Genomic DNA, 71,216 nt, shown 5'->3' with positions numbered 1-71,216 from the left:
TGGCATTGTCTTGGGAAATATTGGGGAATCTAGGTTTTAAATTTAAGATTAGCTAAGGTTTAAGGATACTTAGATAGTTAATCTAGGTAATCTATTTATACTAATTTGTCATGCTTTGTTTGTTCATAATATATCATGACATCATGTTTTGCATTCATGTTTTATTATGAAAAATACAAAAATGTCATGTCATGTCATACATACATACATCATGTAGTTATAGGAAATTTTCTTTTGAGAATTATTTATCTTTGATGTATGTCATAACATCATCATGCATCATGTTTAATTCCTTTCAAATTAAGGACAAATGACATTCATTAACAAGTAACATCCTTGGTGGATTTTCATAATCTCAAAATGCCTAGATAGATATGCATGATCCCTAGATTAGGGAAAAACCAAAGTTTACATCTCACTAAAGAACTATAAGGTGACTTGTATGTGGTTTCGTACACATTAAATACAAGTGAGATGATAGGATGATGAACCAAACTCAAGATGTTGATTTAGTACATTCTTTTGGGTTTTTAAGTTCATCAAAATACATAGTTATGTGTTTTTCAATCATTGGGAAAGCTAATGTACAAGTCATGTGCATTGAGCCCAGGAACATGGTTGGATATTGGTTTTGAAAATGGTTTTAAAATGCCCTTGGAAAATCTTGGTGAAGGCTATCTTTTGATAGTAATCATCATTGAATAGTTAGGCACAAACTTGAAGGAAAACACTAAGATTATACAAGGTTTCAAGTTTGTATAAATCTTTGAAAATATAAAGTATTTTCTAGAAAACTATTTTTCCATAATAATATATACCCTAAATAATGTCTCCGCAAATTTTCATGATTTTTAGAATTTTATGGAATTTTTGGGGAGTTTCTAAAACTCACTGCAATTAAATTTCAGAACTATCAGGCATTCAATCAATTACCCGATCGATTGAAGGGTCTCAATCGATCGGGCGATTAATTGAGAGCAAGCTTCTCGCGAACAGAAGCTTCTTGGATCGATCCAGCCCTCCTGAATCGATCAGTGGATCGATTCAAGAAGGTTCAATCTATTGGGACCCAACTCTAATCGATTGAGAATGCTGATTTTGGCTGGGAAAGCTTGATTTCAGCATTTTAAATCATTTTTAGTCTATAAAACCATTCCTTACCCCTCAAAACACATTTGTATACATTTAGGGGGAGTTTTCATGATGAAAACAAGAATGGATTGGTTAAGGAAGACTAAGTAGAGGTTTAGGTTGAGATTTGGTGTCATTATTGACTTTTCGAACCTCAAAACTTCTAAATTTGGATTTCCTAAAGGTTTAGGGATTCCAAGTCATTGTTGGTGCAATGACAGAAGTTACGACCATGTCTTTAGGGGGAGTTACTCTTTAAGGACATGAAAATTATTTTTCATACACCTTGGAAGGTGGTTAACCTTCTTTAGTGAAAATGCTCAAGGTTGGGCATTTGATTACAATGGAGAGTGGATATCTTCATTGTTCAAGAAGTATATGCTCAAGGATGAGCATTTGATGAAAATGAAGGGTATGAGACCTTCATTTGAATCGTTGAACATACCAAGTGGTATATGCTCAAGATGAGCATTTGATGATAATGAAGGGTATGAGACCTTCGTTATTGTATTGTGAACAATGAGTGAAGTTGTGCACAACGTTGGGTAAATCTTCAGGGGGAGAGTTTTGTTTGTGATGTGTGCCAATATGGGGAGAATGTAGGGTTTAAGTTAGGCCTTCATTCCCTAAATAGGGGGAGAATGTGTATTGCCCTATGGGAAAAGGGAAAGATGAAGGGAATCCTTATTCATATATTGGCATGAAGAAAGTTGAGGCTATGGGATTAGCCTAACTTAAAAGAAGTATTGTCAAACATCAAAAAGGGGGAGATTGTTGGTGCAATATTCCCTAGGTCAAGGTTGACCTGTTTGACTGAGCTTGAATTGAGTCAAGCTTAAGTCTTGATGTTTGAGTTTCGATATTTGACAATACATTGAGACAATACATGAAGATTGCAGATGAAATTGTTCATGTGGGAAAATTATGAAGGAGAGTTAAGTAGGTCAAGGTTGACTGGATACTTGACTGGAAAATCCTGTTGAGTGAAGTCAGGTGAAAGTCCTAGTGAGTGAAGCTAGGCAGAAGAAAATCCTGGTGAGTGAAGCCAGGTGAAAGTCCTGGTGAGTGAAGCTAGGCAGAAGGAAAATCCTGGTGAGTAAAGCCAGCTGAAAGTCCTAGTGAGTGAAGCTAGGCAGAAAAAAAAATCCTGGTGAGTGAAGCCAGGTGAAAGTCCTGGTGAGTGAAACCAGGCAGAAGGAAAATCCTGGTGAGTGAAGTCAGGTGAAAGTCCTAGTGAGTGAAGCTATGCAGAAGGAAAGTCCTGGTGAGTGAAGCCAGGTGAAAGTCCTAGTGAGTAAAGCTAGGCAGAAGGAAAGTCCTGGTGAGTGAAGCAAGGCAGGTGAAAGACCTAGTGAGTGAAGCTAGACAGTTGGAAGTCCTGGTGAGTGAAGCCAGGTAGTTGGGAAAGACCTGGTGAGTGAAGCCAGGCACGAGGAAATCTAGATGGTTTAAGGTTGACCAGACATCTGGAGGAAGTCCAAGTGGGTCATGAAGGACCGGACACTTGGCACAAGGATATAAGTCTAAGTGGGTCAAGGATGACTGGACACTTGGCACGAGGAGAAAAGTCCAAGTGGGTAAAATGGATTGACCGGACACTTGGAGAGGGAGCCCTAGCAAGTCAAGGGTGACCGAATGCTAGGCATGATGTACCAATAGGTCATGGTTGACCGGATGTTGGTTTAGGGGACTTTGGACTTGGTTTTGGGCAAAAACAAGGAGCTGGATCGATCAGCCGATCGATTGGCTCATGCCCAATCGATCGGCCGATCGATTGGGTGAGTCCCCACGACAAGACTCCTCCCAATCAATCGGTGGATCGATTGGGGAGAAGTGTCGCACGATGCTTCTCCCCAATCGATCCACTGATCGATTGGGAGAAGGCTTGTCGCGGGGACTCACCCAATAAATCGCCCGATCGATTGGGCATGAGCCAATCGATCGGCTAATCGATCCAGTTCCTTGTTTTTTCCCAAAAACAAGTCCAAAGTCCCCTAAACCAACATCCGGTCAACCATGATCTGCTGGTACATCATGCCTAGCATCCGGTCATCCTTGACCTGCTAGGGCTCCCTCACCAAGTGTCCGGTCAATCCATTTAACCCACTTGGACTTTTCTCCTCGTGCCAAGTGTCCAGTCATCCTTGACCCACTTGGACTTATATCCTTGTGCCAAGTGTCCGGTCCTTCATGACCCACTTGAACTTCCACCAGATGTCTGGTCAACCTTGAACCATCTGGATTTCCTCGTGCCTGGCTTCACTCACCAGGTCTTTCCAAATCTCACACTTGGTTTCTTTCAAATTGACCTAACTTCTCTTGCATTGTAATTTTCCAATCAGGTTCAGATAATGCATCATCTATGGTTTTAAGTTTAATTTTAGATATTAGTGATATTTGACTTAAGTTCCTAAAAGTTGATCAGGTTTGAACTCTTAATTCAGGATTTCCTATTATTTGTTCAATTGGATGATCATGGTTTAGTTGTATTGTTCTTGTGTTGGTTTTTTCAATTTGTTCATTTTGTGTTGCTTGTTGGTATTTGATAGAATGTTGTTCATTAAAATCCATCAGGTTTACATGTTCCTTATCAACTGGCACGACACAAGAATTTCATTTGTAGTGGTTAGAACTAAGTTTTGACACTATATCTAGTTTTTCCTCTCTCAAACCTTCCTAGTGAACGTGAATTTGAAGAAATCCAAATACCCTAGGCCCATCAATGGATTTAATTTGGTCAAAACTTACTGATGGGCCTAAATAGGTTTGATTACATCCATTTCAAGTCTTGTGAATTTCTAGTCTTACAAGGACTCCAGTGGTGCTATCTATTACTTATTTAAACTCTCTAGAGGTGATTGAACGTTATGATAAATTTTAGCATAAATATGAGCCTGATATGATCCCATATCAGGCCCAATGTGGGTCTGATAAGTTGGGACCTTGGCCTCTTTATTTATTGATCACTACCAAGGTTTTGCTGAAATTATCCCATATGAGGCTCACATTCTTGCTGAAATGTATCCTACCATTAGAATCTCTCTAACAATATTCAAATAAGTCATGAATAGCACCTTTTGTGACCTTGCAACTGTTTAACTAAAATTTGATACAGTATAAACTACATTAAACAAATAGTATATAATTACAAGAACATCATATTACACTTATTTTTAATTATAAATATATAATTTACAATTTAAAGTTGTTCTTTTATAGTCTATATACAACAATCACACTTTCCCATTCTAGTTTTTGTTAGTCATTATTTTATGTCCAACCCTAAATCTATGGCATTTCATTTTAGCTTATTTAAAGTCCATTGATCTCTAAAACATCAAATTCTCTGCATAGCGCATCATAAAAAAGCATAATCTAATTTACAAGAAAATAATATTTAACTTGTAAGAATCTATTTTTAGGTAAAGATGATGGAACATAAATAAATACTTATGATTTGTTTTGTGTAGAGTCATTTACCTGAATCGATTTAAAGGTTTTCCCAGAGAAAAGTGCTAAACCACGATATCATATGTGATAGTATGACCAGTTTAGCTCCTTAAAAATGACACCTACACATAATTGACATTAGTAATCAATACATATCAAACGCTTATTGTATTTTTACATATAAAGATTTTAATATTATAGTTTTATCAAAAATAATAGTATAATTTTTTTTGACACCGAAAGAGTTATAATGAATTATATGACCTTCCTCCAAATGTATGACCATTAGATGTCAATGATCATCTTCATTATTCAGATGACAGAAAATATATCTAATGGACTTATCATCATCAGTTTTAGCACTTTATTTCAATGCGCCCACATACATCATTCCAAACATTTCATATGTAAACAAGATAAAATTTTAGTGGACTACATCCAATATATATAAAAACAAGATCAGGTGCTTAAATACTTACTTCAAATCCAACCCCACAAAATATAGATGGGTAGTATGGTGATCAGTTAGAGGTTTTGGCTTCATTAGCTAGAGTTGTCCAATAAGCATATATGCAATCTCCGTTGGTGTATTTAATATAATCAAATATTGTCATAAAAGATTGCATATCTAATGAGAAAGTATTGTTGGACTTTATTGGAAGCATTGTAACCCTACATAATCAATAAACAAAAAAAGTAAGCACTATTAATTATTATTCAATTCCAATAATCATCATTGGTTTACATGATTATGAAACTATGCTACCAACTAACTTACTTTAACTGACTCAGCTTCAATAATGCATCTATTATCACACAATCTTTATTCTTCTTGAAAAATGTCTTCGCTTGCTAAACAAATTCATATACAAACATGTCACTAAGGATTATAAAAGAAAGAATTACCTACAATCAACCCTACCTTCAATATTTTAGTCTTGAGTGTCTTAAGTTCAACATATTTTATTTCTATATTTGATGAACATGTGTCTTCAGTCTTTGATGGGGCGGGAGCTTTTGGATCTACATCCTGAATAATCTGTTTGCCTCTCTTTTTACACTTAGATATTTGTTTTCTCTGAGTTCTCTTTCTTTTGGGGCCTAGTCCAAAATTTGCTAGTAGTCTTGGCGGCTTAGGTTCTATGCCATCTTTATCCGTGGCAGGGGATGTAGCTCTTCTGAGACCTTGCTTTGCAGTACTTTTGGAGCTCTTTGATTTTATTTTTGGCATCAGATATGATTTTGTCTTTGACAATTCAAATTTTGTTGTTCATCTCAAAATTACTAGTGTCAATAATTTTGGCACTCCTATCCCGTGACTTATAAAGTTCACTTATTTGAAGATCTTTTTCTTCAAGCATACAATCCATCTTAGCAATTAAAATATTCTTTGCTGTTAAGAGACTATCCTTTTCATTTATGACTATTGGCATGCCTATTAGCATCCTCCAAACTTTTAATAGCTCTATATAATTGTTGCTTTAAAAATTTGATTTGTTCTCCCTTTTCCTTGCACTCACTACAGTTTACCATCTTTGGGCACTGCAGTATACCTTCTTCGGCTTAATGTGAAGGTCCTTGGCCAACCAACTCAAAGGCTTGAGTTGAAGGAGTCTAGTGTAGTACCAAATCCAACTTTGACTCTGCCAGAATTAAATCTACAATAATTTTATCTGTAGTTATACGGTCTATCAACTTTTTGATTATGTCAACATGATAATTAGGCCAACTCCACCATATAATTCTAGGAAATTATTTAGGATGGTCTAGATCAATGATACTAATGTGTTCACACACTCATACCTACCATGTGATTATAAAAATAAATAATATTTATAACAAATATTGTGAGATAAATATATCTAACTTACAGCCAAAATATTTAAAAATCCCTTGGTCGTTGAATCAGCAACAAGTGGTTTTGGTCTCAATGTAAGCTCCAAACCAATGACTTCTAATTGAAGAGCCATGAAATTGTATATCATATTGCACTAGTTAAAGCTAGTTAAGTTGTCAAAATCATCTACGTAGTCAATTAGAGATAGCACAGGTATTCTTAGAACATTTGTTACTACCATAAAACAGAATAGTTAAAAAAATACAAGATATACAGCTGATAGTACTATTAGAACCCCAAGTTATTTTGATGTGATCAAACAAGTTAAGTTATGTCCTGTGGTATTTGACCATGTGTCTAAGTGTGCAGAAACTTAGGAGCATAGGAAGTCGAGCGAAAGACGCAGCTAGCAAGAAGGATGGCACAGTAGAGAGCCGATAGGCTCGGTGCGTCTGAGGGATGAGGCGTTACGGAAGAGTACATTGACGGATGAGAAGGGAGCGTGCGGTGTTTTCGAGGGACGAGAAGCTGGAGCGGAAGACTGCTCGAGGAGCAAGAGACGCAACTAGCGAGAAGGTCGGCACAGGAGAGAGTCGACGGGCTCGGTGCGTCCGAGGGATGAAGAACTGTAGATGAGTACACTGGCGGACAAGAAGGAAGCACGCGATGATTCCGAGGGACGAGAAGCCGGAGTGGAAGCCTGCTCGAGAAGGTCGGAAGTTGGGTTCGAGTGAGCCCTATTTCGGATGGCCTAAATCACCCAAGCAAGCGGACCCAGAGTGGATGACCTGGATCGAGGCGAACAGAACCGGAGCAAAAGACCCGGGCAGAAAAAGTCAACATTGTTGACTTTTCCCACCGGGGCACTCGGAACATTCCGGGCACCTAAACTCCGGGAGCCCGAAACCCTGGTTTTATCCACAATTACGTGGATTTTGACCGTTGCATCGGGGATAACTTTTTATCCCACTCTAGGCGCCTGGAACCCTTCCAGGCGCCCCGACCAAGGTTATAAATACAGCTTGATCCAGAAGCTTTAAATAAATAAGCAATTTGTAATACAACACTTGTGCACTCTTCATTGTTAGTTTAGCCTCTCTTTTTCTTAGCTTTCACTGCTGTAAGAGGCTTCTCCGCCTGAAGGAGATTGTTAGTACATTAACTTCCTTAGATTAACAACCTCTCCGGTTGTAACTTAGTAAAAGCTGTGAACCTCGTCCCTTAGTTTATTTCTTTGTTTTATTATATGTAAGTGTTACTTTAAAAGTCGAAAAAGGTATTTGTTGTATTTTGTGCAAGGCTATTCAACCCCCCTTCTAGCCGGCCTAACGGTCCCAATAAGTGGTATCAAAGCCAAGACGCTTCAGGAGGACTAACCGCCGAACGAAGCACTAAATCAATGGCCGGACCGAGCATATATCCACCGAAGTTCGAGGGGGAATTCGTTAGATGGAAAAAGAGAATGCAGGTATTTTTCAAAAATAATTTTAATTTACTGTTAATAATGGAGTTCAATTTTATAGCGTCGGAAGGCAAAGAAAAATACTAATGGACAAAAAAGGAGTAGGCCGACTATGTGGCAAACGACAAAGCAAAGTTTCATCTACTGAGCGTCCTTCCGCCATAAGTCTGTCCTAAATCAAGAAAAAATTAACCATCCACAGGATAGAAAGAAAAGGACGATCAGATGCTATCACTGCAACGAAGAATGACACGTCAAAGATAACTGCCCTAAGCTAAGGACAAGGACAAGGACAAAGGAAAGAAGTCTGTCCAAATGAACAAGTTCAAGACGCTAAATGCGACGTGAGATGATATGTCATCCGAATCGGAAGTCAAGGCCTTCTCCAGACTTGCATTAATGGCAAGTCTTCAAGACGAGGACTACGATTCAAGCTCATTCGAAATGAGCATCGAAAGCATTGATGAAGGGGGAGCTACGTCGGAAGAAAGCAACAGTTCAGGAGGAGCCATGGATAACGAGATCGACAAGGTAAGGCATGTATGATCTCTTCCTCCTGATAAATTATTTAAGTTTGTTAAATTATTAACTAAAGATTGCTGCAAATTAAAAAAAAAGATTAAAAATTTAAAATTAATTCTAGCTAAATCTTGCCTATTAAAAGAATTTGACAAAGTAAAATTAGAAAATGATAATTTGAAAATACAAGTAGATAACTTGACAAATCATACATATAATACAGATGTTTGAAAATATAACCTGAACTGGTATTTTAAATATTATAAAGGACAAATTAGGAAAATTTCAAATAAATATCTCCCTAAAAAGTTCTTAATTAATCCAGTTGGCTGGAACCTATATTGGGTTCCAAAGTCGTGTCTAACTTAAAGTTAGACTTAGCGCTTTCAGCTAGAAAATTAAATGTTTAATTTCTTTATAAGGCTTTGTCTAGAAAGTGGTTGTTGCTCCAATAACCAAGAAGGCCTAGTGCCTCGCCACTGCCTGGAAGCTAAGTATTGAAATAAACTTTTTATTCCAAGTTATTTGAGAGAAGGCCTAGTGTATAACTTAAAATTTTTCACTGCATGGGAGAGAGCCGACGAGCTCGGTGCGTCCGAGGGACGAAGAGCTGCGGATGAGTACATTAGCGGACGAGAAGGAAGCACACAACGATTTCAAGGGACGAGAAGTCGAAGCGTAAGCCTGATCGAGAAGGCCAAAAATTGGGTTTGGGTGAGCCCTATTACGGATGGCCTAAATCACCCAAGCAAGTGGAACCGAAGCGAAAGACCCGGATCGAGACAAACAGAACCAGAGCAAAAGACCCGGGCGGAAATAGTCAATGTTGTTGACTTTTTCCACTCGAGCGCATTGACTTTTTTCGCCCGGGGTGCCTGGACTAAGGTGTCTGGAACATTCCAGGCGCTCGGACTCTGGGAGCTCGGAACCCTATTTTTATCCACAATGACGTGGATTTTGACTGTTGTGTCGGGGATAACTTTTTATCCCACTTCAGGCGCATGGGACCCTTTCAGACGCACCGACCAAGGCTATAAATACATCCTTGGTCCAGAAGCTTTAAATGAACAAGCAATTTGTAATACAACACTTGTGCACTCTTCATTGTTAGTTTAACTTCTCTTTTTCTGAGTTTTCACTGCTGTAAGAGGCTTCTCCGCCTGAAGAATATCGTTAGTGCATTAACTTCCTTGGATTAACAACCTTCCCAGTTATAACCAAGTAAAAGTTGTGAGTCTAGCCCTTAGTTTATTTCTTTGTTTTATGATATGCAAGTGTTACTTTAAAAGTCCGAGAAGGGTATTTGTTTTATTTTGTGTAGGGCTATTCAACCCGCCCCCGCCTAGCAGTCCCAACAAGTACAACTTGTCATTTGATCTTGACTTATGAGTTTCTCAAAATGTTTACTAGAAAAATCAGACTCTTGGAAAAGCTCCATATATAGTAGGTTAGAGGCCTCATTTAAATCGAGACGAACTATCTCTCTATTGTCGGGTAGGCCTAGAATCAGTGCAACATCTACCTTTGTAAATTTCTTCTTTTTTTTCCCGTAGAAGATGAAGCTGTATTCCTCTTGATCCCAATTATTAAACATATTTTGGACCTAAGCTCTTACAAAAGAACTAATAGGGAGGTCGAGGATCCATGAAAAGGGTTTGCCTCGAATCATATGTTCTTATTTTGCGGTCGGTTGAACAGAATAAATAAATTTTCTGAAATGGCAAAAAGTAATTTTCCAATTAATTCTTTTAATTCTTTCTTTGTTGACATAACTTGGATAACTGGGTTGAGCAGCACCTCCACTTGTCGACGCTCCTTTTATTGTCATTCCGAACTTAGCAATCATAAATTAGCAATCATAAATAGAAAAAAAAAACTCTTAGATTCTGTAAGAATGGGCGTGCTCTAATTCGATCATGCCCATAACACTAACACAACCCTAAGTGAAACCATTATAGAAATAAACACTAAATAAGCAACGAAGCTACGTACAAAACTAATAGTCGGATGGTAGTGATGCTAGAGGTACGCCTCGATTGGAGCTACGTAGATTGCCTTCAAGAAGATGAGAGCGCCCAAAGCAAAAAAGTGTGAGCTTATGCTATGTTTAAGAGTGGGAGCTGATATGAGCTTATGTTATATTTGATATTTAAATTTTAGTTAAATTTTGAGTTTGAAATGTAATCTAGATTACGTGTTGTTAGTCGATTACAAAATATTATTATCTTTTGTCATACATATTATATTACATCTTTAAAATTGAATCAAATAAAATAATTAATATTATAATGTAATCTTAATTACATTTCATTGTTGATTATCCCTCAATACTAGCCTTAATTTATAATTATGCCTAATTAATTATTTAAATAAATTATAAGGGGGATTTAATCAACTCGCAACCCTTTTTAATTAATTCTCTGAAAAAAATTAAATTGTAAATTAATCAACAAATTGGTTTATGAGGATAAATAAATAGATAAATTACAATTCAGTTTAACACTTGGATTTTATATAGTTTAGGATTTTAATCATGCACGGTGATTTGTATGTTAAAGAATAACATAAAAAAAAATGTTTATTTTTTAAAATAAAAATAGATATTTTAATTTCCTTCCATTTAAAAAGTGTAAAGTAAGACACCGCAAAAATGAATTTGTGCAAAGTTAGAATTCTGAGTTTAAAAAAAAATGATTTATAAGTTATAGTGGTGAAAAATTGATAATGGCCACCTTTGACATTTTAATTTTTTATAAATTCAAAATTTTGACGTGTAAATCATATGAAATACTATCATTTTCACCCTTTAAATTTAATTTCACTCCATATGCTGGGGTCATGATTTTTTAAATATATTCATATTTAAAAAATAATTTTTTTAAATATTAAGTTTAATTAATATTTAATAATATTTTTTAAAATTAAAAGAACTAGATGAATATATAAAAAATAATTTTATATGAGATATCTAATTTTCTTAAATAATTTTGGTCAAATTGATTTGAATATGAGAAACGGATATACTATTAGGATATACTTATCCATTCACTCGTCTCTTCTAAGCCCTACGATAATGCAGAATTTTCTGTTAGTTACATGGGCCAGCCCATATTAATTTAGAAAATTTTACCTATAAATACTCCGCTAACAAACCCTAAAATCTCTCTCCTCAACCCCTCAATTTACGCTATGGTAGTGTCCATCCCGCCGTCAGCAGACGACGTCTCAGCTTGCATTAAAGAATGTACACAAATTATGAAACGAATTACAGAAAATTTGAAAGCAATTTCAGAAGATTGCAAAGCAACTACAGAAGATTGCAAAGCAACTACAGAAAATTGGAAAGCAATTGCAGAAGAATATCAGAAAAAAATTGCAGAAATTCGGAAAGAAATTGCAGAAATTCGGAAAGAAATTGAAGAGGAGAAGAAAAAGGCAACAAGTCTTGCCGGATGAGATTGCAAAACTCGACGAGGAGGAGAGGAAGCGCAGAATAAAATTGCAATTCTGAAAACACTTGAAGAGGAGAATGAGATTGTAATTCGTTACTGGCTTTTGACATCGCCAAGCTTCAATAGGGTAAAGGTATTCGCTCCAATAAACCCATTAGCTTCTTGCATTTGACCCATCCAAAAAAGAAATTATTTGGTTTAATTTCCGAATATGTTTAATTTGGCTTAACTTTAACTAGTATTATTATTATTATTATTATTATTATTATTTATTTTGCTTTTATCACTTTAGCCTTTTTGTCGCCTCCATATGCTCTAATTTCCAATCTTTAGATAAATAAATGGTCAAGTGACTATTACAAATAATTATAATTGTCTATAAATCTCTAATCCTTTTAGAAATACGTACATTTTCTCATGAACATCCAAATGCGGACTTTTACTATTAGATTAAGTTATTGAATTTTATCACGATACGGTGCATTTCAACCCTAATAAATTAGATTTTGTCGAGTGAAATACTTTCCATGTTAATCGTTTGATAAATTTCGAATTTTAAACGTGTTTTTAAAAAGATCGAGTTTAAATCCACGAGTTTCAATGACAGAGAATTTTAATCGTATTATTTTATAAATACAAGTTTATTAGTAATTTTCTCGAATTAATATTTTATATCTTAGGATTGACAATATTACGAGATAAGCAAATCAGGACTCGTAGAATGAATATTTTAGATATACTTATAAAATAATAATTGATTTTATGTTTATTCGATAAATAAATTAGGAGGAAGATTCTTTATCTTAATTAGTCTATACGTTGCATGTATAATATAATTATGAATACACATAAATTGAACTTGGTAACGGACTTTTTCTCATAAAAATTTAATTTAATTTTTTATATCATATATTAAACTAATAAGAATAATACTAAAAAAAATGCTAAAAACTGACAATTAAATCTGATTACTCCAACTTAAAAAAACCTGTTTACTTGTTTGAAGGAACCGTTTTCCTTTGAACTTTCACTCTTGCAGGGAATTTGGTTATCTTTTTTGAAATACAATCTATGGTGCAGTGATAAAACATCTAGCGAACAATAGTGCATACACTGTGTTCTAGATTTATTCATAGAAAGCTCAAAAACTTAGATGATTTAAAAAAAAAAATGTGAATGTCTACATATTCATAAGACACATATTTAATGTTTTCCTAAGAGATGTCTTCATCATTTACTTGTTCAATTAATATAAAGGAAAACCAAGGATAGGTACAAAAGCTTTTCACAAATGAAATCTCTATGTCACTTTGTCCAACTTACTTCTCAAACTTTAAGACCTATCACTGAATTGTTTTCCATGTGAGAAAGTATTGCTCAGTTTCAACTCATCTACACACAAGCTTTTCATAATCAATATCACAGCATTCTTAACACCTTAATTCTTCTCGGCGCATGTGTTCATCAAGTCAAAAGTAATAATACATCAAATTAGAATGAGATCCTAATGAAGAGTGATCAAGAAATGTCCTTAAAGACTTAACCAAGAGTTTATATAAGACAAGAAGCCGCCACCAGTAGAGTGGAATAGACAATTGAATTGTATCCAATAGATAAGAATTGTTTGTCAACTAGATTCAAATAAGCAATTAATTTCTTTCCCTGTAGTCTGAAGCTAAAGATAGCTTCTTCACTTTCAGAAGTAGCAGCACACACATTTGATCAAACAGGCATGTTACAGATGTTCAAGTCGTTTCAAGATCATACTATTTAGGTCGTTTGCTTTGTTTACTCAGGGAAAAGATTGGATTTTTAGATCAATGATGCAGTTTTTGTTAACATCTCACTTGAGATCGTTTATAGTGATGATGAGAAGCGTGTAGATTCAAGATCAAGTGATCTGTGGGTCGACGTGTGACCAAATCTACATTAGGGTTCTTCATGCACTCAATCGCTAGGTATTTCATTGAAGAATAAGGACGAACTTTTGTATTACCAGCAAAGAACAGTGAGAAACCCTAGCGGATTGACTGGTATATAGAGGGCCGAATTTGGCTTTTCCTTTTTCATTTATGGTGAGGCAAATGACCTACAGAATCAGACACTCTTATTGAATCACACACTCTTGCTCAGGTTAATGTATTTGATTTAGTCCTACTAATTTTTCTCAGTTTGTTCTATTCAATACTCTAAAAGGACAGTCCGATGTACAAACCTCCCGTCATGTAGGGTATTGGAGAAAAATTCATTATACACAGTTTTATCCTGTTTTTTGGTAAGAAGTTGTTTCCAGGTATTCAATATTCTAAATTAAAAATTATTGAAAATAATAAAACAAAAAATAATAATAGTCTTTTTCACTAAAACATTTTTATCTACAATAATTTTAGTTAAAACTACAATATAAAATATTTTTAATCAAAAATTTATTATAAATAATTTTGCCTAACTCAAAACAATTTTAACTAAAAAAAAGTCAATTCAGATGAGATCGTTTTAAGAAATACTATATTTATATAACTTTTAATTGACATTAAAAATATTTTAATTAATATTAAAGTTATTTAGAGTAATTTTGATTGGAATAGTATAAAATTTAATCATATTCATCAAAATAAAATAAAATGAATAAATAAGTTTGTATTAAAATAAAATGAATAAATAAGTTTGTATTAAAATAAAATGAATAAATAAGTTTGTATTATCAAACTCAATAACTAATCAAATAAGTTTAAACTTATAAAATTTTAAATAATCAAATAAGTTTGAATTGAGGGTTCATATTTATAAAAAAAAAAATTAAATCAAACTTAAACAATCATTTCAATCGCTTGATTTAAGTTCGATTTTACTTAGCTCGGTTACTTTATAAAGTAAATTTGAATATCATAAATTTTGACTCGTTTACCATCCTAGTAACATGAGATGTAATTAGTAAAGGATATGTGATGGGGGAGGGGGCGTAATAGTGGTTGTTGGTGCAATCTTCTTTGGATCAGGGTTAACCAGGTTCGAGCTTAAGTTTCGATGTTTGAACAATATGTGTGAATGAAAAGTCAAGTAGGTTAAAGTTGACGGAAGACTTGACTGTAAAGTTCTAACTAGATGTTAGGCAAGGTAAAGTCCTAACTCAAGGATTGGGTAAGGAGAAATCTAACATAAAGGTTGGCAAGAGAAAAATCCAAGTAGGTCAAGGAGGATCGGATACTTGATGTGAAAGTCTTAGCGAGGCTAGACAATGGAAGACATAACTGTAGTTAAGCAAAGGAAAGTTCTGTTAGACTTGGTAGGTCGACTAGAGGGGGTGAATAGCCTGCGATCAGAGTTAGCCAAAATCTCTGGATAGGAACTTGGCAAGGATAGATAATTAATTAAGCATAAACAGTTAACATTTAAAAAAATAACAACTTTAAAAAGAACAAGTAAGAAAGCATAAATTACTTGGTTACAGCTTATGTAGTTCTATTCAAATATTTTCTATAATAATGAAATTTATTTTATGTTAGATTAAATTTTTTGAGATTTTTTTTGAAAAATTATCTATTTTTTTTAGAATTTTTGATAAAAAATGTAATATTAAATTTTAAAGTATTTTGGAGATAAATTTTGAAAAACTAATTTTTTCGGATCAAGAACGTTACATTTTGAACATTGAGAAAAATCAAACTTGGGTTGATGCACATCACAAAAGGGGGAAGATTGTAAGTAACCTAGTTTGATTTTGATGTGGTTAACTAAATCAAGTTAGGTCCTGTTGTGCTTAATCTTTGTGTCTAAATGTGCAAGAACTTAGGAGCGCAAGAAGTCAAATGGAAGACAGCGGACACGAAGGATGGCATAGGACGAGAGTCAACAGACTCGGTGCATCTAAGGGACGAGAAACTATGGAAGAGTATACCGGTAGATGAGAAAAGCGTGTGCGGCATATCCTGTTAGAGTGTATACTAAAAGCCTAGCTTTTGGTATAAACATTTATTATGAATAAAGAATCACATTTGGTCAAATTGTCTACATTTGTTTGTAGTTGTTCATTTAATTTATATTGTAGATAACATAGTATGTGGTGTCACATGCAGAAGATGATGTTATCAGTTCCTTATAAATTATAAACAGTAGCTCACGACCAAAATGGAAAGGAACAAACCATTAGAAGGTCGTAGTGTAATTAGGTATTAGTTTATCTTGACTATATAATTACACTAGTACACTCAGAGTGTATTGAGTAGGACCATTTGAGGTCGTTTCTTTTATACTGACTTTATAAAGGAACAAAGACCTCGGTTATTATGGAAGTGTGTGCTCTTAATCCTAATATAATAACAAACACATATATTTGATATTTATTTCTTTAATTTATCAATGGGTGAGATTTAGTTCGATGAATCAATAAGCCCGATAAGTTGGGAAATAGTATCACTTATAGTGTGTGTTGTTGATTATAGAAGGAAACTGTGTCCTAGAGATACTAGGTTGATAATGTCCTCAAGAGGAGCTCATAATGATTATCATGTTAAACCCTGCAGGTGGACTTAGTCCGACATGATAATAAGGTTGAGTGGTACTACTCTTGGATTTAGATATTAATTAAATGAGTTGTCAGTAACTCACTTAATTAGTGGGCATTCGATATCTTAAACACAGGGAGACTAACACACTCATAATAAGAAGGAGCCCAAAAATGTAATTTGGGATTGGTGCGGTAGTTCAATAATAATTCTCTAGTGGAATGAATTATTATTGATAAAATTAAGTTGTGTGTTCGAGGCGAACACGGGATGCTTAATTTTATCGGGAGACCAAAACCAATTCCTCCTCTCGGTCCCTATCGTAGCCTCTTAATTATAGAGTACTATACCCACCTATACCCACCTTCTTACCCATCCTATAGGGGGCCCCAAGCTAGCTTGGAGACCAAGCTATGGCCGGTCATGTTCATTGGTGAATTCATGTGGTCGTCCCTATTAAAATAAAAAGGAATTTTAATTTTAAAATTTTTCTTATGTGGATAATATAATTTAAAAGAGAGTTTAAAAATTTAAATCCTTCCTTTTATAAGATTCTACAAAAGATTAAGAGAAGAGTTAAAATCTCTTTCCTTATTTGTAGATTAAAATGTTGATTTTAATTTTGGTAAAAACTTTACTTTTAATTATATTCATGATTTAAAAGAAAGTTTAAAAATTAAAAATTCTCTTTTATTAGTTTCTACAAAAAATTAAGAAAAGATTTAATATCTTTCCTTATTTGTAAATTGAAAGGAGATTTTAATTTTTAGAGATAACTTTCCTTTTTGGAAATTATCCACATGTTTAAAAGAAAGATTTTAATTTATAAAATTTATTTTTATTAACCAATCATGAAGGGATTAAAATTATTGGAGAAATTTTTATAAATTTCTAGAAACAAATTAGGAAGTTTTAATTTTTGTTTTAATTAAAACTCTCCTTGTTTCGGGGAGAAGAGTGGCCGGCCATTATAATTTGAAAAGAGAAAATTATTTTAATTAAATAAATTTCCTTTTCAATGGCAAAAGAATTAAGGAAGTTTTTATTAAATTTTCCTTATTTGCCAAGACCAATGATTATAAAAGAGGGGGTAGAGGAGGCTTCAAGGCTAACGACTCTATTCTATTTTTCCTCTATTTTCTCCTTGGGTGTGGCCGGCCCTTTCTTTCCTCTCCTCTCCTTTGTGTGGCCGAAACCTTCTCATGGTGGAGATAGCTTTGGTGGCCGGATCTAAGAAGGAGAAGAAGGAGAGAAAAGAAGCCTCTTTTCTAGCATCCCTTGGAGCATGGTGGTGGTGGCCGAACCTCTTCATCCTAGGAGAAGTTTTGATGGCCGAAACTTGTAAGGAAGAAGAAGGTGCTTGGTGGTTCTCATCTCGGAAGATCGTTGCCCACACAACGTCCGAGGTTAGAAGAGGAATACGGTAGAAGATCAAGAGGTCTTTCTAAAAGGTATAACTAGTAATTTTTGTTTCCGCATCATACTAGTTATTTTTGGAAATAATACTAAATACAAGAGGCATACGATTCTAGAGTTTTGAATTTGTTTTCGATATAGTGTTCTTTTGTTTTTCTTTCCCTTGTGATTTGATTGTTCTTTTCGGTTAACCTAAAGTTATTTTAGGAAATTAAATATTAGCTTTCCATAAAAGGTTTTGTCTAGTCGGTGGTGGTTGCTCCCATATCCAAGAAGGCCATGTGCCTCACCACGTCAGTACTGGGAACCAATTATGGAAATTAATATTTAATGGAATTAATAACTTAAGGTGATTTGGGTCGAACATGTTAAGTTCCGCAGGAGACCCAAGTCAAAACCTAAAAGAATGAATAGATTAAGTTTTGGATCAAACGTGTTAAGTTCCGCAGGCGATCCAAAATTTAATTTAAAAGAACACATGGTAGCTAGGAAAAGGTTCAGACCTTTGTACAAAATTTTTGTACAGTGGAACCTCTAGGTTTTCCGAGTAGCAACCAACAAGTATTAGTTTCGCCTTCCATTTGATTCGTATTAGTTTAATCATGCACATACATAATTTAGGCAGGTTAATAGTAGGATGTGCTAACTTTGTGGATGCAGGATCCAACTATTATGGCTTTTAGTTATTATGTGTGTGATTGGACCCTTGGACATGTCAAGGGCATTTATCTGTGTGTGCATGATTGTATTAAAATACAGCAGGAGCTGTATTTAGTTTTATTAGGATTTTATTTTTGATCTAGATACATGTACATTCCTTTTATGGAATATAGGATCAAAATGTAAAATTCTATTTATGTCACGGATCGAATCTTGCAAAGCGTGGAACCTTCTAAGGACCAGAGGCGCAGCGGAACTAGGAGCAACCGGTGGCGTTGGTCAAATATGGCAATAACTTGGGATGACAACACACGGAGGACAACCAGAGATAAAAGCCATAATAGTTGAAAATTAGATTTTTCTATTTATTGCTTTTATATTGTGCTGTGTGTGCATGTTAGTTTACAAGTTTAGTAGGCTAGCATAGTTAAAATTCCTCATTTATAAATAACTAAGTGGGAGAGGAATTTTAAGTAAATCTCATGGTCTCCATTCTTGGTTTGTAAGTGATGCAAACAAGCTTGCGTTGACTCTGAGTGCCTTCCTCCATAGCGGATGAGCTTGTTTGTGGATCACTGGAACTTCCATTTCGGATGACTATAGGAAGTTAATTAAGGCGTGTGATCTTCCCCAACGGAAGGGGCATAATCTTATTAATGGACTTAGTGTCAGTAATGGTATACACTTAGACATATCTAATAGTATCCTCCCATCGGAGTCTCTGCTATTATTTATGTGACCAAATGAAACCAACTATTAATTTGTCATAAAACTAGGTTGACAAGATAATAAAATTAAAGGGTTAAAACCCTCTTACAAATGATTGATTTTGTATACGTCCACACTAACGTGGCATACAAAATTAACGGTGTTTGAGATAATTTTATTTGTCATAAAGTTACGTTGACAAGATAGTTAATGGGTAAAACCCTCCTCTTACAAATGTTGATTTTGTATACGTCCACACTAACGTGGCATGCAAAATTCACGGTGTTTTGAGGTGTTGGTAAATTTAAATAGTATTGTTAGAGGAATCAATATTATTTTAAATTTAGAGTCTTGACCAAATATTTGATTAAAGATAGACCAACTATTAATTTTATTCGTCATAAAGTAAGGTTGACGAGATAATAAAATTAAATGATAAAATTTCCTCTTTGAATTTGTATACGTCCACACTAACGTGGCATACAAAATTCATGGGGATTTTTAAGGAGTTGGTCTTAACCAAATATTTTTGTGATTCTTAGGATGATGGTCAATCCCTAGCTGATATACTTTAGGATAGACTTAGTGGTCCCAATAATAATTGATTGGAAATAGGATTTGGACATTAAGGTAGACTGTCCTCTTAGAACTAAGAACAATTTAGATGTATTTAATTCATTAGTTGAAACATGTCTAGTGGTGTTATCTACCAGAACCTGGAGTGTAGATACAGATACCATTAATCATGTCTGCAATTCATTGCAGGGTTCCAGGAACCCCGATAACTAAATGAAAATAAAAACACCATCCACATGGGCATTACTGCAAAAATAACAGCTGTTGCAGTGGGAGAGGTTTATTCTCTAATAGGAATAAAATATGGATTATTAGAAATTGTCTTTACATACTAAGTTTAGAAAGAACCTGATTTCAGTTTCTAAACTATTATAGAATAGATATTGTGTCTATTTTGATAACAAAGTTGTTATCAAGAAAAATAGGGAAGTTATCTATTCTGGTATGTTAGTTGAAAATTTATAATCCAATAACTCCCACGATGCAACAAATAGAAATTAGTAACACATCTTCTAACTTTAAGAGAAAGTAACCTTCGGAAATGAACCAATTATATCTTTGGCGTCTAAAGCTAGGTTATATTAACTTAAGTAGGATTCATTGGTAGCTGATGAACTTTTGGGTTCATTAGCAGTGGAAATCTATCCAACCTACGAGTCTTACTTGGAAGGAAAAATAACCAAGAAGCTTTTAAGTCTAAGGGGTATGGAGTCAAAGATATATTGGAATTGGATCATTCTGATTTGTGTGATCCTATGAGCATCCAGGCAAGAGGTTGTTTCAAATATTTCATCTATTTTATAGACAACTATTTGAGTTACGGATATATTTACTTGATGTGCCGCAAGTCTAAGTGCTTTGATTAGTTCAAAGAGTACGAGGCTGATGTGGAGAAACGACAAAGTAAAAGTATCAAGACACTACGGTAAGATCGTAGTGGCAAGTACCTCTTGGGAGAATTTAGGAGTCATTTATCAGAAGTAGGGATTCAATCCAAACTAACTGCACCTGGTACACCCCAACAGAATGATGTAGGAAAAGGAAGGTATAGGACTCTTATGGAAATAAGTAGATTGATGAGTTATTAAGAATATTATCAAAATCATTTTAAGGATATACTCTGGAAACAGGAGTGAATATAGTACCTTCTAAAGTCAGAACTCTCTACTCATATAGAATTGCTGAATAGGCGTAAGCCTATTTCGAAGCATATTCGGATTCGAGAAGTCCAACACATATGCAGAAGAGAGACAATGATAAGTTGAACAGGAATTCACTTGTTTGTGGGTTATCCTAGTAAAATGAAAGTAGGTTTATAATCTTAAAAATCAGAAGATCATTGTTAGTATCAATGACCGATTTTTAGAAAAGGACTATGTAATAAACCATGTGCCCATAAGAAAATTTGTTCTTAAGGAAATAATAAAAGGCATATCTAATCTAGTACCAACTGTACAAGATGAGATACCACAAGGAAACTGCAACACGTATCACAAATGATACACAATTGCAGAAAGTGTCTTGTCGTAGTGGGAGGGTTGTTAGACAACCTAAAAAGATTCATGTTTTGGAAGAGTTTTTGGACTCGATCCCTGGAGGACATTAACCTGATCTCCAGACATATGACGAAACACTCCAAGATAAAGATGCAACATCTTGGCAAAGAGTAATGAATATCAGAATTAGAATATATGTATTCTAATAAAATCTGGAAGCTTGTAGAACCACCAAATGGTGTAAAAGCCTTTGGGTGTAAAAAGGTCTATAATAGGAAAAGAGGGATAGAAAGGAAGGTAGTAACTTTCAAAGCAAGGCTTGATGAAAAAGGAAACTTTTTCACTGGTAGCCATGCTTAAGTCTATCCGGATTCTTTTATCTATTTATCAAGTGGATGTCAAGACAGCATTCATTAATGGAAGTCTTGATGAAAGCATCCATATAAAGCAACCAGAAGGGTTCATTGCAAAGGGCTAAGAGCATCTTGTGTGCAAGCTCAATCAGTCTATGGACTGAGGCAAAGCTTCAAGGTCTTGGAACATCCGGTTTATCAAAGTAATCCAGACCTATGGATTTATTGAGTAAACGGATAAGTCTTGTGTATACAAAAGGTGTGATGAAAACGTGGTGGTATTTCTTGTACTATACGTAGATAACATTTTTGGTAGTTGGAAACAATATCAAAATGTTGTCAGAAGTAAGGGTATGGTTGTCCAAATAATTCGATATAAAGGACTTGGGAGAATGTATGTATTTTTGAGATCAAAGTAATAAGGGATCGAAAGAAAAAATATATTTTACTTATCCCAAGCTTGATACATCAGAAAATCCTTGCTCGTTTTAAGCATGCATAACTCCTCAAAAGGTTTCTTACCTTTTAAGCATGGAGTGTCTTTATCTAAAGAGATGTCTCCGATGACATCAAAGGAGATTGAGGACATGTAGGCAGTTAGACAACCTAATGTATGCTATGCACGAGATCAGAAATCTGTTTTGCCAAGGGCATAGTTAGCAGATATCAAAGTAACCCTAGACAAGGACATTGGACTGCAGTAAAACATATATTAAAGTACCTTAGAGGCGCTAGAGACTATATGCTAGCTTACAAGGCAGTTAATTTGGTCCCTGTGGGTTACACGGATTTTGACTTCCAATCGGATAGGGACAATAATAAGTCGACCTCGGGGTTTTGTGTTTACTTTAGGAGGAAAAGTTATAACTATGGAAGAGTGATAAGCATAGGTGTTTTTCTGGACTCCACCATAGAAGCTGAGTATATGGCAAGCCTCTGAGGTAGCCATAAAAGCTGAATGACTTAATTACCTCAAAATAGACTTAGATATGATTTCTAGTTTGTCCAAAGATTATTACAATTTATTATAATAATAATGGTGCAGTAACAAACTCGAAGAAACCATGAGTCTATAAGGCAAGTAAACACAATAAAGCGCAAGTACTACCTGTTGGGGTTGCAAGGTTGCAAACATAGTCCCATATTGGAAACACATGGGAAAGATCATGGGTTTATAAGAGAAAAAGATATCTCCATTGGCATGAGGCCTTTTGGGGAGAGCCCAAGAGTAAAGCCATGAGGGTGTAGGCCCAAAGTGGACAATATCATGCTATTGTGGAGATATCTAAATTCTTTTCGATCCTACAATTGGTATCAGAGCCCGGACTGCCAGAAGGTTTAACCGCCGACTGTGCACAAGAGCTATGGTCTGATTGAACCATGTGAGTACAATATTGACCTCGAACAAAAAAAAATGGGGGCTCCTATGTTCGGATCAAGAGGACCAGACACCAGGCAGGAAGTCCTAGTAGGTCGGGTGGACCGAGGGGCAGGAAGTCCTAGTTGCGGCTAGGCAAGGAAGTCCTAGTAGGTCGGGTAGACCGAGGGGCAGGAAGTCCTAGTAGGTCGGGTAGACCGAGGGGCAGGAAGACCTCGTGGGTCAAGGATCGGACGTGGGAAGCCCATGGTCCTTTGTTTGAGGGGGGGATTGTTGGGGTTGCAAGGTTGCAAACATAGTCCCATATTGGAAACACATGGGAAAGATCATGGGTTTATAAGAGAAAAAGATATCTCCATTGGCATGAGGCCTTTTGGGGAGAGCCCAAGAGTAAAGCCATGAGGGTGTAGGCCCAAAGTGGACAATATCATGCTATTGTGGAGATATCTAAATTCTTTTCGATCCTACACTACCCAATACGAGAAATTGTATAACGAGGAGAAGTTGTTGCCGCCTAGATTGCATCAGATGATAACCTAAGGTCCTTAAGGCAAGAGCTTTTTGAAAGGCATGGGAATCAGATGTATGGCAGCAGATATGGCAGCTTAGTCTTTTAGTATAAGTGGGAGATTGTTAGAGTGTATACTAAAAGCCTAGCTTTTGGTATAAACATTTATTATGAATAAAGAATCACATTTGGTCAAATTGTCTACATTTGTTTGTAGTTGTTCATTTAATTTATATTGTAGATAACATAGTATGTGGTGTCACATGCAGAAGATGATATTATCAATTCCTTATAAATTATAAACAGTAGCTCACGACCAAAATGGAAAGGAACAAATCATTAGAATGTCGTAGTGTAATTAGGTATTAGTTTATCTTGACTATATAATTACACTAGTACACTCAGAGTATATTGAGTAGGACCATTTGAGGTCGTTTCTTTTATACTGACTTTATAAATGAACAAAGACCTCGGTTATTATGGAAGTGTGTGCTCTTAATCCTAATATAATAACAAGCACATATATTTGATATTTATTTCTTTAATTTATCAATGGGTGAGATTTAGTTCGATGAATCAATAAGCCCGATGATCCGGCGGTAAGAATGGGGGACCCACTTCCTGAAGGGTCCCAGCCTGAGGACGGATGGAGGGTTGACTAAGCGGGTAATGGTCGCGTCGAGCAGTTGAGCAGGTCCGAGCAGAGCCAGAGATAACCCAGCCATGGGCTTGGGTTTCCGACGCCAAGGCGGGAGGACTGAAGGGTCGAGCGGGTGTCTGCCCAGCTGGGACCGAAGGGCAGAGCGGGTGGTCCGTTCGGCCAGGATAAGGGCGAGGATACAAAGGTTAGCCGAGCGGCCTATTCGTTCGGCTCGGGATATGGGATGTCAGCAAAGGCATGTCTGATGATTATGCCGTACACAAGATTGCACGATGGAGGATCTCGCCGTCACATCATGGAGAGGTTGATACAGTAGCGGTATGGCCTTATGGATGCCCTTCTGACAAACCCATACCTGGGCATGGTCGAAAGCAGGTGATTGCTTTGATTGGCGCGCCCAGGCTCCTTCGAGAGGTCTATATAAGGTCTCCATTTCTTCATCGGAGGTACGCTAGTCTGAATCTCTGAAGCCACCTCTTCGTTATTCCTCACCTGACTTGAGCGTCGGAGGGCCGTCGCCGGGACACCCCTCCCGGCTCGGTTTTGTTGCAGGTTCGCCGGAGCACTCGAGGATCCAGCAGGGAGCGCCACGTCCCCAGCGTCCTTTGACTTCTGATTCGGACAGGATCAATTTGGCGTCGTCTGTGGGAACACACCTGCATCCGAGCAGAAGCAATGGACGAGGCTGGAAGACCACATACCATGGCACTCTTACAAGAAGAGTTGGACGCTATAGTCGAGGCGAGGGCAGCCAAGATAGTGGCGCAGCAAAAGGAGAAAGCACAAGCTGAGCGAGCGCAACAGCAAACAACCTCGGCTTCAGCAGGCCGAGCAGCGCAGGCAGACCGCCCGGAATATGTTTCAGCAGGAGGGTTCCCTCGGGCTCTCTTCCGTACTCCCCTAGAAATCGCGCCCGCCCACGGGGAGCAAGGATCTTCATCCGATGAGCCTCCCATTCGGGATCATAGGAAGGGCAAAGCTCCCCGAGCGGACGCACCACCCGAGCAGGTTCACCGACAATTCTCTGAAGCCATACATCGGGATCCGTTACCAAAATACTATACACCACCGCCGATCGGAGCTTACAATGGAACGACCGACCCCGACGATCATATGGGGAAGTTCGACAGCGTCGCCACCTTGCATCAGTACTCTGATGGCGTACCGGCAACGTATGAAACAGAACTACAACCGGCGCGTGATCCCCAGAGCCTTTCAAGTAGGCGACCTAGTTTGGAAGAAAGTTAAGCCGGTCGGAGATGTCGGCAAGTTGGAAGCTCCCTGGGCAGGACCTTTTGAAGTGGTCGAGAAGCTCCATTCGGGCGCTTATTACCTCAAGGATGCGGAAGGTCGGATGTTGGACCGGCCCTGGAGTGCAAATCACCTTCAGCCATATAGAGCTGGGTGAGAGGTGCGCTGTTGCTCTATTTTGTGTAAATTCAAAATAGCTGTACTCCTTTTGTCGCAGGAAACAAATTATTCCCAAGGCATTCTGTGTTCATAGCCGAACGGCGGGTTATCCGAAGGCCCCCGAGCCGCCCGGCCGGGAGGTTTATATATGCAAGCTCAGTTAAAGATCGGGAGACGGTCCGGCGTCTATAAACCCTCCGGCCGGGAAACCGGGAGACGGTCCGGCGTCTATAAACCCTCCGGCCGGGAAACCGGGAGACGAGCCGGCGTCTATAAACGTCGGAGCGGAAGACCGACGAACTCCGTCGTTAAAGATCGAGAGTCGCGCCGACCGGCTATAAATATCCGCGCCGTCGAGCTCCGACGTTAAAGATCGAGAGACGAGCCAGCGTCTATAAACGTCCGAGCGGAAGACCGTCGAGCTCCGATGTTAAAGATCGAGAGACGAGCCGGCATCTATAAACGTCCGAGCGGAAGACCGACGAGCTCCGTCGTTAAAGATCGAGAGCCGCGCCGACCGGCTATAAATATCCGCGCTGACGAGCTCCGTCGTTAAAGATGGAGAGCCGCGTCGACCGGCTATAAATATCCGCGCCGTCGAGCTCCGACGTTAAAGATCGAGAGACGAGCCGGCGTCTATAAACGTCCGAGCGGAAGACTGACGAGCTCCGTCGTTAAAGATCGAGAGCCGCACCGACCGGCTATAAATATCCGCGCCGTCGAGCTCCGACGTTAAAGATCGAGAGACGAGCCGGCGTCTATAAACGTCCGAGCGGAAGACCGACGAGCTCCGTCGTTAAAGATCGAGAGCCGCGCCGACGAGCTCCATCGTTAAAGATCGAGAGCCGCACCGACCGGCTATAAATATCCGCGCCGACGAGCTCCGTCGTTAAAGATTGAGAGTCGCGCCGACCGGCTATAAATATCCGAGCGGAAGACCGTCTAGCCCAGGTGTTAAACCGTATAGACGAGACGGCGTCTATAAATCCCCGAGCAGAAGACCGACGAGCTCCGTCGTTAAAAATTGAGAGTCGGTCCGGCGACTATAAATACCCCGGGCGGACGAACGAATATCGGAGAATAAGAAACCGCGGAAACCACAAGTATTAAACATTTAGGCCCGCTCGGGCGTTGGTCCTTCGATACTTGGCGTTTGTTGAGTTCACACTGGCTAGATACGAGTAGAGCGAGTAGGCCCTCCTGCTCGGACTTTGTTTAATGGGTTAAGCTGACCGGCCGTGTGACGGAGAACGCTTAAGAGCATGACTAACTCTAAGCATAAACGTTAAGCAAACAGAAGAATATTATGGATAGGAAGACACAAGCAAAGACATAATTACATTAAATGGAAAGCATGCCGAACGGCAAGTACAAAAAGTTGCGCTGGGCTTAGGAAACGTAAAAACAAGGTACAGACAAGGAACACTCCTCACTCAGGGTCTTCGAAGTTGAAGAAGCCGTCCGGAATGTCGTCTATCATGGCCGCTAAATCGGAGGAGGGAATGTGCATTCCCGCAGGAAGGTGGCCACCCTTCTTCAAGTAGGCCACAGTGACCTTAACGGCCTCGGCAAAGGTCGAAGAGACGCTGCCGCCGAATTTCGTGCCGAACCTCTCCGAGCGGAGGTAATCTTGACGTGCAGCAGCCAGACGACTCGGCTCCCCTTCCTTGTAGTTTCTGAGCGCCGCCCGGGAGGCAATCAGTGAATCGTGGAGGACTTTCTGATCCACCTCCGCTTTCGTGCATTCAGCTAAGCGCCCATCTCGTTCGGCAGTTAGTTGGGCTTCCAGCTCCTTAGATCGCTGATCTAGGGCTCGGACTTCAACTTTCATTTTGTCCATATCAGCGATCGCCCGCTTCTTCCGGCTACTGGCGCGCTTCATGTCTTCGTCGCGCTTCTTCACCAGGCCTTCAAGTCGAGCCACCTCTGTAGCCAGGTCGGCGGCCTTCTTCTGTTCGGCCTCACGGGCTTTTTCTCCCGCTCGGCCGATGGACCCCCCGAGACTTGGAGTTTTTCCATGAGGTCCTCCATCTCGGCCAGCCGATGGCTAGTGGCGATTTGCTCCGCCCAATGCTGTAAGAGAAATAACAAAATCAGGAACTGAACAGTAGCATGGCACAAGAAGAAAAATGAACCTACCTGAGTGGCTTGCTGCATATGATTATCGCCGAGCTGCTTGGGCGTCATGAGGGCCACCCGAATCTGGGCGTCCTCGAAAAGTTTGGCGAGCGGACCCGTCAAGGTTATTTCGTGAACGGGGCTCGATGGCCGATCAACAGACAATAAATATTCCTCCGATGGGAATCGAAGGGTAGTCTTGATGGTCGGGTGGCCGGCCGACACTTCTTCAGCCGCAGTTGCCTGGCCCGAGGACTCCCCTATGGTTGAAGTTTCGACGAGTCCGTGGAGGAGAGCCAGAGGGCTGTGCGGTGGGCGAGGCCACGGGGGTCCTGATCTGCGACGGCGTGCGATCTGGAGAAGCGATCTCGATCGACGCCTGTGGTTCGCCCTCTTGGGTAGGCGGAAGGCTGGAGCCTCTTCGACGTTTCCGCCGAACTTCCAGTGGTGAATCCCCAGCCTGGGGGACTCCCAGCTCGGCTGGAGCAGAGGAAACATGATCCGCCTCAACCTCCGTGGAAGCGGATGGGGCAACTTCTGTTTCAGGGGCGGACTGCGCCCCCCCTCTCCTGCATCTGCCGGGCGGCTGGGGATGAGACCTCGCTCGGCGAGTTCTTTTTTGGTAGCCGCCTCAATTTCCACTGCCTTCAATTTCAGATGATCGGTAGCCTTGGAGCGCCACATGACTTCAGCTGCAGTGGAAAAAATTAAAATCAGTTAGATAAAAAAGGCGAAGGGAGTAAAAGAATCCTTACCCATGCGGTAGGGGAGATTGGCCCGAACGAGAGATAATCCAAAAATGTACAACACCCCCTTGAGAAGCAACTGGTCGATTTTTTACCGCTGACCGGACAACCAGTTTACCGCATGAAGGTAGGCTGGATTGCTTCTGAATTTGCCGAGCTCCGGCTGAGTCGGCACAGCGGTCTATCATTTGGTTCTGAATGCTGGTCGCTCGGGAAGTCGTATATAGAAGAAGAACTCCTTCCAGTGCTTGTTGGAGGTCGGCATATTCTCAAAAAATTTGAAGCATATTCTACTTTGGAAAATAAAAGTACCCAACTCGGATTGTTTGGGGTAGAAGAAGTAGTGGAACATTTGGGGGTCGAGTGGGATACTGTGCAGCCTAAAGAGGACGACCACCCCGCTCAGCAGCCTAAAGGAATTCGGCACAAGTTGGCCGAGCGGGATGCGAAAATAATTACAAACTTCCAAAACAAAAGGATGGGTGGGAAATCTAAGGCCGCCCTGGAATTGGTCCAGAAAAAAACAAATGGTACCGATCGGCGGGTTATGGGGCCGGTCGGTCGGGTCGGCTACAACTATTTCATGGTCGTCCGGGATCCCGTACGTCCGAACAAGACGCCGAGCGCCCTCTTTATCAAACCGACTCTCCATGGTCATATACCAGGGACCATGAACATCAACAGCGGGTACGGAAGTGCTCGCCATGACTAAAGTACCAAGAAAAAGAAAGAAGGAAGCCGAAAGAAACTCGGAAACGGAGGACAGATAAGAGTTTGCAAGCAAGGGAACGAAAGGAGTTCCACGCGAAAGGGAAAGGCCGAACGAAAGGAAGGGAGAAGCTTACTGAGGGAAGATGAACGGAGAGGATCACCAGAAAGCCGAAAACCACCAAGAGGCAAGAACTAGGACAGCCGGAATGAAGCAGCCGCGGGCACCTTCGATGGAGGACGCGCAATGAAACAGAAAATGCAGCGTAAAGGCGAAGACGAAGGCTTTATACGAACGAGGCTGGTCGGCCTCGTCCGTCGGATGCAGGTCACGAGAGACGAGGTCATCATCTAACTATCCATTTCAAAATAATCGGCGTCCCATCGTACGGATCATCACCGCCACGCGAGAAGAGCCACGTGGCGCTCTGTCACCAGGCGCAATTAATGCGCCCATACCGCGCATGCTTCGACTTAATGAAAAGGATTTGCGTGATTTTCGAGAAGATTTAGACAAGCAAACATCCACGTTGAGCGCCAAGACATCCAAAATGAAGAGCCGAGCGGCTGAATTTGACATAAGGGCCGAACGGCTCAAGGGATATTATAAGCGATGGTAAGGCGACGACCGCCCGCTCGGACACATAGTCCAGTCAGTCGGACTCACTGCCTCCTTCGACTAGACTTGAAGGGAAGGCAAGTGATCCGGCGGTAAGAATGGGGGACCCACTTCCTGAAGGGTCCCAGCCTGAGGACGGATGGAGGGTTGACTAAGCGTGTAATGGCCGCGTCGAGCAGTTAAGCAGGTCCGAGCGGAGCCAGAGATAACCCAGCCATGGGCTTGGGTTTCCGACGCCAAGGCGGGAGGACTGAAGGGCCGAGCGGGTGTCTGCCCGGCTGGGACCGAAGGGCCGAGCGGGTGGTCCGTTCGGCTCGGGATATGGGATGTCAGCAAAGGCATGTCTGATGATTATGCCGTACACAAGATTGCACGATGGAGGATCTCGCCGTCACATCATGGAGAGGTTGATACAGTAGCGGTATGGCCTTATGGATGCCCTTCTGACAAACCCATACCTGGGCATGGTCGAAAGCAGGTGATTGCTTTGATTGGCGCGCCCAGGCTCCTTCGAGAGGTCTATATAAGGTCTCCATTTCTTCACCGGAGGTACGCTAGTCTGAATCTCTGAAGCCACCTCTTCGTTATTCCTCGCCTGACTTGAGCGTCGGAGGGCCGTCGCCAGGACACCCCTCCCGGCTCGGTTTTGTTGCAGGTTCGCCGGAGCACTCGAGGATCCAGCAGGGAGCGCCACGTCCCCAGCGTCCTTTGACTTCTGATTCGGACAGGATCACCCGATAAGTTGGGAAATGGTATCACTTATAGTGTGTGTTGTTGATTATAGAAGGAAACTATGTCCTAGAGATACTAGGTTGATAATGTCCTCAAGATGAGCTCATAAGGATTATCATGTTAAACCCTGCAGGTGGACTTAGTCCGACATGATAATAAGGTTGAGTGGTACTACTCTTGGATTTAGATATTAATTAAATGAGTTGTCAGTAACTCACTTAATTAGTGGGCATTCGATATCTTAAACACAGGGAGACTAACGCACTCATAATAAGAAGGAGCCCAAAAATGTAATTTGGGATTGGTGCGGTAGTTCAATAATAATTCTCTAGTGGAATGAATTATTATTGATAAAATTAAGTTGTGTGTTCGGGGCGAACACGGAATGCTTAATTTTATCGGGAGACCAAAATCAATTCCTCCTCTCGGTCCCTATCGTAGTCTCTTAATTATAGAGTACTATACCCACCTATACCCACCTTCTTACCCATCCTATAGGGGCCGGCCAAGCTAGCTTGGAGACCAAGCTAGAGCCGGCCATGGGTATGTTCATGGGTGAATTCATGTGGTCGTCCCTATTAAAATAAAAAGGAATTTTAATTTTAAAATTTTTCTTATGTGGATAATATAATTTAAAAGAGAGTTTAAAAATTTAAATCCTTCCTTTTATAAGATTCTACAAAAGATTAAGAGAAGAGTTAAAATCTCTTTCCTTATTTGTAGATTAAAATGTTGATTTTAATTTTGGTAAAAACTTTCCTTTTAATTATATTCATGATTTAAAAGAAAGTTTAAAAATTAAAAATTCTCTTTTATTAGTTTCTATAAAAGATTAAGAAAAGATTTAATATCTTTCCTTATTTGTAGATTGAAAGGAGATTTTAATTTTTAGAGATAACTTTCCTTTTTGAAAATTATCCACATGTTTAAAAGAAAGATTTTAATTTATAAAATTTATTTTTATTAACCAATCATGAAGGGATTAAAATTATTGGAGAAATTTTTATAAATTTCTAGAAACAAATTAGGAAGTTTTAATTTTTGTTTTAATTAAAACTCTCCTTGTTTCGGGGAGAAGAGTGGCCGGCCATTATAATTTGAAAAGAGAAAATTATTTTAATTAAATAAATTTCCCTTTTCAATGGCAAAAGAATTAAGGAAGTTTTTATTAAATTTTCCTTATTTGCCAAGACCAAGGATTATAAAAGAGGGGGTAGAGGAGGCTTCAAGGCTAACGACTCTATTCTATTTTTCCTCTCTTTTCTCCTTGGGTGTGGCCGACCCTTTCTTTCCTCTCCTCTCCTTTGTGTGGCCGAAACCTTCTCATGGTGGAGATAGCTTTGGTGGCCGGATCTAAGAAGGAGAAGAAGGAGAGAAAAGAAGCCTCTTTTCTAGCATCCCTTGGAGCATGGTGGTGGTGGCCGAACCTCTTCATCCTAGGAGAAGTTTTGATGGCCGAAACTTGTAAGGAAGAAGAAGGTGCTTGGTGGTTCTCATCTCGGAAGATCGTTGCCCACACAACGTCCGAGGTTAGAAGAGAATACGGTAGAAGATCAAGAGGTCTTTCTAAAAGGTATAACTAGTAATTTTTGTTTCCGCATCATACTAGTTATTTTTGGAAATAATACTAAATACAAGAGGCATACGATTCTAGAGTTTCGAATTTGTTTTCGATATAGTGTTCTTTTGTTTTTCTTTCCCTTGTGATTTGATTGTTCTTTTCGGTTAACCTAAAGTTATTTTAGGAAATTAAATATTAGCTTTCTATAAAAGGTTTTGTCTAGTCGGTGGTGGTTGCTCCCATATCCAAGAAGGCCATGTGCCTCGCCACGTCAGTACTGGGAACCAATTATGGAAATTAATATTTAATGGAATTAATAACTTAAGGTGATTTGGGTCGAACGTGTTAAGTTCCGCAGGAGACCCAAGTCAAAACCTAAAAGAACGAATAGATTAAGTTTTGGATCAAACGTGTTAAGTTCCGTAGGCGATCCAAAATTTAATTTAAAAGAACACATGGTAGCTAGGAAAAGGTTCAAACCTTTGTACAAAAATTTTGTACAGTGGAACCTCTAGGTTTTCCGAGTAGCAACCAACATATCCGAGGGATGAGAAGAATGAAAGGAAGCATGCTCGAGGAGAAAGTCAGAATTGGATTTGAGTGAGCTTAATTTCGAACAATCAGAGCATCACCCACATGGAGAGCAAAGGAGAGGGTTGAAAGGCCCTCTTGGAGGCACCTCCATAAGGGTCAGAAGCACCCTAGTGCCTCCTGATGGAGGTGCCCCATGTGAAAGCTCAGAATAATACTAGGAATTAAATACAATAGTTGTTGATTAAGTCCTAGCTCTAGGAGGTTTTTTATAACCTCCTGGGATTAGTTATCGTTGGTGGGAGATGTCTCCAAGGAGGTCCAAGGCACCTCCGATCCAAATGGATAAACAACTATCCAAACTCCAACGACAGTACAACGGCCACTGTAACGGTCATTTGTCGAATCTAGAGGCGCAAGGGTGCCTCTAGCATGCTTGAGGCACCTTCTATGGAGGTGCTTCCATGCCTCCTTGAGGTGCCCCACCAGTGTACTCTTTCACAATTTCTTGTCCCTTGGATGTTTTGAGTCCGTCGATTCCCTTCCAATGCTATCATTCTCATCCACTGTGTCTTCTGCTTGACTTCTTATACTCTTAAGTTCTTATACACTTAGACACAAGGATTAAACATAACAGAATATAACTTGACTTGGTTGACCACATCAAAATTAATCTAGGGTACTTACAAATTTAAGTGGGTAAAGGATGACTTCATGTTGGCAAAAAAAATCCTAATAGGAGGTTAGGCAAATGGAAATTTTAGTGGGACTAGGCAAACCTAGTTGAGAACTAGGTTAAGTACAAGGTGGGTTAGCTAGGAGCTAAACATTTAGCACTAGTGAAGTCCTAGTGGGACTAGGCGAACCTAGTTGGTTCCCAGGTTAAGTCCAAGGTGGGTTAGAAGAGACCTAATTAAAACCTTTAGCACAAGAGAAGTCCTAGTTGGGAACTAGGCAAGGGAAAAACCAAGTTAGTCAACGGTTGACTGGACACTTGGTGGGGAAGTCCATGTAGGCCTCAAGTAAGTCAACAAGGAGGGGGGGATTGCCCTGTACATTAGAATAAGAATGATCTTTTGCTTTCTTCTTAGCAAAGACAACACATGTTAGTTAATAAATAAAAACATAAACAAGGAAGTAGAGACTAGAGATTTTACTTGGTTTACAACTAGGGAGGTTGATCAAAAGCAATGAGAGCTCACTAAAATTTTCCTTCAATGAAAGCGAAAAAGCCTCTTATAAAAGTGAAAGCATGAATAATTAAAACAAAATTATGAATGAAGTACAAGAGTGTGTTGTACATGAGTAAAGAGGATCATGACTCTATTTATAGCCTATTGGTCGAATTCGTCCATTGGCTAAAGTGGCATCTCCGAGTGCCTAGAGTGGGTTCGGGCCCAATGTTGGCTTGATAGGTATGGACCTTGGCCACTTTGTTCATTCGATTACTACCAAGTTTTTGATCCCGATATCTAAAATTTGAGATCATATCTCCGTTCTATAAACTAAAAACTTGCTACGAGTTGTGAATTAGTTTAGAAATTCAAATAGGCTAGGTCCAACAGTGGATTTGAAGTCTACAGCATGTGATTGAAAATTTCTAATAGTATTGTAATTTAACTTTAATCTCTAACTAAGTTTTGACTTAAAAATAAATTGGTGGTTGTTATTTTTGTAAATAAAATTTGACAGGGTGTATTGTTCATTGAATGGAAATCCATAAGGTTCACATGTTTTGTGCCAACTGGCATAGAGTAAGAACTTCATTTGCAGTTGTTAGAACTAAGTTTTGAACACCATATCTAGCTTCTCCTCTCTCAAACCTTCCTAGGGAATATGAATTTAAAGAAATCCAAGTACCGTATGGCCATCAGTGGATTTTGATCAAAATCCACCGATGGACCTAAACATCTCCGATTGCACCCATTTTAAGTCTTGTGAGTTTCTAGTCTTGCAAGGACTTCAACAGTGATATCCATTACTTATTTAAAGCTTTTTAGAGGTGATCGAATGTTATGAAAAATTTCAGTCTGATTGTGGGTCTGATATGGGATACTATCAGGTACAACGTGAACCCGATATTGTATCATATTAAGCCCAAGTTAGGCCTGATATTATCCTATATCAAGTCCACTTTGGGCACGATATGATATCATATCAGACCCAACGTGGACATGATAGGTTGGGACCTTAGTCGCTTTGTTCAACCGATCACTACCAAGTTTTTGATCCCGATATCTAAACTTGAAACCATATCTCTGTTCTATAAATTAAAATCTTGCTACGGATTATAAATTAGTTTAGAAATTCAAATAGGCTAGGTCCAACACTGGATATGGGATAATTTAAATGATGTTTGTTATTTTTGTAAATTAAAATTCGACAGGGTGTGTTGTTCATTAAAATCCTTAGGGTACCCATTATTTAAAGCTCTTTAGAGATGCTCGAACATTACGGAAATTTTTAGCCTGATTGTGTACCTGATATGAGATAATATCAAGTCCAACATGTGCCTTATATATAATTCAAATTCTAAAACATCAAACTCTGAAACACATAAATGTAGTTAAAAATTTTACAACCGTTCAACTAAAATTTGATACAACATAATATATATTAAACAAATAGTATATCATTACAAGAACAACATATTAATTACGAATATACAATTTACAATTTAAAGTTTTTGTCCGTCATTATTTTATGTTCAAGTCTAAATCTATAAGCTCTTATTTCAGCTTCTATAAGGTCCGTTGATCTTTGAAACATCAAACTCTCTACATAATGCATCATAAAAAAAAAACACAATCTAATCTACAAGAAAACAATATTAAACTAATAAGAGTCTATTTTAAGGTAAAGATAGATGAAACATAAACAAATACTAATGATTTACTTTGTATGAGGTCATTTACTTTAATCGATTTAAAGTCTCTCTCTCGGAACATGATGCCATATATGATAGTATGACTAGTTTAGCTCTTTAAAAAACTATATCTACACATAAATAACATTAGTAATTAATACATATCCAAGGCTTATTTTATATATATATATATATATATATATATATATATATATATATATATATATATATATATATATTAATGTAATATTTATAGTTTTATCAAAAATAGTAATGTAACTTTTTATGATGCTGAGAGAGTTATAATAAATTATATGACATTTCTCTAAATTTATGACTATTATATGTCAATGATCATCCTCAATTAAAAATATTTTATAATGTAGTTTCAATTAAATGTAGATAAGATTGTTTTTAATGAAAAAAGATATTTTTTATATTTTTTCAATAATTTTAAATTTAAATTATTGAATAGTGAAAATGATTATTATATATTGCAGGGTGAAAGTGTTAATTTAAAATTTTAATTTTTTAAAATACGGGTTATATATATATATATATATATATATATATATATATATATATATATATATATAATTTGCATGCAGTCTCCATTGGCAAACACAACTTTGCATGCACTCCCCATTGGAAAAAAACATTCTTTTCACTTCCTAGTCTAATATACTTACCTAATTGCCCCTGATATTTTAAGTATAAAAAGTCTAAAAATGAGTATAAATGCTCTTAAATTCAGTACATTAAACTAGAATCTAGTATATTTTCTATCAAATTGAGTACAATTCTTTTTCTACCTCAATTGGATGGAAAATATACTAGATTTTCTTTAAATGATACTCAATTAGATGTAAAATATACTAGATTTTTTTTAAATGATACTCAATTGGATGAAAAATATACTAAATTTTTTTTCAAATGGTACTGAATTTAGGAGAAATTATATTAAATAGGAAAAAAAGTCGTACTCAATTTAATATAAAATATATTCGATTCTAGTTTAAAATACAGAATTTAATATGAATTATACTCATTTTTAGACTATTTATACCTAAAATATATGAAGGACAATTTTAATTAAAAATATACTCGAATATACTAGATTTTCTTTTAATGATACTCAATTGGATAGAAAATATACTATATTTTCTTTAAATTATACTATTTTTGGACCTTTTGTACCTAAAAAATCTGAGGGGCAATTAGGTCACAATATTTGCATGAGGGAGTTGAAACAAATAAAACTTTGCATGCAGGGAGTGGAAACAAAGTTTTTTATGAGTGGGGATTGCATGCAAAATTCAAGTTGTGATTGGGGATTTTTCTCTACTTTACTATATATATATATATATATATTTTATTCTGTACATCCGTTTGGAGTAAATTCCTTGCAATCGTTATATATCTGGACGTCTCGATTCAACAAGATCGTCCAAGAATATACACCGAACGAGTGTGCAGGATACCAAATCCATATATATATAATTAATCAAACTTTCTAAATTATGTGTCAAGTTAGGTCTAACATGTATCGCACCGTGAGTTATAATGAGTTTTTGATATCCAACTCAGGCTAGTTTGGTTCGCCTGTGTTAAGAGCATCCACATCAATTACCTTAAATTTTATATTTTGCATTAAAAAAACATCCGCATCAGGTACCCTACTCATTCCCTAAATATACATTTTATGAATAGTAGTTATTTAAATTTAGGGAATGGATTCCATTCCCTAAACATTAAAATACTATTTCTCTCTCCTCCCTCTCATAATAAAACATTTCTCTCTCCTTCCTCTATTAATAAAAAAATTTCTCTATCCTCAATATGTTTCCTCCATCTACTAATAAAAAATATGAACGAAAGAGAAAAAATAATTAAAAAATAAATATATGGCAAATTATAGGGAAACTGATGTATAGTGGAAAATAGATATCTAAATTTAATACAGTAGTTCTTTTATTCTAAATTTTAAATTTTGGATGAGGATACTAATGTGGATGGTCTTACTAATGCTTTTTTAATCAAATAATAAAAAATATAAATATAAAGAAAAATCTAAAAGAAGGTAAAAGAAAAAAAAACAAATACAATTATTTTTTATTTTTATCATTTATATTTTTAATATGCAGATTAGGGTCAGCATATATTGCACGACCCATTATTAGATTGTGCTCGATAAAGTATGTGTCACACTTACTCGAAAAAAATAATTAATCAGGTTAGATAATATCGAATCTGGATGATCGATTCGATTCTATGAAAATTTTCTATCGACCACCAGGATAAATTGGGAATGCTTGCAACGGGCAGTCCAGGAGTCCCAACATCCTTTAATTGCGTATCTTATTTGGAGGAAAAATTCCTACAAATTTACCATAGCTGGGACTTGAACCATGAATATCTAGATGACAACTTAGATACCCTACCGTTGCACCATAACCTCGAGGGCAGGTCACACTTAGGGGTGTAATCAAGCCGAGCCGAGCCGAGCCGAACTCTTGAATGTTTGAGCTTGACTCGTTTATAATCGAGCCGAGCTCGAGTTTTATTTAACGAATATATTCATGACTCACGAGCTTATTCGAGCTTTTATCGAGCCTAAACGAGTTTTTTACATATAAATCATAAATTTAAATATTCATTAAAAATTATATTACATATTTAAAGAAAATTATAATAATATTATTAAAATTTATAATTTTATTCTAATAAATAAATTTAATATATTTGTCTATATTTTTTATAAATTGAGTGTAAAATCTATAAATTCAATATCAAAACTATTATTATTTTTATTTAAAAATTACTTAATGAACTTAACGAACGTGTTCACAAACTAACAAACCGAATATTGTGAAGCTTGAGCTTGGTTTGTTTATCTTAACGAGCCTCATTAAACGAGTTCAAATGAACTTTTATTGAATCGAGTTTCGAATAACTCACAAACGGCTTGGTTCATTTACATCCCTAGTCACACTTACTCAGTCTGTAGGTCAAGTCACCCTCCAATCAACTTGGCTTTTTATTTTTGTCACGCCAAGGAGCTATTTGAAATAATGGAATAGATATCGGGTGAACTTGAAAATAGAACAAGAGTCATTGTGTCGTTGACGACATAGCTCCGCTACGAAAACAGTTATAAAGGGTTTTCCATGTCTTGCCCATTATAACGGGCGGTCCGTTTAAAACGTTGATTTGGACTTGCAGGGAGGCGTGCGCCATGTCGTTTTGCCGGCGAGACCACGAACCGAAGATGTGGCGGGCGTCCTTCCGCGGCGGCAGCGACGTCGTCATCGTATGTATCCAATCCTCGCTCCGTCCAGCTTCAATGTAACACTGGAGCCTTCCTTCCGGGTGCGCAGATCGAGCTTCTCTTCTTGCCCGGCGCCCGCCTTCCTCCACCGATGAAGTCCCTCCGCCTTGCCCTTCCCCGGCTGGAGATTTACGGAACCCTAACCAGTTCAGAGATCGGACACAGGATCGTGCGAATCGCTTCCTTCGCGCCCGTGAAGGCGAGCTCCGACGCCGAGGTCACCTCGGTCTCGTGTTCTGACATTGCTCCCGTTCCCGAGGCCCGACCTAGCCTGCGTAGGACGCCACTGCTGGCTTCGCGGGGAGGGATCGACGACGTGGAGGAGAAGATCGAAAAGGTGAAGCACCTTTCTTCGTTCCGACGGGTTTGGGGAAAAAAAGGGATTTTGTTCGTCAGCTGTCACGCGGTTACTCTTTGCAGGTAATCTACAAGTGCCGGTTCTTTGCGTTCCTTGCTGTGGCTGGTTCTCTGATGGGTTCCGTAATTTGTTTTATCAAGGTATGATCAGACAGTTAGACATCTTCTTTGATTAGCAATGTGCAGGCAGAACGCGGAGTCATAGGCCAATGATCCATGGCTACATATTCCATTTCGTAGCATTGATTGCTTGTGCAGGACAAGGACATATCAGCAACTTTGATATTGGATGCACTTGTTACACACATTAAAAGTTTTTATTTCATATTAGAAGGAATATAAACAGAATTTGAGTTATATATTGATTGATTGACCATCCATGATAATAAATGATATATGGTATGGCTGATGGAATTCGCTTGTGAGGCAACTCTCCAAGTTATAGAAGTAGCCCTACATTACTGAATGTTGGTGATAACATGTTAACCTCCCATGGATGAAGATGTGTGGAAATGAAGTGGATTATAAATGCATTAATCTATTATGGTTCCAAAGTGAAAATAGCATATCATAATCTTAAATCTTGCATCTTTTATGCCACGACTAAACTTGGATCATAGATTGAGAATTCCACTAGACCTTGACAATTAGCGTATCAGGAGATTTTTTTTTTCTTCAAATTTATCCCTTTATAAAGAATTTCATCTTTGACACTGTGTCCAATTCCCTTAATATGATTCATGACAGTTCCCCAATATCTGTTCTATATTTATCCAAAATAGGACTGGAAGATTTAAAGCTCTCTGCTGTGGCTCATGCTTCTGCTTCAGCAACTCTTATTTTCTTTCTTTATATAAGAAGTTTTGTGGATCACTTTTGTTTGAAGTGAGAAAAAAAATCAGGAGTTCTGAAACCTGCTTTAATTGATTCAAGAAGTGATGAATTGAGTTGCTTTCATTGTGACAACTAAGAAATATAATTTTAGCTGAAGTAGCTTACCTGTTGTTTTGGGTTTAATATGCTGAAACTATGAAACTACTTGCTTATTATTCTGTCTCCAAAATGATCCATGCAGTTACCAACTATTGCTTTGGGCTCAATTATTGGGAGAGTATTAACCTTATTGCTTTTGCCATGAATGGGATTTGTCTCACATCCAATATGGTGTGGGGACACCTCGTGGTTAAAAAGCAAAATATGATCTATGTAGACTAAGAACTTTTGGCATTATATGATCAAATTTCATCTACCCAAAAGGTCAAAACTATGAACTTTTGGCATTATACAACTACTGAATTTATCAAAGTTGTTGTAACTGAATTTGTTTTTTGCCATTCTGCAACTGTATTTATAAGCATCATAATTTTCAGTAGGTTTGTTTTGTTATTCTCCTTAACTAGGAGTAATTTCAATACATGGACAATAACCATTCTTGACATTTCCAAGTGCTTCTGCAGGGTTGCACGTATGTGATCGATTCTTTCAGAGAATATTTTGTGAGTGGTGGGAAGGTGATTCTGATGTTGGTTGAAGCCATTGGTAAGTCTATATATATTGACAATGGTATACATTTTGAAATAGGAGCGTATTTCTTCACCCGTTATCAACTAGTAAACAATTAAATAAGAATGCTCAGACCTTACACTGGTGATAGATGTTCTTTAAAATTTATAGTTCCTTTACTTCCATTGACTTATCTCTCCATGATGGGGAAGTATTAATGTTTTATAGCTATTACACTATGGCATGATCTTTTGAAAGAAAAAAAAAATAGCAGTATAAATCATACACAAAAGTTTGTTCTTATTCTCCCTAGTTCAACGGCCTCTTTATCCCTCTCACAATGATTAGGAGGTTATGTGATTCAACAATATTAATCACATGGTGCAGTTACGTTCTTAAAATTCTCTAGACCATTGAATATTATCATTAAAATACTATATGTAGTTAAAGAGGGTATTTCTTGGTGGTCAGATGGAGATGTTCATCCTGAAATGAAACTCTAAAAATGTCCTTGTCGATAACTAAATGCCTAAGTCTGTCACTAACTTCAGTTGTTTCCATTTTCTAGATGTTTATCTTGTAGGGACCGTGATGCTTGTCTTTGGAATGGGTCTGTATGAGCTCTTCATCAGCAATCTTGACATAGCAAAGATGTCATCCCATGGATCAAACCTTCTTGGCTTATTTAAACTTATGGTTTGTTCCATTACCTCAGTGATGATGGATTTTCTATTTGAAACATAATCTAGTATCATTACACTAGTTTCTCAAAACGCCTTTTACTTGTTTAGGAGCGTCCAAGATGGTTGGAGATTCAGTCTGTTAACGAATTAAAAACTAAGCTGGGCCATGTCATTGTGATGGTGCTATTGGTTGGAATGTTTGAAAAGAGCAAGAAGGTGACAATATCTACTCCAACAGATTTGTTATACTTCGCAGCATCTATTCTACTGTCTTCAGGCTGCCTTTATCTTCTTTCCAAGCTTCAATCTACCAAACGAAGTTAGCATGACTGAGATAGCAATTTGAAATGTATCCCACTATCTTCTGCTGCAAGACTAACTAACATTTCTCTAGCAGATACTTTATTACTCACAGACATGACTCATGTACATATTTGTTATTAAGCACATTTAGTTAAGACACGTTAGTAAGTGTAAAGTGAACTTAAGTTTCCACTGGCTTTCTCAGCAATTAAATTTGCTATTTTGGGTTGGTTTCCAAGAATATCGCATTCTAGTGGTTTATACCTTTAAATTTTCCATCTACCTAGATGTGAGGTCTAAAGACTTTGCACTTGTATTAGTTCCTAAGCATGTATATTTTTTAATGGGGAAAAAATTAAAAGGACACCCTTTATTTTCATTATTATCAAAAAAAAAAAAGTATCCCATTTTTTAAACATAATTAAAAGGGTGCTTTATCATATTTATTATCCCAAAACTAGCTTTCTAGTGCTGATGTAGAAGGATGAAAAATATGATGGAGCGACTTTATAATAATTTTTTTTTAAAAAAAAATGAGGTGCCCTTTTAATCTTTGTTGTTTTTAATAGTTCGTACGGAATGCTTTAGTACTGCCACACCTTATGTGTGGTTAATTGTGAGCAACACAGAATCACAAGAGACACATCAAAGGAGTGGGACCCTCTGATATACTAACAAAGGAAGGGTAGTTTATTTTTTCAAATATGGAGGAAGAATAAAGGAAATAATGTCTTTGTTAGTGGTTCTTAAAGATCATAGATAAATTATTGTAGATATTAAAGTAGGGAGTCCTTTATTGGAATATATATGTATAAGACTGAGAGCACAACTTATGTTTTTCTTGGACCAGTTGAAAATCTTTAAACAAATTTTGATGAGTTTTACAATCTTATGATGCCTTGTTTGTGTATATTTTAGCACTAACATCATTTTCAGGAGAACATCAAAAACCCTAAAAGAAGTAAACATTGCTTATAAAGTTAGAACTATTACCTAAATATTTGTTGATCAACTAAAAGCAAATTATAGAGAGGACTAAGACTAAGTATTCTATTACAATCGAATCGAATTAATTAAAATTAAATAAATTATTTTTTAAACTAGTCAAATGCATCGATTTTTTTTAATAAAAATCGAATAAATCGAACCGATAAAATATTAATTAATTTAGTAAAAACTAAATTAATCGATTTTTTTAATTAGAACTAAAAATTCATCATAAATTACAATAGTATTTAAACTGAATTCATCATAACTAATTTTTTTATCAGTTCATTTTTTATTTGGACATATTCAATTTAATCGAATAAAAAATTTTAAAATTGAATCTGAATTAATGGAATAAATTATTTTTTTTCAAAAAATTGAAATTCTGAAATAGCCTAATATGATTTTTAAATTCGGTCAATTTATTCGATTTAATCAAAATTTACTCATCGAACACTTGCATTACTCAATAGTGATAAAATAACCCTGTAATTACTTTAAGCATCTTAAGGTACTAGTCTCCATATATTCTTCAAATCCTTCAGCTTAAACATGAAAACCGACTTTTCAAAGACAGCCTGCACCTATCTATCCTTCTGGTACTCTGCAAACTTTTTTTATCCTTCTGGTTTCCATAGTCTGTTACTCTAATGAAATAGTTTCTTAGTCAACACGAGCATAAGTTTCAGTACTGCAGCACCTACTTCATCTGGGAATCTCAATTTCCAAATTTTCTTCAGCAAGCAAGCTCCATGATCTTTATGAGAAAAAGGGAGATGCTTCACCTATGCTCATCTCAGGTGATCTATTCTCAAACTCGGCGAAATTGGTTCTTCCCCTCCAATCCAAATGGCTTCAGCTAGATGGTATGTCCTTTCCTTTAAGGGTGTGGTTTGGCTGCCATCTGTGAATAAAACCTTATAGCCTTTGATTTTGTTGTCGTAGTGCTGTCTAATCTATGACAATATTCTCTTATATATGTTTACTTTCTTCTACTGAGTCCACTTCAGATGATCAACTAGGTTACTAGGATTACTAAAATTAGGAGTATCCTAAGTGCAAAGTGTCTTGCTTTTATTCAGTACATCGATATGAATGGTCAAGAGAAGGTCTCACCCTTAGGACAGAGGGTCCTCAAACCTTGCAACTGGACCATGCAACCCTTACCAAAGTGTTTTTTCTTTCATTATATAAAGAAGGCAACTCACAACCATAGCTTCATACCATTCACATTCCTTAATCCTATACAACACCCAGAGTCTGAGTCTTATTAAAATTTAACCTTAGTCCATGGCTCTTTCTCCCAATCAAGCTTCTGCAGTAGCAAAACTTGCCATTGCCATTCTCCTCATGCAAGTGTGTCATTTGGCTAAAGCAAAAGCCTTAGAAGCTCATGCACCTCTACTATTCTCCGGCCACAGTTCAACTACTTTGAAGGATCCCTGCCCTAGGAAGTTCCTCAAGGAGGTCCATGGTAGACATGTGTTGGAATACATTCCACCCACTAATCCAGGCCACAGCCCTAGCATTGGCCATGGTAACCCTCCCGGCGAAACCAACTCTGGTGTTTGAATCCTACTGCTCCAGTTGAAAATGTTGCATGAAACTTGCCTTCGTCAGTATTTGTTGCAGTGCTTTGAGTAGTTTCCAATGTTTGGATGGCTTCAAGGATCCTGTTTGTGGTGAATAAAATGAAGTCTGATGTTTGCGACTAAGCGTTGTCGTAATCTTTTGTCTTATGACTTGTTTCCTTCTGTGTTTTTTTTTCCTTTCAGTTTCCATTTTTTTTTTGTCTACTCCAGACACTTTGTTCACTCTTTCCATGCTTCTTTTTATGTGAACAAAGTAGTTATCAATATTTTATCTTCATGCAACGTTAATCATTTTCTTTCTCTTCATGCTGAAACTAATTCATACAATTCTATACTAATAACGAATCTTTTTACGTCATTGAACTCTATTTCTTATAAATACTAATGAAATGACTGTTTCTATATGTGATTGTAAATGAATTCAGAATACCAATTTTATATTCTAATGGAATGAGTATTTCATGCTGGGTTGTAAAATTGAATTCTGAGTATCAATTCCCATAGAACTGCTTTTCCCTAATCATTAGGAATAGATATTCCCTATCGTTTCATTCTTCAAAGACTACTTTCTTTCACTCTGTTCTACTCTTCAAAGGTTAGTTAGCCCAGATGAGTCTCTGTCGACTGGTTGCTCCGATCAAGCCAAGTGGTTATCTTATAACATTCTCAGGAAACAAACCTAAGATCATGTTCAATTCCATGAGTAGCTATTCTTTCTATTTCATTCTGTGAATATATACTTTTTTTTATTTACTGCATTAAAAAAGAGAGAATATAATCTTCCTGTTTCAGGTAATAGCTCTGTCTCCTTTTCCTTTTTTTTTTTTTTTTTCAAAAAAGGTGATACTGGCTCCTGAATAAGAACTCATGACAATTAACTTCAATAGGTGCATCTTTGGAGTTATCCTACTCAAGTGCCACTCCATTCTTGTTGGTGAGAATCCATGTTTATTTACCCAACTGGGACCAACAAGTATCTGTTGCTGGTTTCCAATCTGAGATTTTTCGCATTGAATATGAATGTGCTCTATGTTTTATATGTGGATGAGTACATGAAACCACCAAGCCACCACAAATTGTTTTCGTTAAAGATGTTTGTTTCTAGTTATTATAATAGATAAAGATGTGTAGATGAAAACTTTGCTGGATTCAACCTGATCAAGCATATCTAAACAATATGTTAAAAGGACATCTGTGTTTGTAGATAGATATGAAATTATATGAATTAGCATATTTTCGTATCCACTGGGAATTGACGTCAATATCTATTACATCAAACACCCGTGCATACCACAATGACTATCCACGGACTATTAATTTCTAACTTGAAAAGTCAAAATAAATAATAGACATCATATTTGAAGTCCTTGTAACTTTAGAAATTCATAGGAATTGAAATAGGTACAATCGAAGTTCTCTAGTCTATCAGTGGATTTTGACCGAAATCCACTGATGAACCTAGAGAGCTCCAATTATACCCATTTCAGTTCCTATGAATTTCTGATGTTCAAAGAATTCAAATATGGTGTCCATTTCTTATTTCGTTTTTTCATAGATGTTAATATATAAAATCAAAGAATCGTTAAAAAGACCCATGTTCGGCCTAATATGAAATCATATCAGACCCACTTTGAGCCTGATATGATTCCATATCAGGCCCACTTCAGGTCTGATATGATTCCATATCAGGCTCAATGTAAATTTTTCGAAGATTATTTGATTTTATAAATTAACATCTATGAAAAGTCAAAATAAATAATGGACACCATATTTAAACTCCTTGCAACATCAGAAATCCATAGGAACGATTGCACTCATTTCAGTTCCTATGGATTTCTGATGTTGCAAGGAGTTTAAATATGGTGTCCATTATTTATTTCGGTTTTTCATAGATGTTAATATATAAAATCAAAGAATTATCAAAAAGGCTCATGTTGGGCTTGATATGATTTAATCACATCAGATCCAATGTGGGTCTGATATGATTTCATATCAGGCCCAACATCAGTTTTTTTAATGATTTTTTCACTTTACATATTAATAATATCTATGAAAAATCGAAATAAATAATGAACATCATATTTGAACTCCTTGCAACCTTAGAAATCCATAAGAACTGAAATGAATGCAATCGGAGTTCTCTAGGTCTATCAGTGAGTTTTGACCGAAATCCAATGATGGACCTAGAGAGCTGCGATTACACTCATTTCAGTTCCAGTGGATTTCTGAGATTGTAAGGAGTTCAAATATGCTATCCATTATTGATTTTGACTTCTTCAAATGTATTAAAATGTTATTAAAAAATTGACTAAATCTTATGTTGACATATTATTCATATATTCTGCATGCTGGTTAAAAATAAAAGAGAGAAAAATAGTGGAGAAAAGAAAAAGGTAAAAAAAGTTAGATTGTCAGAAGGGTAAAATAATAATGACATTTAAAAGTGTGTGCTCTTTGATAAGTAATAAAATAACGTACACCTTTTAGGAAATTTAAAAATTTAATTGCGGTGTTCGATAAATTAGTGATTTTATAATGATTTTGATCTTTAAAGTTATCCTAATCAAGTTTAAAAAATATTAACTAACTTGGTAAATATTTTATATATAATATTTTTGATTAAATTATATTAAAAAAATAAAAATTATTAAAATAAAGATATTTTAAAACAAGACTACAGAGAGGAGAGGAATTCCTTCCTAATTGCACCCACTCCGTTTTGTCGTTTGCGCACTCCTTGCCCACCAGTAGAAGGCGTCAATTTAGGAGGGGGCCACAGACGTGTTGCCAGCGTTTGGATGCCACTCGACAATTTAATTGAAGTCAACAAACCAAACACTCTTCTCCCGTGCGACCTCCCCTTCGATCTCCGTTAGTCTAAATGGACGGTTGAGATCCAATATCCGCTCGTCGTCCTTCCTCGCAAAAACGCCGCGTTACCGCTTCCGTCTACCACAATATCTCCGCCCTCGGCGACCTCTCATCCCTTCGCAATCGAGAGACAGAGAGAGAGAACGAGCGTTTGCTTTGCAATGGGTCTGCAGGTAGGATCTCCGTCTTCATCATCGTTTGGTTGTTGGTGTTTGTTATCTTCTGTTCTCGTTCGATTTCATTGTGATTTTGGGAATTTTTTTTTGTGATCGGATCTTGGAGAAGTAGTTCATCCATCGCAGATGGTTCCCCTTTGTGGTTTTTAGGATCGAAACTTTTTCTATTGAATGGGTCAGTAACGCATGATTAATGTTTGGAGAAGTTCGAGAGTCCTTTTTGATATGGGACAAGTAGTTCTTCGGCGTGTTCTGATCGTATACTTTTAGATCAGAGTATAAGATGAAGTGTTGCATCTTTTGTCCTTTATTTTTGCAACAAAAGGGAGCCTTTGTGTTTCGATTATTTAGGGTCGGCTCCTTTACCCCCTTTAACATCTGGGTGTCGTTTGTTGATTCAATTTTCCTGTTGAATTTTCAAGGTGGTTTATGACCCCTTCTATGAGTTTTTGTGGAACACATATCTACTCAAAGGATCTCTTGTTAAAAAAGACGTAAGTTTTCCAACGAGTTAAGCTTGATTTTACGCATCATTAGATGGGGCAGAGTTCTGAGTATGCTTTCTGTGGCTAAATGACTCGCAAACCGTATGGTCGTATTTCAGCCAACTGCTGAGGTCCTCAACTTGCGCTTGCAGAGGTCAAAGTCTTGGCTTTGGGTATTTAGCGATACCTCGTCTGCTATATACTAACGAATGACGCTTCCACTTCAGATTCCTCCCTCCATAAGGGGAAGATATAGTAGAATGGAATAAGGAATGTACCCCCGTACCCACTTGGAAGTGGACGCTTCCTTCCTCCTACTCCTGTTTTCTCAGACCTGCCTTGAAAAGAACACTTTTATTTGCCATAAGTTTAGTCTCAGTTATCCTAAACTATAAGTGTTTATTTAACTGCATATGTGATTAGGCCATTTTATTGGAGACATCAAACTGCTTGACAAAGAGTTCCTTTCCAAAAGCAAAGTGACTCTTTATGGAGAAAAATAAAAAATGATAAAAAGGAAATGCAATTATTGGCCTCTGCCTTTACCTTGTACTGTTGAATTAAGAAGATGAATTCTGTTAATGTACCTTGAGCATGGATTCATTTTGATACTTTAAAAAATCTAGCTGTCATAGTTGTTATCTATGTAATTTTATTTTTCAGTTTCACCCACTATACCATTGTCAACACAAGGCAACATATTAAACGACGCTGGTAAGTGTTTCAAGATAACCTATGATGTATCAGACACCTATATCCACTTTATCCGTTTTTCCAGTATCAGAAGACAATGTGCTGGGAGGCTAGTTATATACATGTCTGATACCATGCCGCATGCTCATACTTAGTTAATTGTGATATAGGTATCCTAGTGAGATAGGATATGCTTGAGGCTTAATCAGTTTGGTGCTGGTTTCTAATTTGTTGCAGGAAGAGTTTCAAGGCTATTCTGGAAAAGCTAAAACACTACCAGAGTCAACTATGAACGAGAACAAATTCAATCTATATGGACTGTACAAGCAAGCAACTGTTGAACCAGTGAATACCAGTAAGTAATCTATAAAGCATGTCTTCTGGTTTATGTTTTCTCATAGAATGTATGTATTTTTCTTCCAATATGATCATTTAAATCTTGTTATATTTTTGGTTTATATAAAAATATACAACATGACAATTTAATTTAATGGATTATAGATTAGAGAGTACATGCTATCATCTATTAAGGACTTGTTCTGATTGAGGGGTTTGAAAGGAGAGGAAGAATTTAATTTTCTCTCTTGGAGAAGCTCATTTTAAAGAAGGGAGATTTATTGACCATTTCCCTTCTTCCATTTATATTTTGCAGTTTTCTTTTCATTTTGAGCATATTGGCATATTTGTGAAAACAATAATCTTTATTATCATGTTAAAGATATAACATTGTTAGTCTAGCTCTAGGTTTCAAGATGTTTGGTGTTCTTTACCCTTTTGTTATTTTTCTTATGAATTTCAGGAAGGGCATTTCTTTTGATGTTTTGATGGTCATTTGAGCTCTATATTCCTAACTATGAATTTGTTTGTGTTCTCTATAGTAACAAACATAACTTCCTTAACTAAAATAATTTCGTCATTGCATGATTTATTCAGAGTCCTGATAGCATAAGAACCACTATCATTATTGATTATGAACTTTTATTATTTTTTGGATTTATATATTGCCTAATTACACTAATATAAGGATTCATGTGACCTTGCATGAGACAGATATTCCCTTGACATTGATTGATATGTGTATTCATTGTTTTTTCTTCCCACCACTTGTCAGGAGTTGTCAATGGTCAACTTAAATCGGAAAGTATTTGTTTGCTTATCTGTGCAGGACAGAATGGCATCTTTAGATGGCTACATTTATATTGTCATATAGTTTTGCTCCTTTTCTTGTTTTCCAGAATTCTAGTTACTCAATCTAAATTGTTTGCTTTATATCTCAGATATGGATTTTTTCAATAGCTTTCTCTGTGAATCATCCCCATCTGAGAATTTGTTTTCTCATCCGGATGTTAAAAGGTGTCCATTTCTGAGGAACATTAACGAGCCCACTAACTTATCCTTCTTATCATCTCTCATTAAATTCCCAGTAAGTCTTTCTTAAGCACAGAGATGATTGCATGGATTACTATTTCTTAATTCCATGACAGTTGCCTTTTCTGTCTTTTAGATTGCAGGTGCAAAAGGTCCAATCTTTGAGGATGGACCCAATTTTGATTTCGCATTCAAGCTTTTCCATGGGCGTGATGGAGTGGTTCCACTTACTGAAAAATCATATGTACATGAGGAGAACATGGAGACTGAGCCTGTATTGCAGTTCAACCCTTTGGCAGGAAAAGCAGCCTCTATTAGCCTATCAGGTTTTGGGTTGGGTGGTCCCTTTGGTTTTGATTTCTTTGCTAAAAAGTGGAAGAAGGCGAATAAAAATTCCCCACAGAGGGGTGGAAAGGTCAGCTCTTCATTGTTTTTCGTTTACTAAAAATTCAACTAATTTCCTGCCAGTATTTGTTTAGTGAAACTACTGAATGCATTAATTAGAATATCACGTGTCTCAGGTAAATTGTGAATATTAAGTTCTCCCATGTTTGAACCCTAAAAAAGTTCTTTGATATGCATATTAGGGCAACCGTATATGTGGCCTCCTTGGCATTTTAAGCAAGGTACCATATTACATATGTAATATGAGGTCCCTTTAGTCAATTAGGGCTCTTAGAAAGGTTAGGCAGACATCTAATTGGGCACGGTAGACTATAATTGCAGTGAAAAGGAAAAATTTGTTCTGTTGATTTGATAATGAAGAACTTATGGAAGATTTTCCTCCACTAAAGAATTTTAGACTAGTCATTTGAATGTAAAGTAATAATTTATGTTTTTAATATTGTAACACTTGACTTCTCACATGGCAAACTACGTAGGAAGCTTGTTTAGACCCACACACACACAGTGTTTTATTGTATGATTGACATATACTATTTTCTATGTGAATTAAGAATTGGCTGAACTTATTTTTGGATATATGCTAATTTTTTTATCAATATAGGAATTTTTATTATTTAATAAGGCCTTTTAACGTGTTGATCATTATCATCAGCATATACGGTCTTGTTCCCAACTAATTTTTTTTTTTTTTTTTTTGCATTGTTTTGTTGAGCATGGGCTTCAGAGTAGAGATGGTTCGTCACATGAAGCATTAAGCAATGAATGGCTCGAGACAGGTCAGTGTCCACTAGCGAAGTCTTACAGGGCAGTGAATGGTGTCCTGCCTCTTGTTGCAAAGGCACTACAACCACCACCTGGTATGAAACTCAAGTGCCCGCCTGCCATAGTAGCTGCCCGAGCAGCACTAGCTCGTACAGCCCTGGTGAAGACTCTCCGCCCTCAGCCGTTGCCTGCAAAAATGATAGCAATTGCTTTACTAGGCATGGCTGCAAATGTTCCCCTTGGAGTGTGGAGAGAGCATACTGAAAAGTTTTCACCTCAGTGGTTTGCAGCCGTCCACGCAGCGGTGCCATTCATCGGCATGCTCAGGAAATCAGTAGTCATGCCGAAGACAGCTATGGCACTAACCATTGCAGCTTCAATTTTAGGTCAGACCATCGGTTCAAGAGCCGAACGGCTTCGGCTGAAATCAGCAGTAGCTACGAGCACAACTGTCTCCATGACACAGGCAACTATAAGCTTCAGAACCAGTGGGCATTGCGGTGAAGAGGCCACAAAAATCTGGGAACCTCTTCCAGTCAAGATTACAGATGAAAGTCCAGGCTCATTGCCGTCTGCACCAAAACCCAGCGTATGCTTTTGAAAGACCATAAATCCAAAGTTCATTATCGATCAAAACTGGGCTATCCATGCTGGTCGGTTGCTTGCTTGTATGTCTTTGCTTGTGTGTGTCGATATAGTAAGTTCCTTGAACATTGCATTATGTGCTAGAGGAACTGAACGAATACTAAATTTCAAACTTATTCCATTCCGCCGCTACTGCTATTATACGCTGGATACTATCGAACTTCTGTGTTCTTTAGTAAATAAATCAATGTATGCATGATTTTAATACACTACATCTTTTAGCTCATAGATTTGAGATTTGCAAACGGGTTGGTATTAGTTGACATCGAAAGCATTCAAGGAGAAGGCATAATAATGGCTCATCAATGTGCGAACAATAGGAAGTATCAAATTGTCTCGATATGAAAATCTAGGTATTAATTTATATTAGTAAATATGTATCAAAAACTAAATTAAAAATGTTCATTGCAAGTCTCTCTATACTAAGTTGGTAGGTCTCATTCTATAATTTTTTTTTATTTGTCATTAAAATAAATTGAGAAATTTTTTTATCTGTCATTAAAATAAATTGGGAAGTATTTTTTTTTTTTTGATATTAGGATAAATGACTCACTTTATTAAATTTAGATAATCAATTTTCACTATATATTACATCAAATATTTTAAAATTTTCATCATATTTAATTTTTTTATTATTTTCTACTCTTTTTTCTATTTTTTATTATTATATTTATGAAATTAGGAGAAGGAGAGAGATTGAGGGGAAGAAGAGATTAAAAAAAAATATTATTTTATTTTTAAGATAGAGATTTCATTCTTTAAATTTAAAGAATTATTATTTATCAAATCTAAATTTAAAAAATGGATAGAATAACTGATATAATTATTCAATTCATCCCATGTGAATGTTCTTAGATATGTAACTTTTTAAACGATAAAAAGGAAAATTGTTCGACGTCCCAATGATCTTAGATCCAAATTATTTTGGGTAAAATAATAAAAAATATTTTAACATTAATAAAATGCAAAAAAATATTTTTTTTAAATAAACCTTAGGGGTCATGCTCGACCGTACTATTTTGATTATGAAGTAACCTATTCGTCAAACGACCTCACACTATTTGCCTATGCGGCATCCATCGATCCCCGTCAGTAGTATGAACGGTTGAGATTCATTATCCGCTCGGTATCCTTCCTTTCCTCAAAAACGTGGTGTCTACTATTGCGGCTGCAGTAATATCTCCGCCGTCGGCGATCTAAACGCAGTCGAGAGAGCGAGATAGCACAATGGGTTTGCAGGTAAGATCTACGCATTCATCATCATTTTACCAGTATATTTGTGCTCCTTTTGCTTATTGGTATTTGTCTGTTCTCCTTCGATTTTGTTTTTGGGATTTTTGTTACCGGATCTTAGAGAAGATCATCTGTTGCATATGGTCCAATTTAAGGTTTTTTTGTATGATTTTTGTGATTCCCGCGTAGTAGACTTCGAGAGTCCTTTTTGATCGGAGACGAGCAATTCTTCAGAGTGTTGAACTGTTTATTGTCTGATCTAGTTTTTAGATCTGAGTGTAATATCAAGTGTTGCGTCTTTTGTCCTTTATTCTGAAACAAAAAAAAAGAAGAACTTTCGTGTTTGGATTACTTAGGATCGGTTCCTTTTCCCCTTTAACATCTGGGTTCCGTTTGTTAAGTCAATTTTCCTGTTGAGTTTTTTTGAGGTGGTTTATGCCCCTTCAAATTAAAGCCAGGATTAGAAAAGTTAACTCTTGATGAGATGAGCCTACTAGATGCATGATTTTATTTCATTGAATTCGATGTTCTTTTTTGTCAAACACATCTAATTCAAAGGATTTGTTAAAGAAAAAAACTGTAATTTCTCCAGCATGTTAAGCTTGTAGTTGCACATCATTTGTTGGGGCAGACTTCGAATCTGTTTTCTATCGATAAACTACTCTGAACCCCTATGGTCGTAGTTCAGCAGATTACCAGGACTGTTGGCTTGCCCTGATGGAGGTCAAAGTCTCAGCTTTGGGTATCTAGCGATACCAAATACTACCGAATGACCCTCCATTTCTGACTCCTCCCTAGAGGGAGAATATGGAGTATAAGGAAGTAAGGAACTTTCTCCGCGAACCCCCCCTAAGGGAATTTAAGCAGAATGTTACCACCCCCTTTCACTCCTCCTGTGTCAAAGATCTGTCCCGAGAAAGATGGCTTTTAGTTACCAGAAGGCTATTGTCTTAATTGCCCCGAATTAAAAGTGTTTGTTTTGTGCTTGCCTGTGTATATAACTGCATATGTGATTGAATCATTTAATGGAGATATTAAAGTGCCTGAAAAAAGAGCTTTCCAAAAACAATGACACTCTTTCCAGAATTTTGTTCATAGAATAAAATTATGTGTCATCGGCAATAAATTATAAATGAAGTATCGGTCTTTCCGTTGCCCTTATACTGATGAATTAAGGCGATGAATCTTTCTTAGAATTTGTTCTGTTGATGCATGCATATGGTCATTATTCATTAGTCTAACACTTGTACAATTTTAGCACTTAGTTGGCACCTTGAGCATAGACTCATTTTCTATGCTTTAAAAAATCTAACTCCATTGTATGTGTCATCTATATTATTTGGATTTCTCAGTGTCACCCCCTATAGTAGTGCTAACAAAAGACGACCTTAGATTTTACATGTTAGCCCTCACAGGTATGGTGCATTGGTATAACACTTAAGAGAACAAATAAGAGGACTAGAGTTTGAATCCTAGTAGGGACGACAAATATTCTGGAGGTCGTCCTTTAAGTGTGCATAAGTTGTGCTCAGGATTTATCCCGTAAGCGAACCATGCGAAGGTTGTCTACCTCCAAAATTAACCAGGTGAAGTCTGGACACCTTGATTATCAAAACAAACAAAAACAAAAAACAAAAGACGACCTCTGTAATGAACCTTGGTAAGGCTAGATACATTCAGTACCTCGATCTGCTTGTGCTCCCAGTATTTGGAAACAATGTGTTGGAAGGCTAGATATTTGCCTTTCAGATAACCCTGTGCTACATGCTCATACTTGGAGTTGAGAGCAATATAGATATCATTGCAGGTGCTATGTTATGCTTGAGGCTTGATTAGCTTGTTGTGGTTTCTGATTTGTTGCAGGAAGAGTTTGAAGAATATGCTGAAAAGGCTAAAACGTTACCGGATACGACTACTAATGAGAACAAATTGATTTTATATGGACTGTTCAAGCAAGCAACTGTTGGACCAGTGAATACTAGTAAGTTTTCAATGAATAGCTGTCATGTTTTTCTTCTCTTATAGAGCGTGTCTTTTCAAGTAATTGGTGAATTGATAAAATGAGAGAATCCTTCTACAAATATCAATAAGGGAAATCCATGTAAGGTATTAGGTATAGAAGATGATTGTAAAATGATATATATAGTATGGAAACTTCTTCCCTCCCTTTTAACAACCAAAATGTGAAACTACTTCTGGCATTACCACCACAACTACAATCCTATTACTGCTCAGAATACAGCGGAAGAGTACCCTCTATAACGATACTGATTGAATGTGCTCAGTGTACTGTTTCTTGTAATCCTATGAGACTTCAATGCAGATGCTAACAACTAAATTAGTGCTCCCATCTTCCTGACTTTTTACTGATCACTGCAGTCTTGTACTTGATATCTCTGCGAGAAGTAAATGTATGTGCCAATCCTCTTAAGGATTCGTAGGCCTCCGGTTAACCATACATCAAATCTTAAATGTTGAATGTTCAATGTGTGTTAAAATATTCACTGGACACACTCGAGAAGGAAGAACTTTTGAGCAGTGACTTTATGATTTTTTTTAAAAAAAATCATTGGTGCTTCCCTTCGTCTATTCTTTATCTAACTTCAACAAGTAAAATTATGCACTTTGGTTCTTCACAGGCCGACCTGGAATATTCAATTTAAGGGACAGAGCTAAATGGGACGCTTGGAAGGCTGTTGAAGGTTTCCCACTTTTGTCTCGACAAGTTTGAGTTCAGTCTTTCTATCACTTCACTGAAAAACAACTGATAATCGCGTGTAAATTACAGGAAAGTCGAAGGAGGAGGCCATGACCGACTACATCGCCAAGGTTAAGCAATTGCTCGAAGAGGCTTCCTCCGCGGCCTAAAGCCTAACCACTCGGGGTATAGATTTACAGAACCAAAACAACTTGCTCTATGTAATAATGTTATATAAAACAAAAAACTACCTTCCAACATCAGCCATGAGGTTAGAATGATCTTCGTGGGTGTTGTAACTTGTTATAGACTCTCTCTTTGGTTAGTTTTGGGGAAAGCTCATACACTCCCTTATTTATTTGTCTTTTTTTACCTACGAATTGGTTTGAGTTTCTAAAATTACTTTAATTAATTTACTGGATCCATATGAAAGTATTTTATACAAGTATTTTTAATTAAATTATATTTTTAAAAATAATTTATTTTAACATATTATAGTAGCACAGTTTGCTAGCTATGTAACTGTTACAATAATTTTTAAAAAAATGTATTTTATTATAATAATATTAATTAAGAGCCTCATTTTTTATTCTATTTTTATCTTTAATTATTAAGAAGAGCTTGGTCGGTTGGGTATCAACTATGGAGGGCAAAATGGTCAATGCATACTTACTGCACTCCTACTATTGTACCGTTCCTCGCCGTAGCACTCCTCAAGGGAAGCAGCGCCAGCAGCTTCACTGCCGGCGGAGAGCGATCGAGATGGAGAAGAATGTCGTGATGATCTGCTCTTTCGTGGGGTTCCTCGGCCTTCTCTCTTCTGCGCTCGGCTTCGCTGCCGAAGCCACCCGGATCAAGGTTTGCCACCTTACTCGATCTTGGTAAGATGGATTTTCCTCGAGTTTCCTTGCGTATAGCTTGGAGCCGGATCTTTGTCGATCTTACAACTTTCTGTCATTTTCCGCCTCCGTCGCACCATCAATGTGAGCTTTAGGACTTGTTATTGTGATTAGGGTTTAGAGAAAATGACGTTTTTCTGTGGGTCCTATTGCAAACGTCCGATCCTAATATTGACGTTTCCAGGTTTACTTTGTGGGTTCTGTTATGAGTAGAAGGCATCCACTTCTAGTTCACTCTGATGATTGAAGTCCTACATCAGTTTCTAGTTCACTCTGGTCTCATTATTATATAGCTATCGGTTCTCAGGATGGTGACTGAAGTTTAGCATGAATTTGAAGTTTACTCAAGTTTCAAATAAGTCACAGTAGAAAATTCATCCAATAGTGTCATGTGTTTCCATTAGCGGTTCGAGATGGTTTTGTATTGGATGAAGTAGAGATTGTTCATTGCAAACTAGAGACTAAATTGGGTGTTTGAAACTTGATTAGTCAAACAGGTAAAGAAAAATTTTAGACATGAAAATATTATTTCTCTTTTTTTGTTTAAATTTGGCTTGTTATTTTTACAAAATGCACGGAACCATTTGTCTTTCTTATCCATTAAGTTTGCCTAAGAAATTTGAATAACCTTGCAGGTTCTTGTTAAAACACAATCAGGTGTTGGTATCTGTAAACTTCCACTTGATTAAAACTTAAGCAAACCTCATTAAGAATTTGGACAGTTCCATATTTATCGAGTATAATATTTCCAATCTACTCAATTGCTTGCGATATGTTAAGCTGCATTGCTTCCAATCCAATAGGCATAATCAGCCATTATTCATTTCAGTTTACCTTTATGTGTCAAGGCAAGCCTTTACTTTGTTAGGAAAACCTTGACTAAGCTTAATGCTTTTTCTCTACCCTGCAGGTTTCTGATGTGCAAACAACTTTAGGTCAATGCTCCTACCCAAAGAGCCCTGCACTAGCTCTTGGTTTAATAGCAGCCGTGGCACTTATGATAGCTCAAGCCATTATAAACTCTGTAGCTGGGTGCATATGTTGCAAGAAATATCCAAATCCATCCAATACAAACTGGACAATTGGATTGATCTCTTTCATCACTTCTTGGTAAATTGATCAGCATTAGGTGCATTTATTGCTTAAACAAGTCGTGCCACATTTCATTAGTTATTCCTTCAAATATTGGTACTTCTTACTATTTAGTAGTTAGACATTAACATCATACCACATGTTTTGATGTTTCAGGATGTTGATAACTCAGTGTTAGCTGTTCACGGCAGTTGTCTTTGTTGAGCTTCTCTTGTTTTTTGTTTTTGTTTTCCTTAAATCTGAGCAAACACTTTCATGCCAAATACATAGCATACAAGAGTGTTTATCATGTCAACAGCCAACATAAATTTTGATATATTTCGGTAAAACAACAGACTCATAAATCTATCGAAAAGCACGATAATTTCATAAAATAGAAGTATAGCATATCTTTTGCGGTTCCATTTAAGGAAACTTGAAAGTCCAAAGCTTGCACTTTTTTAGTTCATTTATGCATGTCATTCTCTCTTTTTTGAGTTGGCCACACATACTGGGAACTTATCATCGGTTCCTCTCTTGATCCCTGCAGGATTACTTTTATAATAGCCTTCGTTCTGCTATTAAGTGCCGCAGCCCTAAATGACCAATGGGGACAAGAAAGAATGTACTTTGGTGAGTACTGCTATGTCGTCAAGGCCGGAGTGTTCACAGGAGGGGCAATCCTGTCCCTTGCAAGTGTTTCACTAAGCATCGTTTATTATGTTTCTGCTTCACTGCGAAAGAACACTCAGCCATGGAATCCACAACAAAACCAAGGCATCGTAATGGACCAACCCCAAGTTCAGAACCCAGTATTTGTGCACGAGGATACATATAACCGGCAGCAATTCCCCTGAATCCTGACAAAAAAATTTCACTCAACCATTTCGAATTCCACTGAAGATATGGGTGTGTTTAGTTGCGCAAAGTGATGGTTTTGTATAATAATCCATCATAAAAAAGAGTTGTTATGCTAACAAAAATGTAGCTTGTGATTGAGGGATGAACACCATTCAATATTATTCCCTTGAAAAGAAGGTGATGTTTTGGATCTTGTGGTGGATGTTTATGCTTGAAATTTAGGGAATGAATGAATTTATGGGAGGTATGACTTCTGCTACGGTATGTCGCATCATGTTTTCACGATTTGATAATATTTTACTGAATTGTGTTGTATAGTTTCATGGATTCCTTAATTTGCAGGACATTAAAATTGCAATGCAAATCTCATGGAAGGCCAGGAAATGGGTTCATCCTACCAGGGAAGACACCAAGAAGGTAATAAGATGATTGAAATATTGTTTTAACTATATATTTTTTTCTTTGTTTTCTGACAAGAGTAGGAAGCAAGAAAAATGATTAATAAACTTATTTTTAATTTTCTTTTATATTTGCGCATTTAATTTGAGTGAAAATTTTATCTTCAGGTGCAGTAAAATTGAAATTTAAGTTTAATTTTTTTTTCAATGTATTTATTTTTGATAAATTTTCTTGGGCAAAAATTAAAATAACACTTTTTTGGGAAAGGACCTCCCTTTTTCACCCACGCATCCACCCCTTCTGGTTTGTTCCTAATATTTTTAAGTTTGATTGAGCTAGTTGAATATGTTTTTGTAATGTCTATATTAAGGGCTGGAAATAGTCTTTTGTAAAAAATAAAGTAAGGCTACGTATAATAGATCTTTTTTCGGGACTTCGTATGGTGAAAGTTTCGTGCATCGGACTGTTCTTTTAATGTTTATATTAAGGACAGTAAATGAATAAATTTGGTATTCGGTAAAAGCTTATTTATATTTATTTAATATATAATATTAATTAAATAATGTGCAGGACATCAGCTTAATTTTTTTTATTAATTTTTTATTTTTAAAATTTTAAATTAAAAAATTAACATTTCTTTCTCTAAATCTCAATTACATAATATATCCCATAAACATACTATTATATTATGTAGATATTTAATTTTTTTTTTATTTTTTTAATTAAATATTATAATTTAATTAAAAAGTCTAAATTTTAGAGGTAAAATTTTAAAAAATTTTAACTTAAATATTATAATTCAATTAGAAAGTTTAAACTTTAAAGGTACATCAAATTTTTTTTTATTTTTAATTTTTTTTAATTAAACACTATCAATTGAGAAATTTGAACTATATAGATAAAATCTATAAATTTTTTAACTTAAACATTATAATTAAGTCTAAACTCTTATGGTACATTTAATTTTTTTTCATTTTTAATTAGGTTATAATATTCAAATTAAAAAAATTTAAGATTTTATCTTTAGATTCGAACTTTCTAATTAGATTATAATATTCGGTTAAAATTAAAAAAAAATTAGTTGTTTATAGATTTAGATTTAAACTTTCTAATTAGATTATAATATTCGGTTAAAATAAAAATTAGAAATAAAAAAATTTAATTGTTTATAGAGTCTAATATTATATCGATCAGTAGATATTTAGTATTTATATTTAAAAAAAAATATTGGTTTTTAAAAATTTAAAAAAAAATAATAAAAAAAAACGTGCTGATATCCTGCCCAAGTTGGACACTCTGTAACACCCAGGATATTAGGAGATTAAATCCTCTGTCCTCAAATTTCTTTGTCTCCGTATTCTTTTGTCGATCGGATGGATCAGATTACATCTCAAGCATGTCTTGCACATCACGAGGATACTGCACACATCTTAAAGATGTCATGATGTCTTAAGATGTAATATGATCCGTCCGATCGACAGGAGATACGGGACAGAGAAATTTGGGGACTGAAGATTTGATCTGGGATATTAGTTCCGTGTGTATATATATATATATATATATATATATATAATTCATAATTATTATAATTCCGTATTATTTATATTGATTAATAATTATTACAATATAATATTTATTTATAGCAACTGTGATTCATTATTACTATTATTTACTTAATTGACAGTTAAATTTTGTTGATTTATATAAAAAAAAAGATGTCTTTTGATTGATTTCAATTATTTTTTTAAAAAAAAAACAAGGCTCTTTTAATTTTTGCCGACTTTTCTTTGATAGAAAATGTTTTAAAATTTTATTTAAAATTAATTTCTTTTTTTGGTTGGGCATTTTGATGATCACCCTACTAATGATATGATTAGGAAGCTGCCGATAAATCGACTGCTTAGCGAAGCAGCGGCCGCGTGCTTGCTCCCTCCTCCTCCTTCCTCTTTCTCCGCTTCCCCTCCTCGATTTTCCACCCTTTCTTTCCTTCGTGATCTGCCGCAGTCTGCTGATTGGAGCTTCCCCGAATCGCCTCCGGCCCAAAGGTTCGATCTCTCGATCCCTCCACTCCGCTTCCTCGCCTTCCTCGTCCGCATCGTCGATTCCCAGCTTCTGATTTATAATCAATCGAGCAAGTTTGTCCTCTATCTTTGCTGTACTTGTTGGAAAATTTCATCAAGGCGTGTTTTTCCTTTGCGCGGTTTTAAGATGTTGGGAGGTTGAAATTTCATTCGATTCTCATTGTTCTGCCTAGATCTGTGATCCCTCATGCTGGATCCTTCCCCCTTTTGTTTTTTTGCTTAGTCAGTTTGGATTTTCCGCATGCTTGATATTGAAAAGATCGTGGAAGGATGAGTTGATCTATCAACATCTCGATCAGGTTTTGCATGTCTTTGCGTTTATGATTTCAGTTAGTACTCTGGTGCCTCTTTTTGTGTTTTGTAGATGAAAAAAAAATAGACGATATTGATTTTGCTGCTGTTCTGGGTAGGGATAAAGTTTTTTTTTTTTTCTTTTCCCAGTTCTATTGGTTGTTAACAATACACCAGTATAGATTGACCTCTTGTCTAACAAATTAAGAATTGTGATCTTAGAAAGGACCTAACTTTTCCTGATATCTAATAAATGAATTCATCGTGACTTATTTGCAGGTAGAGTTCTAAGACGACAATTCTGTCCTGAATTCAGTGAAATTAGTTGATTGTAGAAAGAAGAAAAGAATAAAAAATCCTGGCTCTGTGAACGGAATTGTTCATGGATATCCCTGAATCTCATGTAATAGAGTGCGAGCTCTCCGATTTCGATAATGGTTGTGTGCCATCTTACAAGTCTTCTGCTACTTCTGGTGTCAAAGCGGGTGTATCTACAGCTGGTAGTGTGCACGAGCTTCTTGAATGCCCAGTGTGTACAAATTCCATGTACCCTCCCATACATCAGGTACCAACGTGTGGATTCCATTTCTTTCCTTTCCTGCCTCATGAACGATTGTTCATATGCTGAAAATTCATTTCCATGTGTTTGTATTCTCCAAATTTTTTAACATCAACTCGTCGTTTGCATTATGAATTATCTTGTTTCTCGGCTGTTTCTGTTCGAGATTGACTTGCTAAATTGAAGATCCAACTACTTTCTGAAGCCTTCCAATATTTTTTTAGTGTCGAAAGATAGCTTTGATATCAAGGAGTATGTTCAAATTAAATTTCAAACCGTTCTTGAAAAGAATGCATATGATGTCATGGTTCTTCTCTAAACATTCTTGCAACTTACGATTTCACTAGCAGCATTAGATTGTATGGCAGAAAATTAATTGCATAATGGATTCAAGAATCTTTAGTTTGATTATTATTGCTCAAGAACAAGTAGCATACGGTATCCTTTATTGCATTTTTTCTCAGAGGTCTGTAACTATTTTGCTGATGATACTACAATCTGGAGAAGAATTTAGCAAACAAGAAGAAAGCTCTTTAATTTCGCCTCTATTTTCTATTTTCTTTTGCCAATCTTTGCTACCGGAAATCCACATGCAATCTGACTCTTGTGTAGTTCAGGAATACTTCCAAAAAATGGAGGATAGCTTTATGTGCCTTTTGTTTTCGAGTGCTATTGTAGATGTTACCGTCATGCTTATGAATCTCAACTCTCGTGTGATCAATACTTGCAGTGCCCCAATGGCCATACTCTATGTTCAAGCTGCAAAGCGAGAGTGCACAATCATTGCCCTACTTGTCGGCAAGAGTTGGGGAACATCAGATGCCTGGCCCTTGAGAAAGTTGCCGAGTCATTGGAGTTACCATGCCGATACCAAAGCCCCGGCTGCCCAGAGATACATCCATATTATAACAAACTGAAACATGAACAGCAATGCAGGTTCAGACCTTACAATTGTCCCTATGCCGGTTCAGAATGCCTGGTCACTGGTGACATTGTAATGCTCGTCACCCACTTGAAAAATGATCATAAGGTGGATATGCACAACGGATGCACATTTAATCATCGTTACGTCAAATCTAACCCCCACGAAGTGGAAAATGCGACATGGATGCTCACTGTAAGTTTTTTTCTGGCCTTTCATGATAGTTGCAATGCATTTATTTTGTGGTTCAATTTTTGAATTTTGAGATGTTTAAAGTCCAACAAATTCCTTGTTTTTACATTCTACAAACCTTTACATACTAGTGAAAGAAGATCTATTTGTTTGAGGTTTAAAAATCCTTTCCAAGCTGGTTTTGTTTCCTAACCGGAGTAAAACAGTATATGTTATCAATGTGGATTGTGGAAAAGGAGCTGTGATGCGGATCGAAAGAGGGCCAGGAGGTGGAAGAGTAGGGTGAGGCCATCGTCGAGCTTACCTTGTTGCAATCCATCATCACAGATTGCAGTTCCAGAACAGCTCGCTGTCGTCGAAATCCGTTGTTCTTACTGTTGCAACTTGCAAAACTGTGGGTGCTCCCAGCTCGCAAAACTGCGGTCCTTAATGCAACGAGTCCCTGTTACTTCTTTTATGTGTCTTGAAGTGTTTCATGTGCCGTTTGGCAGCTGCATGATAAGTTTCATCCATGCCGACTGATACAAATGAAATTAAAACCTCGGTTGATTTGGCGACTAAGTTGCTGAAATATGGTAACTTAAAACCAAATCAACATCATTTTCATGAGTTCAAGAACAAAACAGTTAGGTTTTGTAGCTTTTTCTCTTGTCATAAGTGCTACTATAAAATTTAATTCAAGTTCTCTTGCAACATTTAGATGATCTTTTGCTTCTCTTACTGCAGGTTTTCAGTTGCTATGGCCATTATTTCTGCCTTCACTTTGAGGCATTCCTTCTCGGAATGACTCCTGTGTACATGGCATTCTTAAGGTTTCTCGGCGAAGACAGTGAGGCAAGGCAGTTCAGCTACAGCTTGGAAGTTGGCGGCAATGACCGAAAACTTACATGGCAGGGAGTACCAAGGAGCATCAGGGATAGTCACAGGAAAGTGCGTGACAGCTATGATGGGCTGATCATCCATCGGAACATGGCTCTCTTCTTCACCGGTGGTAGCCGGCAAGAGCTGAAGCTACGAGTGACTGGCCGTATTTGGAAAGAACAATAAAAGGCCTTGGATAGTTATCACTCATCTAAAACTGTAGAGTGAAGGCTAATCTTTTCAACTTTGCCAATTTAGGATCATCTGTTTTCGAATGTACTTGGAAGTTTATGAACAATTCTTGTCACTCTGTATGATAAACTTTTAGGACTGTTGATTCAAAGCAATGAAACATGTGCAGTTGAATTTCTTCAGTCACTTGAAAATTTATGTTAGACTCAATTTGAATCTAAAATTAAGGAACAAAATTATTTCCATTTAAGAATATTTGGATTTGAAGGGGAACTTTAACACAATAATAAAATTGTTGTGTGATTTGAAGGTCACAAGTTTGAGTTACGAAAATAATCTTTTGAAATACAATATAAGATTGTGTACAATAAATTTTTCTCTGGAATCCCACATTGATAGAAATTTTATGCACCGACCTGCTATTTGGATTTGTTTACTTGGAGTGGGAGAACCCCAAAGAAGAGTCATGGTAAGCAAAGAGGAGAGAAAAGTTAAAATTTTGTTAAAAAAATATCCACAAGAAAAGAAAGTTAAGAACATGGAAAAGAGAATGGAAAGTCGATGTTTTTGTTTACTTGGGTGAGAATAAAAATGAGAGGGAATGCATAGTGGCAATAATATGTTAAAAGTAAACAAATTAAGAATGTGATTTTACTAGTTTAGAATTATAGTGCAATAATATTGTTCTCTAAACATGTGATCCTTGTGGTTTTCATAACCAACATTGCTTTATGGATAAGATTTTGTTGTGGTTATAAGCATGAACTCACATATGAAGAATTCAAACGATGGTCCATCGCGAAGAAACACCCTGAAGTGGACAGAAAATATGGATGATGTGCTCATAGATGCAATGTTACAGCAACAACTAATATTTTTGGTGCTCTAATTTTCACCAAGGACAAACCGATTGCGAAGTGAAAGATTATGCCTATCCTCTACTATGTTAAGTTCTATGCGGCGAGGCACAGAAGCTCTATCAACAAAACAAGAGGAAGAGGATGATGCAACCAACCTGGTACTTTCATCAACCAAGTTTCACTTTGAAGAATTTGATCGAGCAAGTGCAACTAATGTGCCTACGGATCAAATTTAAGAAAGAGGTAGCATCAACAAATAAAAGAAAAAAGGATAATATCAGTAATGATAGAAGGGCTCCGAGCTGCAGTCGCTGCTGTAAGAAGAGAATATCATACTGTCGAAAGAGCCATGAAGCATCTATATCCGAAGGAGCACTCTACAAATGAGATAATTGATGTTCGCTAGATAAGGCGAAAGCAAAAGCTTTCTTTGGGATCACAATCGACAAGAAGATTGCTTTGGGACTGTTCACTTTGGCAACAAGATGTGTTCATTGAACTCGAGATGCTCGTTTTTAGGGCTTTACCATGATCATACAAAAGTTGTGTAGTTTCTCGTTTCCGAATTAGGGCAAATACGACAAGAACTTAAGTATGTTCCTACTCGAGATATACTTTTCAAATATATTAACCTTACTAGAAGCAAACTACATTTGGAGCAATCTTTAATACACAAACTATTGACATTTATTAAATGCTTAAGGTTGTGCTCGAAACTTACTGTCTGAGATATCAAGCTTGTGACTCCAGGACAAAAATCTGCGACATGCTGCGGCAACTATCATAATGTTTCACGAACCATCCTTGAGGCAAATGTGAGGTTTACTCGCACTTAATGGATCGATATATGTGGCGCACGAAGAGCAAAGATGCACGAAAACCAACAGTCCCCAGCATGAGGAAGAACCCATAGCATACACAAGTCATGTAGCCGAAGAAGAATGAGGTTTGCATGAAGCCCGACATGCCTGATCTTGCATGATAGTAATAAATGCAGTAGAAGAAGATGAATACACCTGTGGAGCCCCCGCAAAGAACAGACCTGAGGATATGGAAAGAACTGCTGTTGAAGGGTAATTGGGTAGTAACATATACAAAGACTACCAATGAATTCACTTGACAAATCGAATTCATTAAATTTATTAATCGAAAAGTGTGACCGACAGAAGGCCCAACCAAACAATATTTGGCGTTTCAGTGAAATACAACTTTAATGATGACTGCAAATAGTTGTGGTGCAAATCTACCATCCGATTATCAACTCGGCTACATGCCCGTGGGGGCAAGACTAAAAATAGTTGGTTAAATGGTTCGATGTTGTAACATATCTACAGTCGAAACATTGGATTGATCTTGATTTTCTGGCTAGGATAACTTTCCATACACCAGCAAGCACAAACAAAATTGTAGGTCAAATACTTTTCTCCCTAGAAATCAGTAAGTTACTCAATATATAATGTATAAAAGTAACCGGTAGGGAACTGATAGGTTGTAATGCTCTCCTCCATGCAAATACCTAAATAACTGACCATTGTCTGAAAATTCATCTCTGCGGCTCCATTTGATCGGACTAACTGTTTTCCATAAGCTTTCATTATATAGGTCCATGTTAATTGACGCTGGAGAATCACAATATTCTGATTTCATTGAAGAGCATCCTTTGTTAGATGATCCAAACTAATGAAAGCTCAAGAAAGCATAGCTCGACATGTTGCATCGAGATTTTACAGGAAGAAAACTTTCTGTTAGGTAGAAATGGTACAGTCTTTAAGGTTATTGCTTAAAGGCAAGGACCCATAAGGAATGCAGAAGGAAACTAAAAATATCTGAACCATTCTGTTGGTTCAAAAAAAAAAAGAAGCCCGTGTCAACTTGGGACTCAAAAATATCTACTTTATCTCTAATAGAGTAGGCAAAACAAGGACAAATATTTACCTCCACCACCACTGATGATCCTCTGCGGCAAGTTGAAAGTATGTCAATGCGATTGTGATGAATGCTGTGACAATGATGAGGATGATGAAAACGATAAATAGGATACTGTAGATTGTATAGATCCTGTGACCCCACACACTAGCAAATATGTAATATAGTTCCACATATATAGCACTAAAGGGAAGGAATCCTGCCATTGCCATCTGAGGTATGGTTCCTCGATACCATGCCAATTCTGGAATTTCTCTTGGGTGCTTTGTGGTACGACATGGAGCTTGGAATTCACTCTTGCTGTTTTTACCAGCAATTCCACCCAATACAAGCAATGGAGAAGTAACCAATGTCCATATGAGAAGAATCACGAGGATAGTGCCAAATGGCAAAGCTGCAGTGGCGTTATATATGATAGCGACAGTGTTCAGAAAGCAGAACGTCAAGAACAATGGTCCACAGAATAAGCAGCTGGTCAGCAGCAAATTCCTCACCTGGAACCAAAGAGGAGTAAGAGAATCAACCATATAACAGCATAAAAAAATCGATAAAAAAACAAGCATAAACAACCTCTTACCCAGTTTGTTCCTTCGAGCTGCACATAAAAGGAGCTAGCTGTGTAACCAGCAATACCAGAAGTCAAAGCATATATAACAACAAGGGCTGTGAATAGAGCACCTCGGTTGTATGGATAGAACACGCCGACAAGTGCAAGGAGGAAGATGAAAATTGTACTGGTAGAGAGACGAAAGTGTTAGATGATATTAAGGTATTATCGGGCACCGACATTAGAAACTTTTGAGTGTGGGATCTTACAGAGCAAAGAGCTGAGTTCCAGAACCAACAATAGCTGAAAACAAAGACTTGTGCTTCGGAAATCGGAAAACATCTCCATGAATATATTTCCAACCAGTCTCCTCTTTGTCATCAAGAGACTCCTCATCAACAGAATACCTCCAAGATAAAATTTCCAATTTGGCAAGATTCATCAAATGAAAAATAATGCTTCAAAAGTAAAACCTTAAAATTTATGTCTTACTTGACAAAATCATTTTTGAGCACCCGCATGAGAATTGTAGCAAGGAACCCAGTTAGAAGTAGGACAGTTATACATGAATTAACAATAGAGAACCAGTGAATCTCTAAATGCTGAGGCATAGAGGATGTCTTTGAGTACTTTGCCATCCTTTCCGCATAGGTTATGTCAGTCTTATTCCAATGAACAGAATATAAGAACTCTACGTCTAATTCCTTATCCTCAGAGATATCCACCGAAAAAGCAGGGTCAGTTTGGACATTGATTTCAATGACCCGATCATGGTTATACTGAATATCAAAGTGAATGTGTCTAAAAAGCAAGTACTTGTCATCACTTGACTCAGTCTTATCCTTCTCAATCTTACCCACAAATCCCCACAAAGGTAGGTCATCATAGTACATTTCGAAGTAGTAGTCCTTTGCAACTGCATGTCTAAACTTCGCAACTTGTTTTGTAGACAAAGTTTTCTTGCACAGAGATACAGACTGCTTATCCTTGAGAAAATTTAACTCATATGGCGCATCAACCAAACGATCACCATTTAGAACTTCTCCAAGTGCTTCCTTCTTCTCAATAACATGTTCTGATCCAAGTCAAAATTTTACAAAGAGTTCATAAATAAAAATAGTATCAAACTTACGAAATGGCAGTGAAATAGTAAAGGAAGAATGGACCTGGCAAACAGAATGGCAAGTCATAGTAACGATATGTTTCACTGCAAATGCAGAAGATGTGGCCTGTCATTATTCTAGAAATGCTAAAAATATCCAATGAGAAACTATAAATGTAAAATAAGAGCAGAAGAAGATTATTGGGCCTTCTAATCTAGTGTTCAAGTACTATTAAATATTAACAAATGACTCAAGATTAAACAAGGAGCGTTAGTTTGATAATCACAATAAACAGTCTTTAACAACCCAACTAAAATATCAAATCAAAGGTCTTTTTTCTAGACTCTGATATGGTTTAGAATCAGGAACTTGGAATGTTTGGTAATTCAACAAAACAGACAGTTAACATCAATGGAGATGAAATAAATAATACAACCTGAAGCTTGTGAAAACTACTCCACGAGTTCAATGCCAATCTAACTCGTGATTCTGGTTAATCTACAAAAATAATGTTGTTTGACATATAGACACGGTATTAAACAATGGTAGATTCATTCTAGGATTAGCACGACAAAAGCAATACTTCAAACTTTGACATAGTCCTCCAAGGTCAACTAGACCATCCATGATATTTCATGGAGATTTTAGTTTTTGTTTTTCCTTTAAACAAAACCTAATCGTCGTAGGTATACCTGATTCCATGTAAATAGCAAAGCTAAACAATCGAAAGATCTCTTTTTTTTATTACAATACAAAAGATAGAGACAACGACGAACATTCTGCTGCAAACAACTTCGCGAAACACAGATCCACTAATGTCATCAAAAAACCCTAATCGAAAGGACGCTAAAACCAACCACGGGGGAGAATCGACAGGCCTTGTGTAAAGAATGGCCGGAATTACCTAGGATTATGAAAAGGCCCGACCTTGTTCACGTAGAGGGGAACATGATCGCCCTCCTTGTACCTATGGTCGCTTTCATCAGCTCCAACCGTCGAGCAGCAAGCCAATAACAGAAGAAACAGTGCTACCTCCATCTCTGCAATTACGAAACCTAAAACACATCCACACAAAAAAGCTCAAACAAGCGTTGTTAAAATCCACGCTATTTGCCTCGAAACGCTCACCTTTTGTCCTCAAATTCCTTCCAAACCCTCTGAGTCAGACGCGAGGATAGTTGTTTGGATCTGCAGACAAAATGCGAAGATCGTTGAGCAGAATGGAAAGAGAACCCGACGAGATCTGAAGAGAAAAGGGCTCGGGCGTGATGAAGAACAGTGAGCGAGATTTGGATCCTCTCCAAGAGCCGCTGTAACTGCCACATGAAGTTACACTCGGTCTGGCCGTTCGATTGGGTAGGTCCCATGCAGTGGCCAACAGGATGGATCTATCATTGTCAACGGAGACGAAGAGCCGTAGGAGCCGATCCGGCCTCCAAACGAGCTCCGCGACACATGTCCCCGTGCGGTATCTCCGCCGTCATATCACGCTTAAAAAAAATCCTAAATTAATTTTAATAAAATTTTAAAATAAGAAATATGTAATGGTCTATAAATATTATAATATGATGAAATACAATAATATTTAAAAATAGAGAGTAAAAAATTGATGATAATTATTACATCATCTCGAGAGGACGATTTAAAATATTTATTTATATGATAAATTCAATTAGTCTCATTGATTAACTCTGAGTGATCGGATGGTCCAATCTCACAGAATTTTTCCTTTGGCCATTAAAGTAAATAGAGAAATACTAACGATGAATGACCAAGAAATCCAACATCCATTGGTTGTCCATCTCCATTTAGAGAAAAATTTCTACAAATTTATCATAATTAGGGATCGAACTGCAGGTACATGAGTGACAATCTTGATGCCCTGTTGCTGTACCATATCCTTGAGGGTACCGAAATATTTATTTACGTGGCAAAAGGCGATTTGCTCACCCTATCGCCCCCGTCAACCCGTCCTTAGGACAACACGGGAGGTAAATCACGGATGCCTACTAGCCATAAGTGCAGGTGGATAAGATATAGGGAAAGACATATTCGAACGCGCTGAGTTTTGACTCTAAGACTTCATCTGGTAACACCTCATGATCATATTTATTTATGTGGCATGTGACAAAAGGTGATTCGTTCATCCCAGCACCTTTCTCAATCCGTTCTTAGGTCAATATGGAGGAGGTAAATTACGGATGTTGCTAGCTATTGAAAATAATCATATTTATAATCACGAGAAAGGAAGAGAGAGATATTGTAATTACATGTTGCTCATTAAGCAATAACACAAAGCAAGAACAAGTAGTTCAAGACCGATTTAGAAATACATTTTTCCTACTCGCTAAATAGTAAGACGAAGACGACTTGTTCATCTATAACGACAATCATAGATGGTGCAACTAGCCAAGTCCAATTAAAAAAACAGCTAAGATTAAGACCATGAAGGAGGAAGAATACCCTCTAGCCGAGCTAGGAAGTTCATCGACACGAGGTGGAGCACCAAGTTACAAAGAATAAAATTGGCAAAAGCTCATTCAGGTGGAAGATCTTGCTAAACAAATTCTTGTTATGGGGACTCAACTATGTAATAGAGATAAAGAGAATTACCTAGATTGACCGGATCAAATTATCAAGTCAAATCAAATTAAGTATTAGGGTTATTTTAATAATTCAGTTATAATTATTAGAATAATTCTCAGAATAATTTTTAGAATTATTCTATTATTTGTTAATTGGTTAATTGACCGAGTACTTGTTTAAACCCTATATATTATATTGTTCTTAGGACAAATTTCAATGAACAAGATTTATTATTACTCTCACCTCTTCCTAGCTATTATTACTTTATCATGGTATCAGATCCAACATCTTATCCCACCTATTCTTTTCTAAAATAAACCTCTATTTCTCCACCTCCCTCTCTGCGTTGCCTTTTGCGAGATCTTCCTCGCCCA

General features: G+C 37.0%; 6 protein-coding genes across 8 annotated transcripts; 5 read left to right on the top strand and 1 right to left on the bottom strand.

Moving 5' to 3' along the window:
* The first annotated feature begins 38,603 nt into the window (after positions 1–38,603).
* Positions 38,604–41,769, top strand: LOC121986310 (UPF0114 protein in repA1-repA2 intergenic region-like). The gene is made up of 5 exons (XM_042540191.1): positions 38,604–39,068; positions 39,152–39,229; positions 40,546–40,627; positions 41,160–41,287; positions 41,383–41,769. The coding sequence occupies exons 1-5, from the start codon at positions 38,823–38,825 to the stop codon at positions 41,596–41,598; spliced, it is 750 nt and encodes a 249-aa protein (XP_042396125.1). The 5' UTR covers positions 38,604–38,822; the 3' UTR covers positions 41,599–41,769.
* Positions 41,770–47,046: 5,277 nt separating this feature from the next.
* LOC121986309 lies at positions 47,047–51,789 on the top strand. Its single transcript, XM_042540190.1, has 5 exons — positions 47,047–47,200; positions 48,619–48,736; positions 49,659–49,804; positions 49,886–50,164; positions 50,879–51,789. Exons 1-5 carry the CDS (start codon positions 47,189–47,191, stop codon positions 51,515–51,517), a joined length of 1,194 nt encoding a protein of 397 aa, XP_042396124.1. The 5' UTR covers positions 47,047–47,188; the 3' UTR covers positions 51,518–51,789.
* An 858-nt stretch (positions 51,790–52,647) lies between these two features.
* On the top strand, positions 52,648–55,850 carry LOC121986308 (acyl-CoA-binding protein). The gene is made up of 4 exons (XM_042540188.1): positions 52,648–52,800; positions 54,658–54,775; positions 55,434–55,496; positions 55,583–55,850. Exons 1-4 carry the CDS (start codon positions 52,789–52,791, stop codon positions 55,660–55,662), a joined length of 273 nt encoding a protein of 90 aa, XP_042396122.1. The 5' UTR covers positions 52,648–52,788; the 3' UTR covers positions 55,663–55,850.
* A 133-nt stretch (positions 55,851–55,983) lies between these two features.
* Positions 55,984–58,516, top strand: LOC121986307 (protein MODIFYING WALL LIGNIN-1-like). The gene is made up of 3 exons (XM_042540187.1): positions 55,984–56,350; positions 57,302–57,501; positions 58,013–58,516. Exons 1-3 carry the CDS (start codon positions 56,135–56,137, stop codon positions 58,317–58,319), a joined length of 723 nt encoding a protein of 240 aa, XP_042396121.1. The 5' UTR covers positions 55,984–56,134; the 3' UTR covers positions 58,320–58,516.
* A 2,071-nt stretch (positions 58,517–60,587) lies between these two features.
* On the top strand, positions 60,588–64,002 carry LOC121986305 (E3 ubiquitin-protein ligase SINAT3-like). 2 transcript variants are annotated; one of them, XM_042540186.1, is made up of 4 exons: positions 60,588–60,767; positions 61,374–61,659; positions 62,384–62,770; positions 63,494–64,002. In XM_042540186.1, exons 2-4 carry the CDS (start codon positions 61,477–61,479, stop codon positions 63,812–63,814), a joined length of 891 nt encoding a protein of 296 aa, XP_042396120.1. In that variant the 5' UTR covers positions 60,588–60,767; positions 61,374–61,476; the 3' UTR covers positions 63,815–64,002. The 2 variants fall into 2 exon arrangements, with proteins under 2 accessions (XP_042396120.1, XP_042396119.1); XM_042540185.1 differs by having other exon boundaries at positions 60,600–60,857.
* A 1,213-nt stretch (positions 64,003–65,215) lies between these two features.
* LOC121986304 (transmembrane 9 superfamily member 2-like) lies at positions 65,216–69,543 on the bottom strand. Of its 2 annotated transcripts, none has more exons than XM_042540183.1 (8): positions 69,385–69,543; positions 69,161–69,311; positions 68,320–68,360; positions 67,646–68,228; positions 67,423–67,560; positions 67,184–67,340; positions 66,616–67,100; positions 65,216–65,722 (listed from the first exon to the last, which is right to left on the bottom strand). In XM_042540183.1, exons 2-8 carry the CDS (start codon positions 69,292–69,294, stop codon positions 65,503–65,505), a joined length of 1,758 nt encoding a protein of 585 aa, XP_042396117.1. In that variant the 5' UTR covers positions 69,295–69,311; positions 69,385–69,543; the 3' UTR covers positions 65,216–65,502. The 2 variants fall into 2 exon arrangements, with proteins under 2 accessions (XP_042396117.1, XP_042396118.1); XM_042540184.1 differs by having other exon boundaries at positions 69,161–69,296; positions 69,385–69,518.
* Positions 69,544–71,216: the final 1,673 nt, after the last annotated feature.

This window comes from Zingiber officinale, chromosome 5B (genome assembly GCF_018446385.1).
Source record: "Zingiber officinale cultivar Zhangliang chromosome 5B, Zo_v1.1, whole genome shotgun sequence".
Classification (NCBI taxonomy): Eukaryota; Viridiplantae; Streptophyta; class Magnoliopsida; order Zingiberales; family Zingiberaceae; genus Zingiber; species Zingiber officinale.
This window is presented reverse-complemented; position numbering and strand designations above follow the sequence as displayed.

Bases quoted from the DNA above. Each gene is read 5' to 3' on its own strand.
- LOC121986305 (XM_042540186.1), top strand. From the start codon at position 61,477: ATGGATATCCCTGAATCTCATGTAATAGAGTGCGAGCTCTCCGATTTC. The intron at 61,660-62,383 runs GTACCAACGTGT...CAATACTTGCAG, and splicing joins TGTACCCTCCCATACATCAG to TGCCCCAATGGCCATACTCT. The intron at 62,771-63,493 runs GTAAGTTTTTTT...CTCTTACTGCAG, and splicing joins ATGCGACATGGATGCTCACT to GTTTTCAGTTGCTATGGCCA.
- LOC121986304 (XM_042540183.1), bottom strand. From the start codon at position 69,294: ATGGAGGTAGCACTGTTTCTTCTGTTATTGGCTTGCTGCTCGACGGTT. The intron at 68,361-69,160 runs GTAATTCCGGCC...CTGCATTTGCAG, and splicing joins GGGCCTTTTCATAATCCTAG to TGAAACATATCGTTACTATG. The intron at 68,229-68,319 runs GTCCATTCTTCC...GACTTGGATCAG, and splicing joins CTTGCCATTCTGTTTGCCAG to AACATGTTATTGAGAAGAAG.
- LOC121986310 (XM_042540191.1), top strand. From the start codon at position 38,823: ATGAAGTCCCTCCGCCTTGCCCTTCCCCGGCTGGAGATTTACGGAACC. The intron at 39,069-39,151 runs GTGAAGCACCTT...TACTCTTTGCAG, and splicing joins TGGAGGAGAAGATCGAAAAG to GTAATCTACAAGTGCCGGTT. The intron at 39,230-40,545 runs GTATGATCAGAC...GTGCTTCTGCAG, and splicing joins CCGTAATTTGTTTTATCAAG to GGTTGCACGTATGTGATCGA.
- LOC121986309 (XM_042540190.1), top strand. The intron at 49,805-49,885 runs GTAAGTCTTTCT...TCTGTCTTTTAG, and splicing joins CATCTCTCATTAAATTCCCA to ATTGCAGGTGCAAAAGGTCC. The intron at 50,165-50,878 runs GTCAGCTCTTCA...CATGGGCTTCAG, and splicing joins CCCCACAGAGGGGTGGAAAG to AGTAGAGATGGTTCGTCACA.
- LOC121986308 (XM_042540188.1), top strand. The intron at 54,776-55,433 runs GTAAGTTTTCAA...GGTTCTTCACAG, and splicing joins TGTTGGACCAGTGAATACTA to GCCGACCTGGAATATTCAAT. The intron at 55,497-55,582 runs GTTTCCCACTTT...TGTAAATTACAG, and splicing joins CGCTTGGAAGGCTGTTGAAG to GAAAGTCGAAGGAGGAGGCC.
- LOC121986307 (XM_042540187.1), top strand. From the start codon at position 56,135: ATGGAGGGCAAAATGGTCAATGCATACTTACTGCACTCCTACTATTGT. The intron at 56,351-57,301 runs GTTTGCCACCTT...TCTACCCTGCAG, and splicing joins CCGAAGCCACCCGGATCAAG to GTTTCTGATGTGCAAACAAC. The intron at 57,502-58,012 runs GTAAATTGATCA...TGATCCCTGCAG, and splicing joins ATCTCTTTCATCACTTCTTG to GATTACTTTTATAATAGCCT.